Source organism: Rhinolophus hipposideros (genome assembly GCF_964194185.1).
Source record: "Rhinolophus hipposideros genome assembly, chromosome: 8".
Taxonomy (NCBI): domain Eukaryota; kingdom Metazoa; phylum Chordata; class Mammalia; order Chiroptera; family Rhinolophidae; genus Rhinolophus; species Rhinolophus hipposideros.
In genome coordinates, this window is record NC_138054.1 from 57,615,426 (window position 1) to 57,677,747 (window position 62,322).

Below are 62,322 nucleotides of genomic sequence, written 5' to 3' on the forward strand. Positions count from 1 at the left end.
TGCTCGCCAAGACTCCCTCTGCAGATCAGCTGTGTGTGTATCACCAGCCACAGGTATCTCTGAATGTGGAGGGGCCAGCATGGTGGCCCTGCTTGAGAAAAAAGTCTGAGCAGGAGAAATCTTTTAAAAATTAAGTTAGCAGTAATAGCAAAAGATTGGAAACAACCTGAATGTCTCATAATGGGGCACTGGTTAAATAAATTAAAGTGAAATCCATTCAATGAAATACTATACAGCAGTTAAAAAGAATGAGGAAGATATGAGGATCTCTAAGCTTGATGCAGTTCTTAATTGGGAAAATTGAGAATGAAGGGCTCTGTCAACTTGTTTGCAGAAAAACCACATCTTGATTTTCACTAACTTCTAACTATAATCCATTGTTTCCTTCAATTATGAGTGGAGGCCACAAACCCCAGAGCACAGCACTAGCATTAGCAGTGAGTTGGTCACAGACAGAAACCACAGACTTTCTCAGATCACTTTACGGTTGTTGCAGGTACCTTAAAATATCAATGAGATCACTACTTTGAAACTAGTAATAGGGATTATACCCACCACTAGATATTGTTACTTAATGTGTTTGTGAAGAAATACGTGTACTACTACTACTAACCCACAAATGTAGTTTTCTATTTTGACAAATATATTACACATAATTGGTTTCCTCTGTAACATTATGTGTTTTGCTTTATCCATTAAAAGCACTGCTCTGAGAAGAGGTCATAGGCTTTCCCAGACTGACAAAAGTGCTCATGGCACAAAAAAGGCTCAGAAACCCTTGTCTGGTGTTGATGAAAAGAGAAATGTGCAGAACAGTGTGGATCAGATGCTACACTTTATGTGTGTGTGTTATTTTATTTTTAAGATTTTTATTAAAAATATAGCTAACATACAATAATATATTAGTTTCGGTGGTACAAAAAGCCAGGGCACGTAAAGGCCTGCTGCCACCTGCCGGCTCCCTCAAGGTTCAGCCACCGATAAAGCCTCGGGAGGTATGCGAGTTAGGTGAGGCAGGGTCTCAGGGAATCACTAGAGTGGGAATACTTGTAGTCACCAGGTTAATATAGACTGATTTGGTGTCAATACTGAGCCTGGAGTGACTCAGCAAAAGTCTCAGAGCACACCAAGGCCAGTTGCCCCCCACTTGGGGCCTGTGGAGTCTCATAGTTTTCTAAGAAAATGTGCAGTGCAGGAGGGGCTGGTTTCTCACAGAGAAAGTGCCTCTGGTGGTGCATGAGTTAGGTAGGGTGGGGTCCCAGCTGAGTCAGCAAGGCAGAGCAACAGAGCTCACCAGGCCAATCAGATTCAGATTTGGCTGGAGGGGGCGGGCTCAACACAGGAAAGATGGCGCCTGCTGCCGGCTGCATGGGAGAAGGACTCCTGACCAGGAAAATGCCGACTGGCCTCCAGTCCTCCCCCTGCAGCCACACACCTCAGTCTGACCCCGCATATATCTCCAAAGCCTCCCGAGTCATCATCCCTCCGCTGGAGCCCAAGGTGAGTGCCCAAGGTGAGTGTGTCTGTGTGGGGGCCATTTAATAGGATGTCTGGGTTTCCGGCAACCTTCCATCCCACCTGGACGGTTGGAATCCCCACTGTTTTTCACAGCCACTTGTGGGGGCTCCTCTTCCCGGCACCAGTACTCTGGGCTGCAGAGTCTGGTGTGGGGGGGCTGGGATCCCTTGCACCACTGAGGAGAACCTCTGTGGTTGAGATATCCCTCCTGATTCTCAACCGCCACAGGGAGGTTGGGGGCCCATTCCGCGTTCCACCCCTCCCACCAGTCTTGACATGGCTTCTTCTTTATATTTCTAGTTATAAGACTTCTGTTCAGCTAGACTTAAGATGGTTTTCCAGGTTGATTGTTATGTAATTTAGTTGTAATTTTAATGTGTTCATGGAAGGACGCAGGCAAGGTGTTTATCTATTCCACCATCTTGGATCTCTCCGTGTGTGTGTGTGTGTGTGTGTGTGTGTGTGTGTGTGTGTGTGTGTGTACAGAGCCAGGAGTGCAGTTTCCAGGCTCTCTCAGCCTCAGGTGGTAAGGTGCTGGCTTGGGTAGTAAATGACCATCAACTGTGATTGGATGGTCGTCGGCTGTGACTGGTTGGCCATCACCTGTAACCAGTTGGCCAATTGGCCACTGATATAACTGCTATGACTCCGTTGGTTGGTTGGCTGGTTGACAGGCAGAAAAGTGGATGGCAGATTGCGGATCGTGTGGATCCTACTTTGTGTGTCTCGTCCGGCCGCCACGAGAATACAGTGGTATGACTCCCCTATCTATGGCTCCGTGGGTGTTCCTTTTTGGCCTCACCATATCTTGTGTTCTTATGTGGGGAGTGGGAGCATGACACCCTGGATGACAGTGTTTTAAACAGATCAAATGAACACATTAGAAAACTCAAAAATAGAACCACACAAATTGGCTCCATTGATTTTTGACAAAGGTGCAAAAACAATTCAATGGTACTGCAGTAATTGGAAATCTAGAGGCAAAAACAAACAAATAAACAAAAACCAGCTTAACCTGAACCACACATCTTACACAAGAATTAACTCAAATGCAAAATGTAAAACTGAATCAGAATAAATTAGGTGGACTGTATTGATGCCAATATTCTGGTTGTGGTACTGTACTGTTTTTCACAGCCCATTGTGGGGCTCCTCTTCCCAGCACCAGTACTCTGGTGCGGGGGTGCTGGGGTACTATAGTTTTGTACAATGTTACCATTAGGGGAAACTGAGTAAAAGGTACATGAGATTCCCCTGTATTATTCCTTACAACAGCATGTAAACCTATAATTATCTCAAAACTAAAGATGAGTTAAACAAGTTAAGCTTGTAAAAATCGTCTCTGGAAAGTTATAAAAAAGGGGGGGGGACAAGAATGGGTGACAGAGGTGGGTTACCCTTTTAAACTGTTTACTATTTTTGTGCATTACTTATATTCATAATTAATTAATTAATTTTAAACAAAAAATAGTTTGGAGAAAGAGGAAGAAATAAGCATGACAAGAAATTATCCCAGTAAAAATCAAAATTGTCTTCTAGGTTACATTTTAATTAAAAGAATTGTTAGTGATAAATATCCCACCAACCCTGTTAAAGTGTTTAGATTTAAATTTTAATACACTATTAATACTTGTTGTGTTGTTTTTAAATGACTGTTCATTTTCAAAACAAAATTAAAGGGTTTGGAATTTTTTTTAATGATTTGATTTCTTGTGTAAGACCTGAGCCAGGTTGTTCTTTGTAGTCAACCGGTCGATATGCCTTAAAACCCATCTGGGCTGGGTGGACTGCAGTTTGGCAGCAAGTCCTGGGGGCACCACAACTTCCCCAAGACTCACAACTCATCCTCCCTGAGAAGCAGGAGAGCACAGTGTGTTTAGGAACTTATCTCTGGACTCAGGTGGGGCTTGGAATTAATCCCAGCTCTGCCAGTTATAGACAGTATGACCAAGAGCAAGAATGTAACCTCTGTAGACCTCAGTCTTGCCATCTTTAAGATGGGGATATTATGGTGCGTGCCTGGACAGGTCACTATGAGGATCACAGAAAGAATTTCTGCAAAGTGCTCAGCACGGTGCCTGGCAGGTGGGAAGCACCAGGAAGTAATGAACCACAGCTGTTTGCCTTAGCCTCTTGACACAGTCTCAAAGAGGAGGCTTCCTTCGATCATCTGATGATGACAACACAGGTACCATATTCTGTGCACCGAGAGGGAGCATCAGAAGTGGTATTTCACACAAGAGTTCCCTACATCTTCAGCACATCCCTCAATCAATGTTACCAGGGGCTAAGGCAGGCTCAGAGAAGTTGTGTGATGTACTCAAGAGCACACAGCTAGGAAGAGGCAAGGAGAAAGATCAGGGCCCAAAGGCCATGGCTCTTTCTGGGGTTTCTGAGCAGCTCCCCAGTAAGAGGGGCCTAGGCTTAGGCCCACCAAGCCCACAGCACCCAGGAACGTAGGGACTTTGAGAATCCTCAGGGCTGCAGAGAGAGAACCTTGTCCCCTGCCCTAGGCCCAGAGGGGTGTATTTTGTCTCCAAGAGTGCAGAGCACCCCTACCCCACTCTCCAGAAAAACTAGGGGCATCACAGTGGGAGGGTTTCTCTCAGAGTTTGGAGGACCAAAACCTATAGGTGCAGTCTTAGAAAATACACCTCCTTGCTTCACTCTGGCCACAAGAACAAGCATTCTGTCATGTCAGTTCCAGCTAACACAGTGGGGCTTGTGGTGAACCCAGGCCATAGAGGGAGCTCAGGAAACAGGAGATGTTGACCATCTTCTGGCACAGAGGGCTCAGTGTGATAGACGGTGGCAAGGGGCCTGGGCAAGACTTATGGAGATGCCTAATCCAGATTGGGCGGTGGGGTGGGGGGACCTGGAGGAGGGAGTACTTGGACTAAGTTTAAAAGGATAAGTAGGAGATGAGCAAGTGAAGCTAGGAGTCTAGGCAGAAAACTCAGTATGTGCCAAAGTACAGAAAGGAGAGAAAGCAAGGGAATATGTCGTGGGACACAGTTGGGGTTGGGGCTTGTATCTGAAGACAAAGGTAGGAGGGCATCTATTTCACTGCCAGGGCAGCGCAAAGATGATTGCCGAGAGGTTGGTGACCATGGAGTCTAGCCTACAGGCTCATTTTGATTTCCCAGGACATCCCAGGTTTCTGGGGGTCGCTTCAAAACCAGCGCTGCAAAAACCTATTGGGCCAGCCCTATTGGTGGACTTGGGGCTGGAAACGCGTGCTTCTCTGTGGAGGCCCCGTCGCTAGGCAACAGGCCCCACACCCTAGGTGGTCTCCCCTCCGCCGACCCCGCCTACAGCTACTGCTCTCACGCCCTCTACTGGTGGCGCCCTGCAAGTGCATCTAGCTTCAGAGAATTCCAGCTTACTGCCTTCCAGAACATTATTCTAGCTCACAGCCAAGCCTCTGCCTTTTGGGATCAGTGCTGACCCTGGCCAGTAGTCTTTTTGTTTCCCATCCTTTTCTGCCTGAACCTGGATGACTCCACCCCTACAGACCCTGGGCCGGGCCAGCCCAGGCTGGAAAGGTGGCAGGCAGGTTAAGTTGAAGGAGTTGGTCTTTATTCTCAGAGCAGTAGGGAGCCATGGAAGGCATGTGAGCAGGGCAGTAACATGAGCAAGTCTGTTGTTGCAGTGTTCATGCTGCCACTGGAAAACTGCCTGGGAGAGCAGGGCATTAAGGGAGCATGGGTTGAATTGACTGGAAAGGCTAAGGAAGCAGGGGTTCACTGACTCCACCAGGGTAAGCAGAGAACCCATAGGAAAGGACAGAACTTGGGGTTCACACCAGGGGTAAGAAAGGCAGGCCTCCCACCCTGCCGCACACTCGGACTTGTCACCCCAGCAGGCACGTTCATGGCTCCAGGAAAGATGTGGATCCGTCTCTGGAGACCCATTAGATCACAGGCCTATTGGAGAACTGAGCGATCCTCCCCTTCTTGGAGTCCCGTGGATATCGACCCCTCCAACAGGACATTGCTCTTCTTTGCAGGCCAGAGCTGCCCATCTCAAACCCCACAGGCCCAACAGCCAGTGTTCTAGTATAGATTTGGAATAGTCATAGACTGTCTTGTACCTGTGTGCAATGATCAGACATGGAAAAACTGGGGCGGCTGGATGGCTCAGTGGGTTACAGCACGAGCTCTCAACAAGGTTCAGTTCCCACATGGGATGGTGGGCTGTGCCCCCTGCAACTAAGATTGAAAACGGCGACTGGACTTGGAGCTGAGCTGCGCCCTCCACAGCTAGGTTGAAGTCCAACGACTTGGAGCTGATGGGCCCTGGAGAAGCACACTGTTCCCCAATTAAAAAACCACTTTTTTAAAGAAAAACATAAAGAAATGGAAAAACAGCTTTATTGATTAATGCAGCTTAGTCGAAAAAAATCTTTCAAAACATGGAGTCTAGAACAAAACAGTGTGATTCAAAAGTAGGGGCTGGTTCAGCCCCACCTGACAGAAAGCCATGGGTCCAGTGAGGGCGAGGCGAGGCCAAGTGGAAGAAGCCGGGTCCTCTCCTACCCTCCCAGGGCTTCTGCAGCGTTGTGGCCCCGGGGGACAGGCCCAGCATTAGGACGGCTGATAGCTTCAGCCTCTAAGCCAGGCTAGTCCAAAATCACTGTATCGGGTCCAGACTGACGTCAGGGTACCTAGCTTTCCCTGCTGAAAGCACTTTGTGTCTATAAAAGTTAACTGAAAAATTCCCAAGACTTGCTTGCTCCAATGCCTTCCAACAGAACAAGCTCAGGCCCTGGACCCTCAGACACCACACTGATGTGGACAGAATAGAATGGCACGTCTCCATGATTCTCCTGCCACCTGTCCTAGGAGGATGCTTGCCTGCCCACAGGCAAGATAGGAAGCACGTAAGCCTGTTCTCCTGGGTGACCAGTCTTTCCCTGGAGAAAACAGGGTACTGCTGCTCCTCATCCTGGAACCTTTCATTCCCGGTCCCCTCCCCTCTTATGCCCCCTACTGGGAGTGCCTGTCTTTACCTAACTTACTCTGACCCGTTCAAGACACAGTTGAGGCCATGACTTCTCCAGGTTTTCTTTGACCATGCCCACACCCCCTCTCAGTCCCACTCCCATTGGATGGCATTTGTCTTTCTCCCACTTGATCCCATGCTCCTCACAGGCAGAGCTGGGGATTGCCAGGCTCTGAATCTAGTAGAGACATAGAATGATTTTTAAATGAAGGAGCAAACGAAACCAGGGGAAGAGCCCCAAGACCCTAAAACAGCAGAATGGGACCAAGTTGTTTTTTAAAACCGTGTTCTTCTGCAGGGACCATAAAAGGAGCTAGGGATGGGAAACGAAAAGAAATCTTTATATTTTGTATGTCTGCATCAGATTTCCTTAAGAGGTCTCCCTTTTGTAAAATGATAATAACAATAATGGAAGTGAAAAATGTACTAGCCTGACCCAATCCTCTCACTTAACTGAGGTATAGGGAGGGGGCAGGGAGACGAACTTGCCTACGCAAACACATAGGCAGGCGGACAGGCCCCAACCCCAGACCCAACTCGGCCTTCCACAAGGATTTAAAGAGAGAATAAACATTCCACAAGGATTTACATTGCTCATTTTATTTCAACAGTAAACTGTCCCCAGAGAATAAATGGCTGAGGTCATAGGTGCTTCGGCAGCACCATTTTATTCTCTGAGAACTGAACAGCCTCCTTTTTTAAGTTGGCAATTACTATAAAAACATCAAACAGTCAAACTTTAATAGATTTTTTAAAAAACCAGAAATGATACTGCGTTTCCCCGAAAAGAAGCCCTAGCATGATTTTTGAGGATGACATCCCCTGAACATAAGCCCCAATGTGTCTTTTGGAGCAAACCTTACTATAAGACCGGGTCTTATTTTCCGGGAAACACGGTATAAGGACTTAAACTTTATGGAGGGGAGGTGAAGCAGCCCCAATGGTCACGATGCTTACTCAGCAAAGCCCCTCGGAGAAGGGGCAGGGGGCAGTGGGCAGGGAGGTGGTGGGAGGCAAGGCAGCAAGAAGGACGCTGCAGGACCGGCTGTCAGTACCCTGGCTCTGGCTGCTCACACTAGCCACCTGTATGGGCTGCAAGCTTGATGTGTGTGCTGCCCCCCGTGGGGGGCCCAGAAGGCTGAAATAGATGGTGCCTCCTGTTCTGGAACTGGGCCGGAGGAAATCAAAGAGAAACAGTAGCACAACTCAGAGATGGTCAAATTCATTCCTAAACGTGAGCTTCCACCAGCCTCCCCAGTCCTTAGAGCCCTGACCCTCCCCTGGTAAATTCATCCTCCATTCTCCTGCTCGAGCCCACATCTCAGGATGGAAAGAACGTTAGAAATCACCCTCCTTCCTCTTATCTTGAAATGGGAATTAACTAGATCTATGCCTATCACTATCTTCCCTCCCTACACATCACAGAACACCCACAAGGAAATCCTTGCTGTCACACCCCCATGCCCCACTCTGCCAGCCCGAGGGCCTGGGCCTAGTCGGAGTGCTCCTGAGATGTCTCCTGGCTGGGCTCACGAGGCACTTCCGCATCCTGGTCATCTGTGAAGGACAAAGAAGAGGGGCTGGATTTAGAACGAGGAAAGATGACCTATTTTTAGGTGTAAATTTTCTACAAGGCACTCTCATCGTTCCCAGTCCCTAAGGAGAATTAATTTGCTTTCGGTTTGCTAGGTGTCAGGTGGCTGGAATTCTAGCCCTCGCACATAGTGCAGGCTCAAGCTCTGCTTGTCAGACGGGGTGGCATGAAGCAAGTACCCCAAAGCTCTGAACCCCAGCTTCTCTTTCTGTCAAATGAGATGAGATCTACCTTGCAACATCAGGTCAACAGGAAGTGAGAGCTAAATCTCACTAACGCCTACTTCATTTCGGATTTTGTTTTATCCTCAGAATAACCTGAACCTGAGACACTGTAGAGTGAATTCACTTGCCCAAGGTCATACCGCTAATAAGTGCTGGAGCCAGGACTTATACCCAGGCTGTCTGGCACCAGCATGCTTCAAGCCACACTAGGTCATCTCTCCAGCTAAAAGATCTAGGTGTCTCATACACAGCAGGTATGCAACAGGCCTGTTTCCTCTTCAGTAAAATGGGACTGGCATCACCAGACTAACCTAGCTCGTAAGGCTTTTCTGACTGTGATTTTAAAGACTTTGCTGAGTTTGTCATCCCTTTCCAAATCATTTCTTTATCTGAGGAGCCTCAGCAGAGGATTGAAAGCAGGGGGAGGAAATCCTTGAAATTTTAAAGGTGCAAAGGCCCTCAAGAGAAAACCCAAAGCATTTCCACACTCAATATTGCAGTTGATCCTCACAGTAACCCCGTGACAGGGCCTATTTTACAGATGAGAAGATTGAGGCGTAGAAAAGGGTGTGAGTGTCTGAGATCACCCAGTGTACCAGTGGCAGAGCTGCAAAAGGCAAGGTCTCTGGCTCCCGGTCAGGTTCTCTGGAGTGGCCCGAGCAGAGGCTTCACCCCAAACTGGCTCCTACTGCTGCTCCAGGCCCAGCATTTGTTGTGGCCCTGGCCAGAGAGGCCTGGCACCTCTGTGCTGAGCACACCACACACTGTCCTCTACACATTTGCCCACAGGTGACAGACTTGAAGCCTGACAGAGAATTCGGTTGAAATCTGAGCTCTGCCATTTACATCTATGAGAACTTCTTAGGGTTCTATTGGTTTCTTCACCTGAGAACGGGGTCCCTCCGCCCTTGATGCTTATGGATGGAATTTAGGGGAGGGGTGCAAGAAAACAGCTTATCCCAGGGCCTAGCAGATTTTAAGTCTGTTCTTCATTTCCCTTCTCTCCACATCCACTTCCGATTAGGCCCCCCTTCTTCCAGAAAGTTTTCTGGCTCCCCTGGAAGCCGGAAGACTGGTACTCACTTACCAGTGGTCTCCTTGTCCGTATCAGACACGATGGTCAGTGAGAAAGATGATGGTGGCGGCAGTGGTGGAGGCGGCAGCGGTGGGAGGAAGTGGAGCGCAGAGAGGAAGCCTGGCGGGAGAAACTGGGGCTGCAGTGGCTGCAGCGGAGGTGGCGGCGGCGGCGGTGGCAGCGGTGGCGGCGGTGGCGGCAGCGGCGGGTAGTAGCTTGGCTGGAAGTCTCCCACTGGCTCCGACACCTGCATGGCACACTCAGCAAACAGGCCAGAGAGGGGACAGGGTCAGCCAGGTGGGCTGATCAAACCTGTCTCATTCTCCAGAATGGGAGGCTCCCCTCGGGGTCAATTCACCTGTGTGGCTGAAACACCCGGGCACAGGGCACCTGGCACAGGGTGTTCAACGAACACCTGCCCAATGAGTGAAGGTGAGAGGGAATACAGGCACGTCTCAGATAAGCCTGGGGAATAGCTGCACAGTCCCACTGACTGAGCCCTTCTGTCTATGCTTAGATCCATTATCTCATCCCATCCTTACAGCCCTAGGAGGGAGTTGGTTACCATCCTCACTGTAATGATGAAGAACAGCATCAGTGGGATGAAGCTATAGGCCCAGGGCCACCGAGCTGGTGAGTGGCGGAGGCAGAACTGGATCCCAAGTCTGTCTGCCTGTCTGCTCTGCACTGGTCCAAATGTATCCCAACCACTTGTGGTCCCATTTCCTGGCACATGGAATGACTGAGACTCAAGGGTCTCAGAATAGGGACCCTTGAGTCCCTATTTCCCTCCTCTTTGGGAGCCCTATTCTAACAGGACAGGAGAAGACCCGGGTACTGTAGTGCAGCTGTTGCTGAGTCAGGGAAGCTGGCCGACCTGAGGAAAGTGGCTTCAGCCATCACCCCTTCTGTGTGTTGTTCCTTCTTCAGAAGATGGAAGCTAATCCACACCACAGGACCCCAAGGCTGGAAGGAAGGGATCTAGAGGGGTGATGACTACACAGCTCAGAGCTTAACTGAGAAAGACATGAATGTAATAAAAAAAATTATAATGAATTGCAGATGCAGTTCCTATTATTTATTTCTCCATCCAGACACTTCCCAGCAGCACTTCACAAGCTATGTTCTGGAGAACGCTAATGTCCTACAAGATACTTTTAAGTGCTCTTAAACATGTTCTTTGTCAAGGGAGTTTGAGAAATGCCACATACTGCCCCCACATTGGTGAGTGACATGTGAGCATATTAAAGCCTCAAGGTAGTCTGCAAAAATACCCAGCATTTCCCAACTTAGTTTAACCACAAAGAAGGGGGAAAAGCCCACTTTTAAGTACCTACTCTGCCAGACGCTGTGCCAGGCACTCTGCATGCATTACACCTTATTTAATCTATCACCAGCCCTAGGAGATAGGTACTCTACCCGCCGAGAAGAACCTGCATGAGGTCCTCAAATGTTAGCTGACTTCCCCAGGCTAGTGAACAACAGGGAGGATTGGACCCTAGGTCTGTCTGACTCCAGGCCTGTGTGCTTTGTAGGAAAAGAACAGGGAAGGCAAAGAAACAGCAGGTGGGACAGGGACAAGAATAGAAGGCGGAAGACGGCTCTGGGGAGTGTCTCGGAGCCTGGGCAGAGGCAGTAGGACAAGGATGAAAGCAATTCATAGGCTCCTGGGTTTGAAACAGCTTTACAAATAAATGCCGGATCCTCTATGTAGACGTGAAGGGGGTAAGAGGGGAGATTATTAGTGTTTTAATTCCAAGCTGCTGAGCCAAGTTTCTCCCTGGATCACAGCTCCTGCCTGGGGCCTGTGGTGGCAGCTCAGGCCCAGATAAACCAACTGAGATCACACTCTTAAACAAAGGCCGTCTGGCAGACCTGTCAATCAGAGCCCTGCCCTGGACGCCAGGCTCCAGGCTTCTGTGTGAGCAGACGGTGGGTGCATGCTCCACTTGGCCAGGACCCCTCTCTTTGTGTGGAGACTAGAGACGCTGTGCTCTCTCTGGGCTGCAATGGGGTGGCCAGCACCCACAAATTTCAGGCGGGGCAGGAGTGGTGATGAGAGTCGTGTTTACTCTACCTCTGATTAAGAGACAGGCTTAGGGTAGCAGAAAGCCCCTGGACTCCAGAGTCCTGATGACCCAGGTACACATCCTAGCTGTGTCACTGACGAGCTGTGCATGTTGACTCTCAGTCTCACTTACCAGTTCTGTGACCTTGGACAAATACATAACTCCTCTGAGCCTTCTTCCTTTACTCTACAATGGGGTAATAATGGGTACCGTGAAGGCTCATACATGGGGTCCTGACCCTAGAAATTAGCAAGACCAGGCTTTTCATACTTTTCCCCCTTGAATCAATGGGAAATGATTTATAAATAAAATGTGCACTATCCGAAACAGACAGAAGAGATGCTGCTGAGACTGAAGCAGGAGAGGGGAAATTCAGCGTCCTGTGTGTCTGACTGCCTGGACACAGCTGGAACCCCCGTCATCCTGACTCCACACTCTGGCTAATGTCTCTCATTATGTAAATGTCAAGCTTTCATCTTTCTTCTTAATCATGTTTCACATTAAACCAAAGAAGCCTGCTCTCTCCTCACTCTTTACCACCCTCCACCCAAGGGAAACATCTCTGTAACACCCAGGGTTAGGCTTTTAGCTCTGAGGGAGGGAGTAAAGGTAATGGTGGTCTACATTCTATGAACTTGAACTGTGTTTGAGTCAACCTCCCTTCACCACAGGTCCAGACTTTTGGGGCCAAATTCAGGATTGGTCCCCCAGGCCTTTCACTATACTGCAATCCCAACAGCCAAAAGGGAGAGAGGGCTTTTAACCATCCTGGTTTGGAAGTGTGGTAGAAAGGCCACAGAAGCTGGTCACCCCAACTCACTCCTCACAGAAGGACGGCCTGCCTCTTACACACTCAGTATTCAAAACTCCAGCCTGAAAGAGCACACCAGTTAGTGACTGACCGTTGATCTTATAAAAGCATTAAATTTCATTCCTTCTTTCAACATATACTTCCTAAGGTGACAGGTGTTTAAGGGAAGGTTTCCATATTTTTCATGACGGAGCTTAAACACCAGTTTCTCTTGAAAGCCCTCTGCAGTCTCAAGTGGGCCCTACCTTTGGATGAGGATTTACATCTGCTTCTGGCTCTACCCTAAACTGTATGACTCCAGGAAAGTGGTATTTCCTTTCTGGTTCCCAGCAAAATGAAGGGCCCTTCTAGCACGAGCATGCCACACGTCTAGCTGGTGGTCACTCAGTCAGTGTTCTCAGGCTTATCTGAGATGTGTCTGTATTCCTTCTGGCCTGAGCTCCCAGAGCCCGTGAGCCCACAGTTCTGAAAAGCACATGCCATAGCCCAGGATGACCTAGCCGTCCGTGATTGAACCTGTGTACACACGTGCACTCCCAGAGGGGCACACTGTACAAGGTCAATGGGCCCGGTACAGACTGCGCCCATCCACTGGCTTCCTGGGACTGAGGATATGTAAAAGCAGCAAGAGCAAATGGAATAAGGAGGAAACCCAGAAAGAAGTCAGGGTGGCACTCACCAAGCCTCCTGCATGGTAGTGGCTGCAGGACACATGCCGAAAGCCCCACTGCAGGGGCATTCCCGGGGCGGGGGCCGCATCCTGGTAGCCCAGCGGGAACGGCTGGTAAGAGTGCATGCTGGAGCAGCTGGGGTACAACTTGGAAGGCTCTCTCTCCAGGTACTCAGACCCCACTGCACACTCCGAGCTGATGCTCAGAGGGAACCCTGAAAAGGCAAGTAATGAGGAAGTGTGAAACACACAAAGAGCTAGGAAAAAGAGCATCATGTTACGGTCCAGCGACAGCAACACTCAGATCCATTTGCAAAGAACTCCCACATCCATTATGCTTTTGAGCCTCCCTGCTTTTTAAACCTTTCAACCATATCCCACTGCGCTTAGAAAAAGTCCTTGGCACAGGCGTGAAGCCCCAGGCAGGCTGGTTCCCGCCTCCACGCTGGACGCCTCCAGTACTTCACGGAGCAGTGTCTGCTTTGTCACCCACCTCAAGGCCTTTGCGACCGCTGTTCCCTCGGCTTGGAAGGCCTTCTCCCCTAAGTCCACTTTGCCTCTTTGAGTCTTCATTACGGGGCTCCCACTCTTCTTCTTTTACACCACGGCTACGCCATTACTTTTTAGGGCTCTATACACTGATTTGTGTCATTCTTTGCTCGGTAATGTCCCTCCCACCAGGACAAGATCCTTGGGCAAGGAATCTGACTCCCCCCTCACCACTCCATCACTGGCGCGTCCCGTGTTTCCCCGAAAATAAGACCCAGCCGGACAGTCAGCGCTAATGCGTCTTTCGGAGCAAACGTTAATGTAACACCAGCTCATGTTATATTATTATATTATGTTAAATATCATATTCATATTATATATTACATTACATTCCATTATCTACCTGGTCTTACATTATAATAAAATAAGCCCGGGTCTTATATTAATGTTTGCTCCAGAAGACGCCTGAGAGCGGGCTGCCCGGCTGGGTCTTACTTTCGCGGAAACACCGTCGTACAACCACGCGCTCGGTCTGTTTGCTGAGACGGAACAAAGACCGGCACTGTCCCCGGAAACACCCTCCGAGCGTTGCTGTTTCAGGTCTGCCGGCCCATCCAGGTCCCTAGGGACCTCGATTTTCCAAGAAGGTCCCATCAGGCAGAAAGGGCCGCCACAGAGCCTCCACAGAAGGGAGGAGCTTGCTTAAGGGGACAGGGTGAGTAGTCCGCCGCCTAGGGACGGGGACTTGTGGTCTTTCTACCACACGCCACTGGGGAAATCAACATGTCTGCACTCAAACAGAGCTCTTGTTGAAAAGCCTCAAATCTACACGTGACTTGGGAGTTGTATTTTAGTGAACATGGTGGCAAAGGAGAAAAAAAGTCAGCCTCTCAACGAACCGACTCTCTTCCTGCGTGGAGCAGAGGCGCTGTCCCACCCCCACCCACTCGTAGGAAAAGGGCGGGATAGGGCGTCCGGAAAGCGGTGCGCAGGCGCCGTGGGCCAGGGCCCGGGGCAGGGCGGGGCAGAACGGGAGGGTGCGCAGGCGCAGTCAGAGTTGAGAGAGCGCATCCGGAAGTGAGTCCTAGGAGAGGAGCCTCCAGCCCAAGAAAAGAGCGGGAAAGGACGCGCAAGCGCAAGCGGGTTGGAACAGTTGAAAGGAGGTCCTCTGGGAGAAGCCTCCAGCCGGTGGAAAGGGAAGAAAGAGTACACGGGATCAGCAATCACTGTAGGGTGTGTGGGGGCCAACGTCCGGGGGGAGGAGCCTCCAGTCCAAGAAAAGGCGGGAAGAGGTGCGCAAGCGCAGTGCAGCGAATATCCCCGTGAAGAGGAGCCCCAGCTAAGGCGGCTGGGGGCCATTTTTTATTGCAAGATGGAAAGGCAAAAATTGTAGCTAAATGTTAAAAGCCGCCTGGACCACCCACTCCTTCCTATCGCTCTTTTTACCTTTTTGCAAAAAAGGCGCTCAACCCAAATTCGTGTTCAGTAAAGGTTTCTCAAAGCAAGGTTGCCTATGGAACGCATTTTCCCCACCCCCACCCCCAGGGCCCAGCGGCCTGCACGGAGGCTGCAGCCCGGAAAGGAACTGACGCTGGGGACAAGGCCGCATGGGGACAAGGCCGCACGGGGCCTAGGGATCTTACCGAAGTCGGCGAACGGCGGACTGGGCACGGGACGCATGGGCCTGCGCAACTCCAGGCGGCCGGGGCCTCCCCTGCCTGCGGCCTCCACCCCGAGCTGGGGCCCCACAAGACTGGGCACAGCCACAGCAGCTCGTTCGCTGGGCCCCATGAGGCCGCGGCCGCCCAGAACCGGCTGGAAGGCGCTTGGGCCGGGGCTCGGGCCGCGCGGAGGTCTCTCCGGAACGTAGGTGGCCGCGCGGCCCGGGCCCGCGGGCTCCGCGTCTCCAGAAGCTGCCAGCTGAGGCAGCGGGTGCAGGCTGGAGGCCGAGGCCACAGCCGTGGCCCCCGAGGCTAACTCATACTCCTCCTCAGAGCTCTGCTTCTTGAGCATCTTCTGCGCGGCCATGATCTTCTGGCGTTCCGCGATCAGGTAGCACTTCTCGCAGGTGCACTGCTTCCAGCGACACTTGCCAGCATGGCCCTTGACTGGCACCAGGAAACCATGGTTCCGGCACCGCGAGCACTTCGGGGTCCGCAGCATCTTGTCGGCCAGCCTGGTAAGGTCCGTCTGCTTAGCACAACCGCCTCCTCTCGGAGCTGCAGAGCGAGTGGAGCAGGGAAGAGCAGCGCCCCAGAAGTCTCTGGTGCCCAGGACATTTGGATACAATTGTAACAAAACAGCTCTCAGTACGTCCCAGGAGCTGCAGCAAGACCTCTTTGCATTTTCCCTCTCTTTTGGAGGGTGCAAAATTTGGAGTTTCTGTGCATGGGTTCATTAGACGCAAGGGTTTGGGTTGAATAAATTCTTCATGGAATGTTGTTGCATATATGTCATCTGGATTATCTGAAGTCTTGGGCATTTAGTTTTACAAAGTTTCTATTCCTGCCACACACAGACAAGGTATTTTTTAACTTCAAAAAAGGCAGAACGATATTCAGTGGTCCACAGATTTAAAGCTACAGTGGAATGAACCTCTCAGCAAATCCATGACAGTAGAAAAGCATCCTAAGAGGCAAACCGTGTTTCTCCTTCCAAAAGCTGGGGCTTCTGCTGAATTTTATTTCTCTCCCCTGCAAAGGAAAAAGTGCGCAGGCGCAGCCATCATCATCAAAGAAGCGGTTCACAGCGATGCTTCCAGAATATTCTCAAGAGCTCAATGCCCTGTTATAGGTGCTCAAGGATGTGTCCTTATAGTAATTCCTATTTCTTAAGAAACTTGTTGGTCTAGGAATGCATTTCTAGAAGATGGTGTGTTGCTGTTGTTGATGCCTTCCAAAGTAAAGCATACTTAGAATGCTTTAAAGTAAAATAGACTTAGGATATTTTAATATGAGCTTGAATCGATGCTTAACTTTGCCATGAATTTTGTTATCACTGTAAAGCAACCCAAATCTTGTGACAACTGAAAAGCTGGCACAAACTTCATAGTTTCCCAGGGCTACTAAATCACTTCATTTTCTTGTTTGATAGAAATTTGTGACACCCTGAGATTTATTTTTGGTATTTTGGGGTTTTTTTAGGCTCCAGAAAAGAGAAAACGGGTCACTCACACCTAAGTTGAAAGCTTATAATCATAGCATCAGTCATAGTTGAGGAGGTACTTATGGTTAATACCTGGCTAAAACAAGTGCATTTTAAATTGCCTTTTCTCTGAAATTCTCTTTCTGGCAGCAGAATGGTAGAAGTTACAGCCTGTGTCCACCTTAATTTTCCTGAGCCTCTGGTTGCAGCTAAACTATGCATTTCTCACCAGCTACCTGAGAATAGGAAATGACTACCATTCTGAGGCCTATTAGATACTGGGAAGCTGAAAAAGAGGTTTGTAAAGTCTTTTTTCTGCTTTAAAGAAATACATTCCTTATTAAGAGGGCAAGAGTATGTCCTTCCTGTGTTATTTGGCTCGTCAAGAATTTCACCCATTTGGAGAGATCTAAGTTTGTCTCTGCTTTGCTCTAACACCCTCTATCTTAATTTTTTATTTAAAACATGGTCCCATAGATAAAAAGACAGGCAAGCTCTTTTTCTGACTCTAACCAATTCAAAAGATCTAATTTTTTTTACTGACTTTGTCATTTGAAAATGGTACATAAAAATCATAGTTACAATACTACTGTCAAAAAATCTGGGGTATAAGCTGCGTTGGTTCACGATGATGCAAATTGTAAGGTTAGTTTCCGTGGTACCAAATTTAAATTTTAACATCAGGTGACATCAGATGATAAGGCCCGAAAAAGAAAACTACTCTATTTATATTTCATGCTTGACCACCCAAGCTCTCTTCATTTTTCCATTAACGATTTAAAGGAAAATCCTACTCAAAGCCAACTATTTGAATTAACATATTTTAGCCTTGTTAACTACAAAACGCTTCCGTATTTACTTCATAGCTTTGGGGGCAAAATACAACCAAGTTGATGAGAATTTGCACGGTGCTTTGAGAACATTAATAAACAACCATATATCTTGTTAATCTGTAGTCACATTATAAGATGTAGAAACCCCAGGGTTTATACAGTAAATAAATCTAAGGGGGGAAAAACACTAGTTTATTTCTCTGTTCCCCCCAAAGTCGCAATTTGTGTAGATAAATTCCAACAGAGCTTTATTTATTTCACTCTTGGAAATTCAGGCAAATTGATAGTTTTGTTTTATTTAGATTGAGGACTGATTACTTCTTAGGCTGCTGCTTTTACATATGTATATATATATATATATATATATATACACACTATATATATATGTGTATATGTGTGTGTATATATATATATACATATTCAAAGAAATGTATTTTAAAAGATGGTAATAACATCAAAGTGAAAAACTAGAAGTCAAAAAAGGATGGGAGCAATAAGCACACAATGAACCTCTTCCTCACACCTAAACCTTAGAAAATTTATATTTAAGAAAGTCTGCATCATTATAAGCAATGGTTTATGAAATAACAAGTTAGAATTGTTGAGGAATCACCAGTTTGACTAATTAACCACAAAGGGGCTGATTGGTAATCACATCTGACTCCCAACTTCAGTCAATAATGGCCCCTTTTCCCTCGGATTCCAAGTTTCCTACCTGGAATAATGCCTTCTCTTTGGTTAACATGGTTGCTATTGATACTGTTTAATTCATATTCATTTTAAAGAGTTTGTATTATGCAGTGCATTGGGGTATCATTTATAACCATTAAATATTGCATGCACTGCAATGCTTCTTTACTGGCGGCACACAAGAGTAAGGAAGGCTCTTTTCTTTGCTTATAGTATCTTTCCCCCGGCAGCTATAACCCAGATATCTGCTATCTTCCCCTTCTTCAGGCTCACTCTAGTAAGCAATGAAAACTTTATTGAAGATTTTGTAGGGAATGGAGGGCAGGATTTACATGACACATCCTGTAGCAGATGCTTGAAAATTCTGCCCTAGCATTTTTGTTCTCTCAAGATCCTCTTCGGTTGTGCCCTGCCCACTGAAGAGAAACTGGCCTCTCCTCCCCCTTTTCCACATCAGTACCCAGCCTCTCTAGCTTCTGCCTCCTTTTTTGATTTGGCGAGAGTGCTGTAATAGCTGCATCTATCTTATTTTCCTTTATGTCTAGCACACAATAGATAATTCAGTAAATATTTATTGAATGTATAAGTGAATCTTGCCTCCCTTCCCTGCCAATGTCAAAGTTATCGCCTCCTTAATTAGCAGTAAATCAACTTGGCTTCAGCAACTTTCCCCAAACATCATACAAAACAGAAAGCCCAGAGTGAACAGGTCCACTCTCTTGAAAAGCAGAATTTGGGGATCAGCTTTGATTCCCTTCAGCTCACCCTCTACCCCTAACAGTTTAATAATAGTAATAATAATTGCTAGCACTAAATGTGTATATGTGCCAGTAATTCTTAAGTCTTTTGTATGTGTTCATATAATCCTCAGAACAACACTCTAAGGTAGGTACTATCATTTTCACCTCCATTTTACGTGGAGGAACTGAGGCCTAGAGAAGATAAGTAATTTTCCCAAAGACTTCCAGCCATTAAGTGGCAGAGCCATGATTCAAAACCAGGAAATCTATTCTCAAGATCCACGTTCTTAATCATATTATCAGCTAACTACATATTTCTTCTAAACAAACACAGTGCTCTCCTCAAGAAAACTTTGATAATGAATAGAAATGTTTGTCACATTACATATCTTATTACAGGTGGGATAAAAGAGGGTTAAAGTGGTAGCAACCTGGGGAAACTTCCTGGGATGCCCTGCTTAGTTGCATTCCTCTACCCAAAGCTGATATTTATTGAGCACCAACTATATGCTAAGCACAAGGGACACAGAAGTAAATAAAAAGACAGGATCTTTACCTTTAGGCATACCTTTTGGCAAACCACACAGTTAAAAAATAATTCCAGTTGAAAGCTGGGGATTGAGCGGGGGATACCCAGGATGCTGTGGGAACCCCCTGTGAAGGTCCTAACCTGGATCAAGAAACCAAGGAAGACTTCCTTGAGGGGCTGACTTCTAAGCTGAGGCCTTAAAGATTGAGTAGGAATTAGCCAGCTACAGGCGCAGGAGGGGTGTGTTCCAGACAGAGCTTGCAGCATGTGTGAAGGCCTGCAGTGCAGCTATAGTATGTGAGGTCAGAAGACTGGAGAGAGATGAGGTGTAGAAGTGAAGCAGTAGCCAAGTCTTGGAGGGACTCCTTGGGGGAAATTATGGGAGTCGCTATCTAAGACTAAGGAGAGAAAATGACATGGTAAGAACCAGATAGAACCCACCATGGCCAGACGTCTAGTCCCTGCCCTTGGTTTTTCTTTCAGACAGCGAACAATAAGTAACTAGGACTCACATAGGTATTGCAAGATTAAAATGGAGTTGAGTGGGGTTTTCTTTGGGGTGGTTGTTCCAGGTGGGGCATGTACTCAAGGCTAGGCATGGCCCTGAACTAGCACTGTGCTAGGCAGGGTTGTTCTTCCTAACGCTGGAGCCCTGTTGACTGAATCTCCTAGGAGTCTTAAAGCGCAAAGCAGAAGTGATGTAAGACAAAGGAGTGAGAGAAGAGTGAGATAAAATCAAACAGCAATTGAAGAGGCTGTATAGGTAAAGAATGGAACAGACAATTCTGTGCAGCAGATAAAAAGTACAACATCCAGGCAGAGAGGCCATGCTCAAAAGTGGCATTGTTAGCTGAGTTGGACCCAATAGCACTGACACTGGTTTTGTTTTAACTTGCTAATTTGATGAAAAAAATTTTTACACAGAAACAGTATGTAAACTGATTACATGTACTTTTGATAATACTATCAAATTTCTATAAATTTCAAGAAATTTTTTGTCTTAAAAGATGAGAGGCACATGTCCCTATAAATACATTGTTAAAAGGGAATAATAGCTTTAATATCTGTGTTCTTTGTTAAAATGCAAATTTGATTTAATACAACATGAATGAATTTAATGCCAATATATGCAGGGCACTGTTCCCTACTAAAATCAGAGTCAAAAAGAACAAAGGAACAAAAACCAAAAATTAAATTTAATCTCCCTGTTTCTATGCATGTTCCTTGTCTACTTTCTTAGAATAGTAAATTCCTGTTTAAAAAAAAAAACACACACACACACAGTTTCTCCCTGAATTCTGCTTCTATGAGAATGGCAAGCAGATAACAGGAATTTATCTTTCAAAATACCTTTTTATTTTATGTCACCGTCAGTACAAATTCAGTCCATGTTATAACTGTAAACACATGGCAAGAAAAACTGCTCTAGAAACAGGCAAATTGGGTGAGAACCTGGTCATTATTTATTAGCCGTGTTACCTTGGCTTGGTCACTTCTTTGCACCTCAGTAGTAGTAGCAGTAATAATAATATTTGTATAATGTACTGCAAATTCCAAAGTGTCCCAATTTATCCCATTTATATTTCATGAGTGCTTATAGCTTTGCAGGCACGGTCTCATTTAAACCATAGAACATCTTTTATTGTGTCATTTTGACAAATGATAAAACTGAAGCTTAGCGAAGTTAAGAAATTTCTTACCCAAGGTGTACAGGAAATGGCAGAAACATGTATGAATAATCTCCAGGTCTGTACTCTTAACCACTATACTACATTGCCATCATTTAGTTATTTCATTTACTTTAACTATAAAGTAAGATCTCTGATTTTTGCAGGATTGATGAGATAATGCATTTAGAATGCCCAGCACAGTGTCCAGTATCTGGTACATGGTTAGCATACATTACATGGTATCAAGAAGGAGGAAGAAGCAAAAGAATGGGGAATGAAGAGAAAGAAATAGTGTCTCTGACTTACCCAAGGAGACCTCCAACCAAAAGTTTTGATTCAGCTGCACAACCTTTCTAGGTAACATCAGGCCCTCCGAGCATAGATTAAATCCCAAACTATCCAGTATCATAGCTGTTGCTCCCATGTGCATATTGAGCACTTGAAGTGTGGCCAGTTCGAATTAAGATGTACTGAAAGTATAAAATACACACCAGATTTCAAAGACGTAGTATGAAAAAAGAGAATGTAAAATACCTTATTAATAATTTTATATAGATTACATATTGAACTAATGAGATTTTGGTTGAATTTAATTAAATAACATTTTTAATGTGTTTTATTATATTTTTAATGTGGCTACAAGAAAATATAAAATTATATTTTTGCATTATATTTCTATTGGACAACAATGAACAAGAGATCTGTCCGCTTAGTCCTCCTTCCACTTCCACAGACCAGGTTTTCAACAGCAGCTCAAATTCAAGCTATTATACCGTTGTCATGGAGAATGACACTTTCATAGGTCCTTTCCTCATGTTGGTTAGCTTATCTTTACTAACTTGAATGTACTGTGTTCTTTAGGGCTTTTCTAATGGAATCAAAACATTGAATTGGATATATTAATCTGACTACTAGAATATGTTCGCTAGAAGTCTAATAAAACTCAAGATTCATATGGAATCTTCGAATGCATTGATGTTATTTTTATAGGAATATTTTTTTCACATTTATTTGTTAAGTAAATCACCAGTAAAATGCTGTGTAAACTAGAAAAGAAAGAAGGGTGTGATTATATACTAAGGTTACACCGTTCCTGATACATAATCCATCCAATTCTCCTAAGATTCCAACCAGAGGCATGGGTTATTTACATGCAGCTTGATAAATATAGTCCTTTGGACATTTAATATTGTTAAGAACTATGGAAATTTAATAAAAAATTATTTGATTTATGCCTTTCTCCCCCAAGCCTCCTCCCCAGGTACACAATTACAGAAAGTGGCTGCTATCACTAGGAGCACTAATGTAGCTTTGCACAAATAATTCCTTTAAAAAAAACATGAAAATTTGTTATTAACAGTTTTTATCTGAGCATATAGAGATCATTACCTCCCACAACATTTAAAAAAAAACATGTTGAGACTTAGTTTAATGAATTTGGAGATTGTTGCTTCCCCCCTTTAACTAGCCAGATAAATCAGAAATATTTATTTTAAGGGACAGTTTTAAGGAACTCCATAATTCTCAATCTGTCAGAGTTTTATAAATACATCTCACTTGAATGCCTGTCATTGTTTCCAAAATCTGGTCAAGTACAAAAAAAAAAAAAGTATACAATTCATCTGAATAATTGGTTGATTGGGGTTAAATAATTCTAAGAATAAACATTTGACCCCCTGGCACATCATAAACCTCCTGAAGTGAGAAGGATTATAAATTAAACATGTAAGATTTAAAATGGTCCTGATACAACCTGAACGTTATTGCAGGCATGTGGGACACATTTAGATAAGTTAAAACCAAGTGTGGGTTTAGAGTTTAGCCATCTTTGATCATTGGTTTACTAAAGCTTTATTTATTGCTTTGGTTTGAGGGAGGATAGGGGAGCACAGAGAAGAGGGTACAAAGAGAGGAATAGTAGGAACAGTGCCCTCTGCTGCCTCATAGCCACCTTCCTTTCCTGAAACAAGTTTCAAGGATTTTTAGAGACATGGTAACCCAGGGGATAATGAAACTCTTAAGTATAAGAAAAAAGGAAGGAAAGAACATTCATCAAGAGCCTACAACATTGCAACCACTGTGCTATCATTTAATTTAATAATAATATGAAGTTCGTTACAAATTCAGAAAAGACTAGAATGAAGTTTACAGATACAGAAACTGAGGTTCAAGAAAGTTAGGTAAACTTTACCAGATTCATAGCTAGAAGTGGAATGAACCAGGATTTGGAGCCAGGTATGCCTGATTCCAAAGCCAGTGATTCTTACACTGCAGCACACTAGCAATGGGCACTGTTCAGATTCCTAAAAGTATGATGACTAATCGTTCTGATTTCCCCGGGACACTGGACTTCCAGTGCTACAAGCAGGAGAATCCGGGGCAAACCTGGCTGAATTGGTCATCCTAGCTAGAATTCAATTGAATAAGGCACCAGGCTGGAAGGGTAGTTTGGAAAAGGAGGAAGGCTGCCGAGTTGTCTATTCTGTTCCTCCCTGCCACAGGTTAGCAATCTCTGTCCTACTTGTTTTATGCCATAACACATTGAGGCATTGTCAAATTTCATATTTCTGCCAGTTATGATTTCTTTAGTTCTGTCCTAACTCATCAAAGTTAGCTGGAATTTAGTTAACTGAATAAATCATCCCCTGAAGTGGAAGAGTTCTGTGAGGGTTAAGGAAGACCAGAAAAGGGGGTGAGTAACAGACCTGACATTCATGGAATGTTCATTATGTATACAGGGCACTGGGCTAGGTATTTTGTGCACATTATCTCTTCTTATAACAATTCTAAAAGGTTATAATTAACCCTAATTGCAGATGTTAAACATAAACAAATAAATGAAGCTCAGAAAGAGGCTAAATAACTTGTTTAAGATCACACAGCTAGAAAAAATAGGTGAACCCAGAATTTACTTCTGCCCAAAGCTGTGTGACTTTTTCCACTATATCATACTGTCTGACACACAGTAGTGTTTAATAAATATTGAATTCCCCTTCCTAAGAACTTTAATGTGTGAATTTCAATGTCCTTCATGTGCTTTTAAAATAAAATAACATACCAAAAATTGTATTCTCCAAACTCTTATGATGGATATAGAGATTCACGATGGGAGGTGAATTTACCTGCCTAAGTACCCTGTATATGTTAAAGCTGAGAAAATAATTCAAGCAACTACTCCAGTTCACTCTTACTGATAAGTGAGTTGGCCAACATACACGGAGAATGGATAGAATACCGAACCCTGAGATGATACATAAAGTAAGCAGTGTTCTTACAGTCTTGTCTGAAGTATTTCCTATACAGTTTTTTAAATGGCATTTTCCAAGTCTAGATTAAATATAAATGAGTGTCTGGCAAACTACTTAAACCCTGTAATCACCAGAAAAACACAAGAGAGATGAGTTAATAAAGGAAAGTTTTCTGGCATACATATTTTGCCCCTGACCCTGTAAGACAACATGAACTGGCAGAGGAAACTGGAAGGACATTCTGAGGACAGAGTCCCAGAGAGCAGTTTCTAGGCTCTCGGCCTCATGTGGAAAGGTGTTGACTCGGGTGGTAGATGGCCATCAGCTGTTACCAGTTAGCCATTAGCCACTGATATAACTGCCGCGGCTGAGCTAGCAAGTGCAGATTGCAGTTAGCAAAGGCGGATTGCAGTTAGCAAGTGAGGTTTGTTGGCAGAGAAGCGGACGGCAGGTCGCTGATCATGTGGCTCCTGCTTCCTGTGTCTCCAACCCAGCCGCCAGCGAGAACATAGTGGTATGACTCCCCTATCTATGGCTCTGTTGTTCCTTTTCGGCTACACGGTGTCATGCGTTCTTATGCGGGGAGCGGGAGCTGAGACCCTGCACGACAGACATACACAAAGACATGGACACAGGGATAAGGACATTTTGTGTGTGTGTCTGCACGCGTGTGTGTGTATGTGTACGTACACGTATATGTGGATATATATTCATATATGTAACATTAAGTATATTTTGTGTAATCCGAGAGGAGAAACCATGAATAGGCCTAAGTATTTATGGCTGAAAATCAAAAACCTTACATGCAAATTAAAATGTCATGAGAAGGAAGTAAGCAAATATGATATAGATCAAGAATATCTGCCAGATACCTGAACAAGCAGAGGTTCTGTTAGCAAAGAGAAATACGAAATTCGCTCTGGGGTAGACAACAACAGTGTCCGCTGCTTCATATCTATAAAATGGGAAGAGTGTCTATCTTTTATGGTGGTTGTAAGGATTGGAGCTATTTAAATCACCTGGCAAAGAGTAGGTACTCAAGAAGTATTTGCTATTGTTTTATCTGAGCAGTTTTAGAGCTTACGGAAATTCTGTTTGGGGACAATGTAGGATATTATTAGTTCTGTTTTGGTATATTAATTCCAAACATGCCTGGCACATAATAGGAACTTTATAAACCTCCGTTGAAAGAATGAATGAATGCATTTTAACTCTCTTTAACAAATAAGGGAACATAAAAGTCTACATCTGGCCCTGTGGAAAGGTCCATTTTTCAACTCAAATTAGCAGGAAGAGCACAGGAAAAGTATAATAATGATTTCAAAACAGAAATGTTGCCCTGTATGACTTAAGTACCAAGGCGATAAACTTTATAGTGGTGGATGTGTGCTCTCTAATAGCAAAATATTCTTACAGGCTACTTTCAGTTTTTACAGCTCTTTGTTGCAGTAAAGTCATTGAACTAAAAATTGTCCAAGAAAATTTTGGTTCTGAAGATTCCAAGATTGTTTTCTTCAACCTGTACATTTGCTTTTTTTACTTTAATTTTTATTAGTTTCTGATGTACAAAACAATGATTAGACTTTTACACCCCTCACAAAGTGATAACCCCCCCCCAAGTCTACTACCCCTCTGACATCATACATAGCTATTACAATACCATTGACTGTATTCCCTATGCTGTACTTTACATCCTGTGACTATATAAATATATATTTAATTATAGTTGACATTCAATATTATTTTATGTTAGTTTCAGGTGTACAGTGCAGTAGTTAGGCATTTATATAATCTACGCAGTAATCCCCCGATAAGTCCAGTACCCATCTGACACTGTACATAGTCTTTACAACACTATTGATTATATTCCCCATACAGTATTTTACATCCCTGTGACTGTTGTGATTACCAGTTTGTACTTTCTAATCCCTTCACCTTCTCCCCTATCCCCCTTAACACTCCTCCCATCTAGCAGCCATCAGTTTGTTCTCTGTATCAATGAGTCTATTTCTGTTTTGTTTGCTTATTCTGTTCTTTAGATTCCACATATTAGTGAGATCATGTGGTATTTGTCTTTCTCAGTCTGACTTATTTTATTTATCACATACCCTCTAGGTCTGTGCATGTTTTTGCAAATGGTAAGATTTCATTCTTTTTTATGGCAGAGTAACACTCCATTGTATAAATGTACCACAATTTATTTATCCAATCGTCTATTGATGGGCATTTCAGTTGTTTCCATATCTTGGCTATTATGAATAACGCTGCTGTAAACATAGGGTTGCATATATTTTTTCAAATTAGTGTTTTGGATTTCTTTGGATAAATACCTAGGAGTGGAATTGCTGGCTTATAAGATAGTTCTATTTTTAATTTTTTGAGGAACCTCCATACTGTTTTCCATAGTGGCTGCACCAGTTTGCAATCCCATGAACAGTGCACGAAAGTTTCCTTTTCTCCACATCCTCACAACTTATACATTTACTTTAGCAATATTTTAATGGCACAGAACAAGTATCTCATACAAATGAGATAAATTGATTTAACCTCTGTTTTCATAAAATAGCCAGTGACCTATGCTACATGCTAGCAAAACACTCAAGTTGTACCTTTAGGAAATAGAGGCCTCAGTAAATTGTAGTTGCCCTTATTACTCTAGCCCTCTTTCCTCCTTATTTTCTCTAAACTTCAATTTTGGTAGAGTCTAGCATATCCCAAAATAAGTTCCATGGAAGACTATGTCTGTGAAATGGAAATAAGTATCATTTTTACATAATACCTATTACATAATACATCTATACATGATCTTTAATGGGTTTGAGAAAATTAGGAAACCCTAAGTTAACAAAGCTAAAGTTCTTTGCTATGACATTTCTCTTTAACATGTTCATATGTCCTGTGAATCTCCAAGAGGAAGCTCTAGTGCAGTTTCTCAACCTTTTATTCATTATTGGCTCTCCCTTCCCAGGAGCTTTTTTAGTCTTTTTCCTAAGCACATCACCACTTTCTGTGCCCCCTTCCTGTCCCCCTGCCCCAAATTAAATACTAAGGAATAAAATTTTGTTGGGTAGAGTTGAGCTTTGGAGGGCTGCAAACCACTGTACTAAGATTTTTTTTTCACCCCTTGGGGGATGATATCTGCTCAGTTGAAAATGCATGCTCTAGTATGAAATGTTTGTCAAACTTGTTTGACTACTGACTTTCTTCAAGTGGACCAATATTCCCAGCAACATACTTTGGGAAGCCCTGATTTAGTCAGCATGGAATATTTTAACATTTCATTCTTCCTTTATGACTCAAGAAGAGAGTCTTTTCTTTAATACCAAACTTTCTGGTGTTAAAAGATAAACTGATATTGAAAATTTTAAGAGTTTATTTGAACAAAAATGTACTCCAATCAGGCAACACCAAATGGGAAATATTTAGAAGGACACCATCAACAGGAGCTGGGGAAAGACTTTTATAAAGAAGATGCTGAAAGAAAGCAAGGGAATTATTTGATTGGCTTTAGTTTAAGTGGTTGCCTTATTTGGGAAAGCCTGGTTGGCTGTTCATAGTTGGTTGTCCTTAGGTTTCAATGACTAAACCTTGAAGGATTTAGAGGCATAGGTTTTTTTTGTTGTTGTTTGTTTGTTTTTTTGTTTTTGTTTTTTTTGAGGCATAGGGTTTGGTTCCCTTATGTAGGCTACTAAAGCATCAGAACCACCTCAGTCTAATGGCCTTCTCGTTTAATTAACACTGGTATAAGACTATAATAAGCACAGGAGTTCGATAAAACTCGTTGATTGAGAAAATTTGTATCTGCCTCTGCTCTCCATCTGGCCGTTATCCCTAGTTTGTGATTAGAATTTTATACCAGCCCTCCCTTTTATAAAAAATTATGGTAAAACATACATAATGTGCACTAATCTTAAGTGTACAGCTTGATGAATTTTCAGAGCTGTATACACACCAAGTTCAGGATATAAGTACTGAATTCTTGATCAGAGAACCTTAAGATATATATATATATCATATATATATATATGATATATATATGTATATATATATGTGTGTGTGTACATATATATATATATATATATATATATATATATCCTTGACCTCCTGTCATCCACATACTGTGGTTTTCAACGTTTACTGAAGTTTCATGAAGAAACCACCTAAGAGAGCTTATTAAAATTGTATATCCCTACCCTCAGAGATTCTCATTCAGAGAGTCTGGGATGTAATCTGGGATTTTAAATAAAGTACCCCCGGTGATTCTGATGCAGGTAATCTATGGATCACACTTCTGAGAAACACCGGCCTCCCTACACAATAAAAAAGTCCTGAACAAGGCATTAAGACTTTTTCTAATTCGACCCAATTCTCTTTTTCCCAGATTCAACCCTCGCTAGTTTCCACCATGTCAAATTACTCAGCTCTCCTCAAAAGGTCATGCACCATGTTTCCCCTTAATCTGGAATTATTAGGTTGGTATAAAAGTAATTGTGATTTTTGCAATTATTTTTAACCTTTTAAACTGCAATTAATTTTGTGCCAACCTGATACCTTTGCATTCTTTTTAACATGGCAGATTCGTATTCATCCTTCAAGACCTAGCTACAGAGTAGTGACAGCTCCTCTCAGAAGTCTTCTTAATCATCAGGCAGAATCAGTTGCCCCTTCCTTGTTTTACCCAGAACTTTATTCAAACTCCTGTTATAATACATATCACACAATATGTTTTTTTTTAAATCTCCTTGTTTAGAAGTAAGTAGGAATATGAATAGTCTTCCTAAACCTCCAGCGTAGGTGAATGAACCACAGAGTAGGTGAATGAATGAATGCATGCTACTAATTTACATGTGGAGTCACTTGGTTCTCATTTTCCAGACCAATGAGACTGTAAATTCCCTACAGGAAGAGAGGATTTCTGACTCTTTTTTTAATCTCAAAAATCACGGCAGAGATTGAAAAAATTTCTACGGGTAATGAATAAAAAGCAACCCCCTCACTGTTTACCTCTGTGCTTCCTAAATCCTTACTACAACTCTTGGAAGTAAACAGGAATGGAGTGTGAGGGTTGAGGGGAGGAAAATGTCATCTCCACATGCCAGATAAGAAGGGTAAGTAAGACTGGAAGCCTCAAGACTGGGATTCCAATGCCAGGTTCCTAGTTCTCTCTGCTCATTCCCTACATAGAATACTCTGTTGCCATAGAAATGACCATTACCTTAAGTGGGCATAATTGGGTGAAGACGCCAGAAAAGCTTCTCAGAAAGGCAACGGTTCATGGCAACTCTTCACCCCCTCGCCCACGTCCTCATCTATTTACTAGCCTATTCCTGTGTTTACTCGTGTTTGTACTTGTTGATTTATTTTGTTAGCATCTTCATAGAGGACTAGTTAGCAGAGCTGTACAGCTGCCACTTGGGCACGGAAAAGCCTTACTCATCACCCAAGGTGAGATCTAGGGACCACTGACCATTGGCTGAGGAAGGCTGGGGGCCTTCCAGAAGCCTATTCACTGGAAGGTGTGAGGGAGAGGCTGGAGGTGGTCTGTAGGTGAGGGGCGGACGATTCCCCTACTTAAATTTTCAAGAGTGGGCTTCAGACCTCACCCCAACCCAGCCAGTAGGGGGCGCGCATGTACTGGTGGCACGTTGGCCGAAACCCTGTGGGCACCTGCTGGGCATCCCGCTCACCTGGACCGTTGGATTGGCCGGCTCGCAGGGGAAGCTCACAACGCCTGCGCATCTGCTCTGCGGCCTCTGAGGAAGGACAGAGCCAGGACTGAGGGACTTGCATGACTAGACCGAGCACAGCCATGTGTGACGTTGGCGGTTACCCAGCCCTGCAGGCAAGAAGAGCAGGCGGATGCCGGGGCAGACGCTGGGCAGCGGCTGCGGAGGAACCCAGTTACGAGTACGGCTCTACGAGATACCTGCTGGTGTGCTGAGTGTGCTGGTTCCTGGCGGGATGCTGAGCTGCGGGCTGATACACACCGCCATTGTGCCCCTGGACGTGGTCAAGTGCCGCCTGCAGGTGGATCCCGGCAAGTACAAGGGCATCCTGAGCGGCTTTGCAGTGACGGTGCTGGACGGCGGGCGGCGCGGCCTGGCCAAGGGTGGGCCCGACCTTCTGCGGCTACTCCATGCAGGGCCTCTGCAAGTTCGGCCTCAGTGAGGTCTTCATAACCCGTTACGCGGAGCTCCTGGGGCAGGAGAAGGTCTACAGGTGGAGAACCAGCCTGTACCTGACCGCCGCGGCCCGCGCCGAGGTCTTCGCCCACCGAGCCCTGGCGCCCATGGAGGCCGTGAAGGGCCGCATCCAAACGCAGCCGGGCCACGCCAGGACGCTGCGGGCCGCGGCCCCCAGGATGTCCGGCGCGGAGGGCCCGTGGGCCTTCCACAGAGGCGTGGCGCCGCTCTGGAGGAGGCAGATGCCCTGCACCATGATGAAGTTCGCTTGCTTCGAGCGCACGGTGGAAGCCCTCTACCAGTACGCCATGCCCAAGCCCCAGAGCCCGTGCACCAAAGCCGAGCAGCTCGCCATGGCCTTCGTGGCCGGCTACGTTGCTGGTATGTTCTGCGCCGTCGTGTCCCACCCCCCTCCCCGCCGATTCCGTCGGGTCCGTTTTGAACAAGGAGAAAGGTAGCTCGGCCTTACGAGTTCTCCGCAAACTGGGGTTTGGGGGAGTGTGGAAGGGCCTGTTCGCCCGGATCACCATGATCGGCACCCTGACAGCTCAGTCAAGGTCTATTTCAAGCTGCCTCGCCCTCCCGTCACTCAAGCACTGCAATCCCTGAAGAAGCAGAAGTAGACGTGGATCTGTCAAGTCCTGCAGCCACCATTGGCCCATATTTCGATCCAGTGGGGAATTGCATTCAGACAACACTACTAGCACGTAAAATGTTAACGTTTTTTGGAGAGGTGACTTAATATGCAGTCTGAGTTCTCTTTAAATGATTGACTTCCTTTTGGCAATCCGAGGGGGATTGCAACCCTTTCATTTGGGGGGTGGGGTGCACTATTATCTTTGGGGAGTCAGCATGCTTCTTTAACTCAATAGCTTTTCAACAATTATAGGCAAAAAAGTTCTTAACAGAGAGTAATAGTTAATTTCGTGTCTCTAGATTGTATCTCCTTTGATTCACCATTCAGTGGAGATTATCCAAGCATCACTACTGAATAGCCTACTAATGAGGTTTTAAGGTCAGCACAATTATATGGGACAGGGAACAAAATAAAATTCTGTTCCATGGTATTCATCTCAATAGAAATCGTGCACCTATTGAATAGATGAAGGACTCATTCGGTATTTCGTTCATGTCCATTACAAGTAAAAATTATTAAAAGTTAAATTGTGACTTATATTGCTTGATAGCTTAGAATGTATTCATTGTTTTCAAAGAGACATGACATAAGAAGATCAGCATTTTCCCATTTTGCTTTGTCCGATTCTCTTCCTGATGTTGCTAGTTAGAACATAGCTCTCTCCAGGAAGTGCTACAATTGGATCAATGTGGAAAACTGAAATGAGATGAAGGGCAGGCTCTGGAAATAAATATGTAAAGAAAAGCCTCTGTTCTCTATTATTTCTTTTGTATAACTCAGCTTTCAACAGCCATACATCCAAAGAAGATCATACTACCCTGACATTAAAACACACACACACTCACACACACACACACACACACACATCCATCCTACAAATTCCAACAATTTTTTGTTGAATATTAAAGAATGGTTTTGGTGACTTTGGAAGGAAAAATCTCACTTTTAATGTAACAAATACCATTCATTTAATTCAGCAGATGTTTCAGTGATCTTTACAATGGTTGAGGTTCATAAAATTTATTGAAGTTATAAAGCCTATTTTCAGTTTTCTGTAGCCTTCACATCTCTGATTGGGGAAAATATAAAATTAATGAAATACTGTGAATTAGAGATCTTTGTAAAATGTAAGAAACATCATTATATTTGATATAATTTACCAAAATGTTACATGATTGGCTTAACAATTTGTGTTAAAGACTACAAATTTAGAATATGTTCATGTTTTAACTATTTAGTAAATTGTTTAATGGTTAATGGAAGTTAAAAAATGTCTAGATTTAAGTATTTTTGAACTGTCTTAGTTAGATAATAAAGAGCTTGGAGGAAAAATGTCAGAACTTGTGAATGAGATGGAATGAAATTTATATTTAGTGTTTCTATTTTATTGATTATTGGGAAGGATGTAGGGGAAGGATCATTATTGTTAAGATGGTTTAGCTTTCCTTGGGAGGTTAGTGTCCAGGTTTGTTGGAAATTATAATTCTCAGTGAAGGAGAATGATAAATCTCAAGGAACTAAATTGTGCAGGTTCATTTTTGCAAGGTATTAAAACAAATATATTTCCATCTAGTGTTGTCTTGTAAAATGTTTGTAGGGATTTCCTTTGGTCAACAATTTATTAAGTACTTTCTATCACTAATATAATTTAGGGAATTGCTGCAAAATCTATGGAGTTTCAAAGTAATAAGAAACCGCCTGTTCTGGTCTATGGTATTTTATGATTGTTCTGTTGATAATACCAGATAATTTCTGTAATATACACTGTGTATGTTTAGATCTAAGGAGAACTGTTGGCCATTATTCTGACTGTCATGGACATGGTCAAGAAAATGGGTTTACTTAGTTTGGGTCAGCTGTTTTCATATTTAGTCCCTAGATTTCTATTCACCATTTTTTTGTTAGTGGTAGTTTACAAATGTTTACCTGAATAAATCAGGATCAGGAAAGCAAACAATGAAGAATGAAAGGAATTGAAATAAAGATAACAGAAGGTCGGGATCATTAGGGATTTTTTTTGTAGTTACTATTTCTTAGAACAATTTAAACTTCTATTCAGTGTTTTATCTTGTCTGTAATAATCACTCTGTGAAATCATGTAGCTCTATTAGAATTAGAAAACCCATAGTATAGTTCCATTATTAGATATTTTATATTCATTTTCTCATAATCCCAATCTTTGCAGTAGTCCATTTTATATACAAAGAAACATACTCAGAGGATAGGTAGCTTCCTCACTCATATAGCTAAGTGATACAGTCTGAATCCGAGTCTGCATTTTCACCTTACTCTAGCCCAGCATCTTGAATAAACAATGTCTATCCTCTTTGTAAATTGCATTTTACCTCAAAAATACTTAAAAATTTCTACCTATTTGTGTACCTATTTCTACCTATTTGTATACTATAAACTTCCCTAATTTTGCAGTAATAGAAAGTTTGTGATGTGTCTCAATTATGAAAAACCTATAGCATAATCGCTTAGAAGTAATCAAACTGCAACAGAAAAAGTCGAGAACCATATGATTTGACTGATAATGTGGTATGTAAAACTGAAAACAAAAGAACAAAACAAACAAATGAAGAAAGAAAAACTCATAGACACAGACAATAGTGGCTACAGAGGGTAAGGGGGGTGGTAGATGAGGGTAAAAGGGATCAAATATATGGTGATGGAAAGAGAACTGACTCTGGGTAGTGAACACCCAATGTGATATATATAGATGATGTATTACAGAAAATGTATACCTGAAATCTATGTAACTTTACTAACAATTGTCACCCCAATAAACTTTAATTAAAAAAATAAAAGTAAAAACTCAAAAAAGGAAGTAATCAAAATGCAAAATAATTAATTTAAATATTAAATTAAATGTATTTATCTTTCACACCAGGTCAGTGCCTCACTCCTAACTTGAAGGGACTGATGATCATAAAAACAGTGCTTTTTAATTTATTTTTAATTTATGGTACCAAAATTTCAACAAAAATCTTTATCACATTTTCTATTTTTTTTTCTCTAATCTTTAGCTCCTGCAGCTAAAAACCTGGGTTAGGTTATTTATCTATTCCCCCAGGTGGTGATTAAAGTGGCTTTTTCAAGTATATGAAATTAATTTCATGATAGGGCACTGTAATCTCATCCAATTGATCTGTCCTTTGAGAAGTGAATAAAGAGAGTAGATAAAATGTTGAAAAACAAAGACCATATTTACATGTTAATACCACGCTGATAAAGATTGGAAAGAATCAAGGTGTTAATATTGAGTATTCTTTTCTTGCTGTACAAATGTGTCTTTAGAAAGTATTTCTTTTGAGCCTTTCAAAGGCAGGAATAACCACCGAAATCAGATCACATTTTGATAGGCAACCATTTAATTATGGTATGATTGTTTAATGTGGTCTTAAAGATCAATTATTTTTTTATAACCATGAGCAAAGAACTGTTTGAAAGGAAATTCAAACTTCAATTTTAGAAGGCTTTGTCTTCTTTTCCTCAATGCTACAGTTTAGGTGGATGGGTGAGTAGAGAGGGTACTAACAATGGAATTATAACTAGGGTTCGTTGTGTCTGTGTGTGTCCATTTTGGTTACCATATTTTGAGACCTTCAGTAATAGTGTATCTAAAATTTTCGGGGCAATTTAGTAATTCTGCCCATAGCCCAGTCTGTAACATAGGCCAACATCTGTCCTGTGCCAAGCACTGTGCCAAGCAGAAGGGCTTCTGTGATGAGCATCACATAGTTGACCCTTGTAAAACGGGGGTTAGGGGTGCCGACACCCTCCCACACTATGCGGTCAAAAATCCATGTATAATTTTTGACTCCCCAAAAAACTTAACTACTCTGTTTCCCCAAAAATAAAACCTAGCCGGACAATCAGCTATAATGTGTTTTTTGGAGCAAAAATTAATATAAGACCCAGTATTATATTGTTATATTATATTACATTACATTACATTACATTACATTATATTATATAGACCCGATCTTATAGTAAAACAAAACCAGGTCTTAGATTAATTTTTGCTCCAAAAGACGCATTAGAGCTGATTGTTTGGCTAGGTCTTATTTTCGGGGAAACACGGTACTAACAGCCTTACTGATAACATAAACAGTCAATTAACACATATTTTGTGTATTATGTGTATTAATACACTGTATTGTTACAGTAAAGTAAGCAGGAGAAAAGAAAATGTTAGTCTTAAGGAAGAGAAAATACATTTACAGTATTGATTTTTAAAAAATCCACGTACAAGTGGACCCATGCCGTTCAAACCTGTGTTGCTCAAGGGTCAATTGTCCGTGGCCCTGCCCTTGTGGAGCTTACAGATTAATAGGAAAAGTAAATCAGTTATGCAAAGTGCTGCAAAGCAGTATAAGGTGGTGTTTGAGATGAGACCTAGAGGATAAGCAGGAGTTAGACTGGCAAAGAGACGTACATGGCAGTGGGCACAGTTTGTGCACCTGCCCTGAGAGAAAGCCTAATGGTTTCAAGGAATTGAGAGATGTTTCTTTTGTCTGGAGCCATTCAGTTGCAGAAAGGGTGGTATGAAATGAAGTCAGAAAGGTAAACAGGAAGAGGGTCACTCCAGGCTTTGTAGTTCGGGTAGTTCAAGTTAAGACTACAGCTGCAGAAGTAAATTTCTGGCTGTGACATTGTCAGATTAAATTCCGTACAAATGAGTAGGATACAATCCACCCTGTTGTAAAGGCTGGAAATTGCCTCTAAGGAATGAATGATGTTTATCTTTAGAGACGCAGAGATCATTAATTCGGGAAAATCACTTCACAATGTGAGAAATTGAGCTAACAACAGTTTTGCCCTTCATTGTAAAGAAAGGGGAGCAGATAGATTTTGAGAGAAGCAGGTGTATGTATAGCATACAAAAGAAGTATCAGTTAACTAAAATGTTCAGGAATTGGTGGTTTAATTTAATTAACTGCAAGGTAACCCTTTTGTTTGCAATTCTTGATGAATTTTTGTCTGTATGTCTGATTACGTCTCTTTTATAATATGCTGAATATGATTAGTAATTCAGGATTTATAAAACCTCATGGCCATCAGTTAGAAAATCAATGCTTGTTGTATACGTCTGACAATTAACTTCGCGAAGTTGTTGCTGTTAACCTTTTTTTGATATCAGAGGGATTATGCATTACGAATTTGTACCAACTGAACAAACAGTCAACCAAGTTTACTATTTCAAAGTGTTGAAAAGGCTGCATGAAAAAGTTAGACAACCTGAACTTTTTGCCAACAATTCATGGCTCTTGCATGACGACAATGCACCAGCTCACAGGGCACTGTCTGTGAGGGAGGTTTCAGCCAGTAAACAAGTAACCGTATTGGAACACCCTCCCTACTCACCTGATCTGGCCCCCAATGACTTCTTTCTTTACCTGAAGATAAAGGAAATATTGAAAGGAAGACTTTTTTTTTTTTTTAACTGGAGGTCAATTTGTTCATGTTCAATTAAAATCAAAATGAAAATAAACGGCTCGAGAACAAAACTAAAGTGGACTAGGGCATCTATTTAGATTCTTGGAGCAAGCCCTGGCTAACCCAGTGAGAATTTGTAAACGAAAATTGGCAGGACAGTAGGCAAACAATTCAAGGGGCAGGAAGAGCCCTTTTGTTCTTCCCTCCTGCCTCTTTATCCTCATTGAAAGGAAGACATTTTGATGACATTCAGGACATTGAGGGTAATATGACAACAGCTCTGATGGCCATTCCAGAAAAAGAGTTCCAAAATTGCTTTGAAGAGTGGACTAGGCGCTGGCGTCCATGCCTAGCTTCCCAAGGGGGGGTACTTTGAAGGTGACCTTAGTGATACTCAGCAATGAGATATGGAGCACTTTTTCTAGGATGAGTTCACGAACTTAATGGTCAGACTTTCACAGAGTGAAGAAAAAAATCTGGTTCACTTCCAGATTACTTATTGAGAACCTAGTATATACTACTACCTCTACTATGCTAGGTACTTTCACATACTTTTTTACTGTATTCCTACTGTATGCTGTAGTAGGTTGTTTCAAAAATTGGTGATTTATGCCTGATCACTGCACTGTACACCTGAAGCTGAACAATAATGAATGCCAACTATAATTTTATATAGATATATGTATACATATGTATGTATATACTTACAAGAAGGGGAGTACAGCATTAGGAATAGAGACAGGGGAAATGTAATGGCTTTGTGCGATGTCAGGGATAGTGGATGGGGGGAGGGGGTCCACACAGTGTGAGGAATATAAATGATAAACGTCTAAGTATTACTTTGTCTTGTGCACCTGAAACTAATAAAAAAAATGGGTGATTTCATCTGTAAACTGTATGCAGTCCTGTGAGTTACCACAGTGCTCCAAAATGGCAGGCTATATCTAAGGAAATGATATTTCTAAATTAGTATAATATATTTTTAATACATATCAGTATACCTATCTTTCCTGCCATAAAGAAATAAAACATGTTTTTAGAAAACACTAGTAAAATTTGGTATTCTAGAAAGAGATTCTGTGGGTTGAAAGAAATGTGCCCCTTTGCAAGGCTGGTAATTCACATACGCGTAATTGTTAGTCTTCAGACATGAATTGGAGCTGCTGACAGGGTGATTGTCCGTTTGTAAGAGGGTGGATAGAAACCTGGCAAAGAACCACAGTCCTTTCATCTCTGATAGCGTTTGTATTCTGGCTGTAGTTACATCTTACTTCCAGATATAAGGATTTGTTGCTGTAATCATTGTCTTACACCTCAATATCTCCCCCTACCCTTACCAAAAATATAAAGGTTTTTTTTGTCATGCTGAATCAGTACCATTCATCATCATATTTATCCGTGTTGTGTTTTGAAACTTTTGGTTTTTTAGATCATTACTTATGTCTGATAAATGCTATTTATGACAATGATTTACTGTGCCAGGTATTGTGCTAAGTGCTTTACATATAATGTATCATTTATTTACAACCATTTGTGAGGTTGATATTTGAATAAATTAGGATTTATTTTTTTTTTGCTGCAAGTAACACAAAACCCAATACACAACATTAACAAAAGTTTCAAAACACAACATAAAGACATTTATTGTTAACGAGAAATGTGGAGATAGGTGGACCAAGGTTGTTCAATAGATCAGTGTTGTTTGTCCCCAAGGACCTGGGCTCTTTCGGTCCTTCTACTCAGCCATCTTTAGTGTGTTAGTGATATTTCCCCTTGTGTTCAAGAGATGGCTGCACAACACCAAACATCATGTCTCAACAACAACATCTAGATCAGAATGAAGCCAGGGACGGTGGGGCAAAGGCAGATAGGCTCTCTCTTCAGGTCTCTTACCAGAGAAGAAAATCTTTCTCAGAAGTTTCTGGCAGATTTCCCCTTCAGCCTCACTGGCCAGAAGTAGGTCACGTGATTTCTTGAAGACCCTGTAAACCAACCACTGATCATAGGAATGGAGGATTTAGATCAATGTAATGGATCTACTGGAATGAGGCACATCAGAACCTGAACAAAATCAGGATTTGTTGTTGTCGTTATTAGCGAGGAAAAAGCTGGAAATGGCTATTGGGTAGGCAACCAGGGTTTGCTCTTATCGTCGTTCTCTTATTTTACAGATGAGGAAACTGAGGCTCAGAGAATAAGATAAAACTGTAATGACAAAACCAGGATTCAAACCAGATCTGTCTGCCTCCAAAGCAGTTTGCTTTCCCATTATTTGCTTTAGCCTGGAACATGCTATGAGGCAGAGCTACTATAGATCATATCAAAAGGGATTTATTACTAAAAGTGTCAGAAGAACTGCTTTCTAACAGTGACTAATACATAGTGAAGTCTCAAAGCCAGGACTCTCTGGACAATGGTGATCCATGGATAACAAGATATGATTAGATACAAATTTTGCTATTGTGCCTTGGGAAAGGGAAACTAGGTGAGAAAAAACACACAAAGGAACTGCTGAAAAGAAAGCAAATGTTTCTGATCCTTTTTTGCAGTCATCTTCAGTCTTTTCATTGTGCACTTTTCCTCCTATTGACTTTCCAGAAATGGCTGATTTTTTTCAAATGCTGTATACTGGAAAAATCCAAAGGATTCATCAGATGAACGAATTTCAAAGAGCCATTACCAATGTTTTTTCTTAAGAAATGCATCAAGCATCTGATTTGCTGCTAATAAATTCTCTGTAAGTAGCATTATAATTAAGCACACACAAAACCATTCTGTGTTTCCAAGAATACAGCAGGGCTGGCACTGAATTGGTGATAGCGCATGGGCACCAAGTGGGAGGGTTCCAATGCATCTCAACTACCATGTACCTTCTTTGTGCAGTGACCAATATGTCTCTCTGCCCTGACACCCTCTGAATCACAGGGCATTGCCCATTCACCCCATGTCTGTCACTGAGTTAGTTTATTGGGCACCTTCACTGAGCCTTGAGACTGGCTGCCCTGCTTCCAGGATCTGGTTAGAAAAAAATGTCAGGAAACCAAAGTGGTACACCTCTTCCAGCATGACTCCTAACCACCCCCAGACTGGTAGACTCAGCCCTTGGAAAAGAAACAATGGTATTTGGCAGAACTGGGGGGAAAGAGAGGTGGGGATGAGAGTGGGGGAGGGGGCAAGGGTGGCAGGAAAGGGCTGAGAGATCAGACCAGGCTTCCAAAGCAGGCGTCACTGTATGCTGCTGGCCTGCATGGCTTTGGCAAGTTACCTTACCGTCTCAAGCCTCGGTTTCCTCACATATAAAATGTGGAACCACAGCACCTGCCTCGGAGACTGATTGTGAGAATTACCAATAACTTATGTAAAACACGTGGTAGGAGATAAAAGCTCAACATATTCTATAGCATTATTATTACCAACACCTTAGTAAAAAGTTGCAGGCTGTTAGTATGGAAAGATTTAGCCTGTGTTGTTATTGTTATGGTTGTTCTTGTGTATAAACAAGATATATTTGCTTTAATTTTTAATGCATCATAAAGTACATAACCCTTTGTGGGAAAAATGAAGTGCTGAGGAAATAAAAGCAAGTAGCCTCGGGGTGTTGTGTATAGAAGCCAACAGTAGCAACCCAGTCTCTCCCTGGCTTCTATGCAAACAGTTTCTTTCACAAATGTGTTTTTTGGTATGCAAATCACTCTGTGCAGATTTCTGTGTGCAAAATACAGCATAAAAAATGACCCTCTTGCCAAGGAAGATAGGAGATGTTGGCTGCCATCAAATGAATTAGCAGCAAATTTTAGATTTCTTTTTCTAACAATGTATGGGGTAAGAATATTTTGGGCACATTAAACTGAACTATTTTGGTTTTAGATTGTGTGTCCCTTTGATAAAAGTGTGCTTATTCAAGCCTGTAACTACTTTTTGAAACTAAAATAATGTTTAGTGGTATTTAATTTAGCATTTCACAATAGTGTGCCACCTCCAGCTAGTAAAAATGCTTGTTTGAAAGTCACAGATGGCTTCCCATCTAAGGTTAGGCTGTGAGTCTCTATAAACTTCCTACTTTTCTGTGAAGATGTGTGCTTTTTAACAGACTTAAGTTTATATTTTGGAAAACATTTTCTCCCCAATTAATGTGTGTCTTAGTAAGTAAAAGGGATACATTTAATAGTAACATCATCCTTTTTGGGGGGTGAGCATGGGAAGCTAGCATTTAATTCACAAGGCCGTATTTTACCATCCAGGTAGAATAATAATAATACGTCTCTTCGTGGCGTTCCTTACCATTTTCAGTCTTTTCCTATTTGCTCCTCTTGTGAGCTAGCAGAAGGAGGTGAAGTAAAAACTTTGTCTGAGGTCGCTTGTAACAGAGGCCCCAGGCCCGGGTGGTTTGTTTTTCCCTGTCATGCTCAGGAAAAGCAGCAACTGTAGGCCAATGGTTCCACCCTATTTCCCCTCTCTCTTGTCTTTCCATTCCCTTCCGCCCAAGCATTTTTTGTTTGTTTTGGGTATTTCAAACTTGCTTAATGAGCCACTCATTAACTTTACAAAAACGGAGCTTAAACTGAAGGCATTTTTCAAAATAAAGTACCTCATCTGAGACAGAATGACAAGTGTAGCTTACTTCTATTCAGCAAGTGGCTAGAAAAGAGGGAAGAGACTAATGTCTTCGATCATCTGCTCATTCACACATTCATTCATTCAACATCATGCTGAGTATGTGTCAGGCACTGCCCCTAGGTACAGGAACACAAAGACAAAACTAGTCAGAACCATTGAGGAATTCACAATCTACCAGGGGAAGCAGATGTGGAAACACTCTACACTGTCACTGATGTCCCAACAGAAGCATGTACAAGATAGAAAGTTGGTACAGAGGTGGGATCATTAACTCCGTCATGCTTGTAGCGAGGAAGGATCTGTTTGGAGGGGTTACATCTTAGCAAGGTTTTGAAGGACGCATTGGTGTTCTCCAGAGACGTGGGGTGTGGGAGGGCAGGAGCCCTGGAGGCAGAGGGAACATAAAAGTACAGAGGCACGGAGTCCTGAACCAGCAAAGGAGGAAGTTCTTCATTAGAGAAATTTCTTTGGCCTAAAAACAGAGAAGGAGGGAGGGAGGTATGGGAAATATCTCATGTATCTGTTTCCCCTATTTTATTTCTGCTCCACTGTCCAAGTTACGCTACCTTATGGCTTCTCCGAATTCTTGCCATAGCCTATAACTGGTCCTATTGCCTCCAGCCTCTCCCCCCACTGACATAGAATAGTTCACAGGCCCCTGCTGTATTCATTCCCCCCCCCGCCCCCCCCCCCCCACACACACACCACACTGTGGACAAAGTAAAGCCCAAGCACCTTACCCCAGAGCATTTGAGGCCTCTTGTGACTCGGTGCCTCCTGGCGACCGGCATTGACCATTTCCTGCTCCACGCCCCACACCTCACACGGTCCCTCAGGTCCCAGGCCCCCAGCCTGGCCTGCCTGCTTCCACTGCCCCTCGCTCGCCCTTCTCAGTGTCACTGAGCAGGCTGTCCAACCTTCACAGATCTTCACTTCAGTCCTTCAAACTTTAGCTCAGGCCCCGTTTGTCTGGCTGGAAGTGATTCTATCTTCCTGCCTATCTTCCAACATTGTGTCAGGGACTAAGGGAAGGTTTTGGAGTCCCAAGATGTGGGTTCTAATCCTGGTTCTGGCTTTAGACAAGTTTCTGAGACTCAGTTTCCCCAGCTGTAGATAATGAGTGCCTACCTTGCACAGTTGTTTCAGGGTTAGCAGAGCAGGTTTAAATGCCTGGCATATAGCCAGTCGTCAGACTTTAGAGTTATTGTTATTGTTATAATTTAAGGTCTCTGTGAAATTCAGGCATAGTAACAGCTTTCTAACTTACCATGAGGATCATATAAACTGATGAGTATGAAATTCCTGTAAATTGAAAAGCCCTTTAGATAAAGCTAATTATTAATTATTATTTGTATCTCTAGTAACATTCATTCATTCATGCATCTACTTACTCATTTAACACTCACTAAATTCCCAATATTCAGTATATCCTAACTTCAGCATGGAGGATATAAAGATGAATTTGAAATGTCCCAAAGGGCACAGGCCTATGGGAGAATCAGATAGGAAGGCAGTCAAGTCCAAAACCAGGTGGGGATCCCTGGGACCAAGTTGGGTGCTGTGGGATAAGGGAAGGCTGAGAGCTTAAGGATGAGTTTGGGACGAACAGCCCTATGCTTAAGTTTGGAAGGATGTGACCAGGTGGGGAAGCAGATGGCAAGTTGAGGAATGTGAGGCTGCTTACAGTGTGGGGGAATGGCAGGAGGAGCTGAGTGTCTGGGGCTGTGGGTTGGAGGGAAGGAGAGTGTGGGTGGGGCAGAGCAGCCCTGGGGAGACTGAGGTATGACAAGAGGTTGGAAAGGCGGACTGAGCCTGGGGGTGAAAGTTCTCAGTGCCTGCGTGCTTGGGAGCTGAGAAGTGTTCTGTGGCCCCAGCTGGGCTCCTTGAAGGTAGAGAAGGTTTTCCGTCATCTCTTACTTTCCCCACGTCCTGGCAGCACGTGGGGCACAGTGTTGTGTAGTTAGTCTAGAGGGCAGGTGGTGAAGGCAATGGGAAGTTCTAGAGTGCAGCAACGAGAGCTGCCCCAGCCACCACCCAGGCTGTGCTTCTATGTCCCCCAGAACCCTTCCTAGTGGCACTGAGGAGTGGAGGTGGCATGCTTGTGGCAAGCTGCTGCAGCACCCATAATGTAACACTACAAGTTAACAGGACACTGAGGCTTGTGTTACGGAATTTCACTTCTAGTAAATGTTGCTAAATGCATATAATTACAGACTGAAGGAAGTTCTACCAAAAACTTTCAAGAGTACAAGAAATGATTCCCTATAGCAATGACCCTTTCAAAAGCTTTTGCCCTCTGTGGGCCGAGACCAACAACACTGTAGGGGTTAAGTGTTAAAATAAAATTAACCGGTTGATAACAAAATGGGTTATAGAGTACTGACCCCCCCCACCCCCACCCCACATATGTGAAGAAATAGACAGAAATAAAACAGAAATGAAATCTGTTCAAACCCCCAGAATCCGGTCAGGCCTGATACTATGTGCCTACCACCCTGTGAAGTAAGGTTTTGAAAACAAACACTTGAAAGTCTGCCCAGATTGTTGTGATCTTATTAATCTAACAGGAGACTCAGTAACTGCCTCAACCAGGGGGATCCGTGTTTACCATGTAATTTGCAACAAGCTGATAAACACACCTTTGCCCCACGTGCAGAAAAATCTCATGCTCCCTGTGAGGAAGCCATTGATAGAAAAACAGTAACAGAGGATTAGAGACCAGAACCCAGTGGTGTCGGTCTTGGGTAAATGTTTGCTCGTCTCCCCTACCCCCTGGTTTCCCAGCGTGTGCCATCTCCAAGTTCAGAGGTTAGTGTGTGATTTCTCCTCGTCTGGTCCTCCAAGGCTGTGGTCAGGATGCTCTGGTATCCTTGCCAAATCTCCTGAGGCAGGATTTCTGTGCTGGGTCTTGTTGGGTGGCTCTGAGGTCATTCTGGATTCTGTGGTGGATTTTAAGGCTGTTTTCTCTCCCCAGTCTGATGGGATTCCAGAGGCCTGTGTTCCCCTCCTCCCAGTGGTGTTTGACGCACCATTGAGCATGGCTCCTCTTAAGAATTCTTGGTTGCAAACCACAGGATGGCCTCTGGCTAACTCAGCAGAAAAGGAATTTATTGCAAGAGCACAGGGCAGGAGCCAGGGAGGTTAGGCAGCCTGGGTTATGCCAGGTTAGCACAGGGACAGTCTGGCTGCCCCACCACACCAGCCTAGCCACCCCTTCCCTACAGCCACCAGTTCTGCAAATCGTCCCTAAGCGTGGCCTGGCACCTTTGTCTTGCTCCCTCAGGATTGAAATCCCAGGAGGAGAAGCGTTCGGCTGCCCTCAGGCCCAGCTTCTGCCTCCTTTGTGCAGGGTAAGCCCTGCCTCCCACCAGGACCCACACAAAGGGAAGAGATTTGGATGTTGGGTAGTCAAAAAAATGAAAAACTATCCACTTGACTCCTCTGAATCATAATAGCTGACATTTACGGAGCATCACGCCAAGCACTTTAAATGGATGAACTCATTGAGACCTCACCACAGGCCTATAAGAAAGGGCTCCATTTTAAAGAGAAGAACCGGAAGCATAAGAAATTGAGTATCGTGCTCAAGATCGCTCAGCTAGGAAGCTACAGAACTGTGAGTCAAGCTTCACCGTGGGTGTTTAGACAGAGGTCAGTCATCGTCCATAGAGGCTCTGGAAGCTATGTGTAAACCTCACCACAGATGGCCTCTTTCATATTGGCTGGCTCATCCAGCCTCTAACCTCCTCAAACCTCCTCTCCTTCCCGTGTGCCCTGTTTTGCTTTGCTTCCAGGCCCACCGACTCCCTCACCCCCCTTGTCCATCCAAGCTCTTGCCCTGGCGCTCACCCCATCTGTCTGTGCAGGGCCCCTTCCTCGTTTAACTCTGGTTCGCAAGAGTGTGTGGCCCAAACTGGAAAGGTACCAAGATGCCGAACACCAAGATTCATTCCATGTGATAAATTCCTCCACTGTATTTTACAAACCGTTTGTCCTTATGAGAATCTGTTCCAGGATCTGAATCACTGAGTTAAAAAAAAAGCATGTTAACCTTTATAAATTGAATATTTCTAATTTAAAAATATGTCCTATCCATCAGTGATGGCAACATGTACAGCAATAGAATTTGACATCAAGAGATTTCTATTACTTTAAAACATTGGCATGCTTGGACTCTGGTAGATGGGGGCGGAGGGGGGGGGCACCTGATCAATGCTTGCTGCATTAGGAATGAGAACGAGAGGCCTGCCATTCTGGTAATTGCAGCCTTTCTTGAAAGATTGACATTCTTTTTGTGAGCATGTTACAAACAAAGCCTCATTTTCAGCCTTCAAATGTCCTAATTTTTCCATCTTTTATTTCTTTCCCCATTTCTTACCTCCTTTTAGATACTGGTTACCTCCACTTGCACTTTGAGAAAGGGCTTCATTCCTGGAGCAGTGATTGTAGTGATCACCCCAACCCACACACACAGCGTGAGAGCATTCCTGTTCCACGCCATTACGGAAATCTAAATATGCCTATTTAAATTCTGAAGTACCAGGAGGGGACATGTGTGTCAGTTAGTCTTACTCTGCATAGCCCATAGCCCACTGTGATTTCTCAGCAAGACATAATAATTATCCATAATTGTAGTGGGCATGACAGTCAGATAAAGTCTGAATATTAAACCCATCCTTCTAAAAACAAAAGACAGTGGTGTACAGTGCGCGATGTCGCCTGCAGTCCCACACTGTGGTTAGAAGGTACCCGACGACGAGCTCCTTAAACGCAACTCTGAATAAAGTTTCTAAAATGAAAATGGGCCAATGCTTTAGAAATAAATTTGTTGTGAATACAAATTTCAGATTGAAGACTCCAGGAGTGATACAAAATGGAAGGGAAGGGCCTCAAGACACCTTTTCCTAAATCAGAATGATCAAATTCGTTTCCACCAGCCTGATCCTCTCCTGAAGGTGGCGAACCGGAGTGCATCCAGTCCCCCTCAAACACCTCATCAATCTCCTGCCACAAAAATGAATCAACGCCACATCCAGACCCTAATCCTACGTCCCCTCAGCCAGAGCACCTGCCAGACTGCGTTAGGAATGAGTGACGCTGACCCAGATGGAAGTCCACGTGCTCCAGCGCTGGGGCGCCCACGAGAGGAGAGGGGGAGTCCCTCACCCCCCAGCCAAACGCCGCGTCTCCTCCCAGACACATCAGGCTCACACTCCTTCTGGTACGGATCTGTCATATTCCATTGTCAGCAGCAGAGGGAGCGGGCAGATGTGTGCATGGACAGATGGCTGAGATGCTGCCACGACGGGGCAGCTGCTGGGGCGTGTTTCCGCACAGGGTGACAGTCTATCAGCAGATGTAAGGGTGGCCTTGCCGCCGGCTGTTTAGGAGGCGCACCTCTCCCAAGAGCCTAAGCCCCACAAAAGCAGTTTCCCTGAAACTGCTCTAAGGTTGCTTCTCCCACTGTGAGTTCCCTGAGGGTAGCTCCCTGGCCGGTCAGGATGAATGAAGCGTCCAGTGCATCCATTGGAGTCTCTGTGGCCCAGCCACAGCGGCGATCTTTCTTCTGCCTGGACAGGCTGATGAGAGTCTCCTGAGGCGTCTGGGCCTCCGTATGACAAACAGTTCTAGGTTCGAACAGCAATGGGTTCAGATTCCAGCACAGCAACCCGGGCAAGTTCCCCAACTTCTTCAAGCCTTGATTTTCTCATAGGAAAATTGGGGGCAGGGATAATATCATTCACCTCCGAAGGTGGCTGTGAGGCTCAGACATGTACATGGAAAGCACCTAGCACAGCACCTGGCACGCTCAGGCGTCCGTTTACTGGACTCTGTTCCTTGGCAAGGTCTTTAAGAAGGCCACCTGTGTGGCATTTAAGAAACTGTACCGAGATCAGAAACAGATGGCCATCAGGGAGAGAGCCCTTGCTGACTCCTGAGTGCACAGGGACCTTTCCTTTCACTGGTTCTCCAGAGCAGTTTGACACTCCCCGCCAGGCGCTGACACATGGCCTAAACTCCCTTGTGGGCTGACTTAGTTTGCCCTGTGAGAGACCTTGCAATCTAGCCAATGACTGCTTCAGGTAAACTCCCTCTCCTTCTGTGTGTGTGCCTTTCACAGGTGGCATTAATGGCTTCAAAAGCTAGAAGGGACCGTGCTGATCCTCTGGGTCCCAGATGGGGTAGCGAAGGCCGTGGCAGAGCAGTGTGTGATATCCGTGGACTCCTAGTCCAGTGCTCCTTCTGTTCTCCGTGCTGCCTTGGGCACACATATCCTGACGTGTGGTTGTCCAGGGAAACACTGTGTTCAGATGTGCTGCTCCTGCTGCCCTAGCAGCACAGCCAGCCGTGCACAGGAAGGAAGGTGGGCAGCAGATGCTGTGCTATCCCGCCCTCCTCCTCTCCTCACCAGGCTCCGCCCTGACTGTCTGATGCCTGCCATCCTTCCTAACTCAGCCTCTGCACCATCTCCTCTCGGAGCCATGCGCAACCTTGAGGGCTAAGGTTATAGCCCCTAATTGTCTCTGCCCAGCCTGGATCACAAGGTGCTATTATCATCGGTTTATACGTGCCTCCCACATATCTGGAGGGTTCTTCCAAGGCAGGGGCACATGATGGGCGTCAGTGGCTAACTTGTGATGGAGCTCAGGCTGGAGTGTAAAGGCCCACACCTCTGGTCTGGCCAGAAAGAATAACCATTTCTGCACATGTGGAAGGACCTTATCTCCAACTTCATCTTCTCCTCTTCAACTCTGATGGCGGAAGCATGGCTACAGAGTCAGGCAGTCCCAGCTTCAAACACTGACTCGATGACTTTCTAGCTTGGGGACTTTAGGCAAGAGACTAACTTCCCTGAGCTTTCGTTTTCCTGGGTGTGAAATGGAGATGATAATGCCTGCCTCATGTGCTTCTGATGAAAATTAAACGAGGTGATGCAAATGAGGATATGGTAAAGCCTGCCCATAGTAGGCACTTAAAATCAGGAGCGGTTACCTCAGTGGGCTGTTTAGTAAACATGCATTAAATTAAACAGAGCAGGACTGAGTCTGATAAGATGCACTATTACACTAACTACAGAAACAAACCGGGGGGAACAGAACGAGCACTGGCATGGGAACAAGAAGACCCCAGTTCCACTTTTGTCACCAAACCAATGTCCTCATTGGTTAAAGAAGGCAGAAAGGTTTAGTGACAATGACAACTAGCTTCACTCCCGGCTCACAGATCTTCTAACCCTAAGAGTCTTTGATTTGACAATTTCATGAAATAACATATGTAGTCTGAGGCTCTATTGAGGTTTTTAAGGGGAAATATATCCAAAATTTAATCCTACTGAAGGGCAAAAGTCCAGTGTTGGAAGGCCAAGGCTTAGGCAGCAAATCCTTACTTGCTAATATTTCCACCCACATGAGGTGACTTTCCTTCTAAAGGGTTCAGAGGCAACAATGCTCAAAATGACCATTTTGTGAATCCTGAGAATGCTCAGCATTCCAGCAATTCCTGTGAATGGCTGGCAGAAGCTTATGTCTGCAAAATGCCTTCTAGAAGAAATTGCAGGGAAATAGAGCCTTTCGACATCACAGTGTTTTCAAATATCATAATTACTGCTCTATAAATATCCCACGCCCACAGTGTATCAGGTACCACATGGGAAATATTGGATTCAGTGGGAGATTTTCTCAAAAGACACATAACAGTACCATATGCCAGTCATCTTGGATAATATTTATGTACATGCTGCAGAAGCAAAGATTAGCTGTGTCAATATGTATAGAAAAAACCCTCACAAAAGAAAGTCTGTGGGATGTGTATTATCTGCACTTATGCTCAAAAGCATTTTCCTAATTTCTCCACTTCTTGAAGAGCTATTTCACCCATAAACTGTGGAAAGGTTGAAGGAATTAATACAGTAATAATCAGGGGGAAATTATCTGAGATGCCTGGGGTCTCCTACTGGGAGTAGTTCAGAGCCTCTGCAGATAAAAAGAGCAGTTCCAGAGCTGTGAACAGCAATTAACCCTTCCATTTGCTTTTAACTAATGGGATTGAAACATAGTTCAGTCGTTTTCAATTGTTCTCACCAGCATACCAAAGGGGAAATTGCTTGGAGGAAAAAAGTTTTTGCATGGGAGACATGCAAAAGGAAAAACTATTCCCTCTAATATGAACACTGTACAAACAACCAGTCAACGATTTTAGTATATGGGTACTATAAATTGAATTGTGTTCCCTCCCAAATTTATATGTTGAGGATGTAACCCCCAAAATGATGGCGTTTGGAGATGGGGCTTGTGGGAGGTAATTAGATGTAGATGAGGTCATGAGGATGGAGTCCTCTCGATGGAATTTGTGCTCTTATAAGAAGAGACACCAGAGAGCGATATTCTCTCTCTCTCTCTCTCTCTCTCTCTCTCTCTCTCTCTCTCTCTCTCTCTCTGTCTCTGTCTCTCTGACACAGAGAGAAGATGGCCGTTTGCAAGCCAGGAAGAAAGTCCTCCCCTGAAACTGACCATGCTGACACCTGATCTCAGATTTACAGTCTCCAGAACTGTGAGAGAGTTATTGTTTAAGCCTCCCAGTCTATGGGATGTTCTTATGGCAGCCCGAGCCGGCCAGTACAATAGGGTTCTCACACTTGGAGCTTTCATCTTAGACAGGGATGAGATCAGAATTTGGGATTACATTAAGCAAAGAAAGACACACATTTAAGCAGCCATATAGGCAGAGGGTTACTGCCCTGATAGGCTGGTGAGGCTGGGTGTCGCTGTCTCCCTATTTTCTTGGTAGAGATGGTTGTTATAGACTGACAGGATGTGTGACTATCTGTTAGGGAATCAATCCCAAGCTAAAAATATGAAATTCTCCGATTATTTGGAGAACAGAGCGGTACTAAACAGCCTAATGCCAGCAAATGGTTTGAAATTGAGAAGCAATATTGCAGAGCCCAGGCAGTGAAGGGCAAGAGAGGGAACAACTTTGTTTATTGTGAATTGCATTTCTCTTTACTGTGCAGTTTTATTTTTAATTGCAAAGTGTCTGGCTGAGTAGTTATTACTGAAATTTATTTTTGTAATAAAATATCTTTGTTAAATCACAGTTTTATTAACAGCAGTGTGAACTGGATTTTTCTGTCATAAATAAGATGCTGAAGTGTTTTTAAAATTAGAAAACTACTCTGCAGCCCATCCCAAATCTCAATATGACTGTTAGGCAGAAAAAATAGTGACCTAATTGGATTGTCTGAGAACTCAAGAGGTACTTACGTTGAGCATGCTGGAGGCTTGCCTAGCTTCAGGAGCCTGGTGTTCTGGATTTAACTAGACCCCAAATAGCTGCGTGACTTGGAGCAAGTCACTTCCCCCTCTCTGGGCCTTAGTTTCCTCATCTGTTTAAAACAAAACAAACAAACAAAAATACAAGGAAGCTGCATCTTTCTCCTCTGACATTCTCATCAGGAATATGTCTTCACTCGATAGCAGGCAGTTCTAAAAGATGACTATCCAGACCTGGCAGAAAAATGAAGGGTTAGGATGGAATTGAAATATTAAAACCATGTACCCATGTGTGGAGGCCCCAGTCTGTCACCATTATCACCCTGCCCTTTTGTGAGACACCAGCTCCAGCCTTCACATCGTGTTGATGGCCAAAGCCATCAACAAAGGGATGTCCAAAGCCATGCGTGAGAAGCTCCAGGTCATGCGAGGAAGCCCAGGCTGAGGCCCTGCAGGGAGGTCTAGCACAGGAGGAGCCTGGGGAAGCAGGCCATTCAGAGGTGCCCCGGGACTGATTACCTGGAGTCTGTGCTCCTGAGTGGGCTGGGAAGGGGCCAGGTGGAGTGCCCAGTCCCACAACACGCACTGACTCTTCCCACCCATCCTGAGCCAGCTCACGGCAGCCATTGAAGTAGACAAGGTTCAAGGCCACCCTCCAAGCCAGGGTGCAGGTGAATGTTGGGGTTTGGGGCTACATTCATTTGTTAGGGCTGCCAGAACAAGATACCACAGCCTGGAGGCTTAAACAACAGAAATTGATTTTCTCACAATTCTGGAACCTAGAAGTCCAAGACCAAGGTGTCAGCAGCGTTGGTTTCTGCTGAGGCCTCTCTCCTTGGCTTGCAGACAGCTGCCTTCTTCTGTTTTCACATGGTCTTCCCTCTAGCTGTCTGTGTCCACATGTCCTCCTCTTATATTATGGATTAGAGCTCACCCTACTGACATTATTTTAATTTGATCACTTCTTTAAAGACATTATCTCCATATACAGCCAAACACTGAGGTATGAGGGGTTAGGATTTCAACACATGAGTTTTGGGGAGACACAAGTCAGCCTATAACAGGGGACTGCAGATGCTTTCTTTTGATGGGGACCCTGTATCAGTTTGCTAGGGCTGCCATAACAATGACCACAGACTGGGTAGCTTAAAACAACCAAAATTGATTTGGTCCATAGTTCTGGAAGTTTTAGAAGTCCAAAATCAAAGTGTTGGCCAAGTGATATTTTCCCTCTGAAGGCTCTTGGGGTGGTTCCTTCTTTGCCTCTACCAGCTTCTCATGTTTTCTGGCAATGCTTGGCATTCCTTGGCTTGTGAATACATCACTCCAATGTGTGCCTCCATCTTTCCATGGTGTTCTCTTCTCTCAGTGTGTGTCTAAACTTCCTTCTTCTTATAAGTCCCACTTTAATTCAATATGATCTTGCTGAACTTGGTTACCTCTGCAAAGACCCTGTTTTCGGATAAGGTCACCTTCACAGGTACTGGAGGTTAGAACTTGAATATATCTTTTTGCGGGACACAATTCAACCCACAACAGTGGCCTTCTTCTTATGCCCCTGCCTTCCTGTCGTTAGAGCTCCTGAGCTGTCATTATTTTGCCTAAAGGTTGAGAGAGGGTGCTAATTGGCGTTTTTTGTTCAGTGCTTTTTTAATTGATAAACATCATTTTCTTTCCTGGTCCTTTTGGCCCTCTCTTTGTCTCTCTCTTTTTCTTCCCTTTCCCCTCTTTTGTCCTCTCCTGTGTTTGTCTGTCTGCTCTGCCTCTCACTCCCCTCCTCTTTCCCCACTCTCCGCAACACCCTCTCTCCTGCTTCCCCCTCCTTGCTTAGGCATCTGCCCAGAGGACACCATTGTTTCTCACACGTGATGACCAGGAGGAATGTTTCTCAGCTGTGATAAAAATCCTGAGTCTCTGCTTTGCCCCAGTGATCACACGATGGCTTTCTCTCCCAGCTTGCCATGGATTGGGGCTGCTTTTTTCAAGTATTTTATGATAATTATTTGGCTTTTCACCCTTCTGAATTCTCTCTGGGGTTAATAGTTATTTTTTAAAACCTGGTTGTTTCCTCCTTCTAAGGAAGCCCCAAACCGAGACAAGTCAGTTAATTCAGCATGAGTCCACTGTGTGCAATCTCCAGTCCCTCACTAATAGGGGCCCTCTGTGGGCCACGGGTGGGGTTTGCACAGGAAATCGGCATCCTACATTCACACCATTTCCCAAAGTTTCGTTGCCAGTGCCCTGAAGCCTCTACGAGGTTTTTTTCTAGGCAGGCTGCTCATTGTAATCTGGTTGGTCTATTCTGGGCTCAAGTCTTAGTTCATTGCCCTCACTAGGGAATATAGATGCTTAAGTCGTAGGAAACCATTAGCAAACCAAATCTATTAGAGTAGAAGAAGAATAGATCACGACCAAGTAGGGCTTATCTCAGGAATTCAAGGAAGATTCCAAGAAATGAACCATTTGATACACAGCACACCATGCATAAATCTCAAAATCATTATTCTGAGTGAAAGAAGCCAGACAAAACAAGAATACATATAAAACTCTAGAGACTGCAAACTAATCAATAGTGACAGAAAGCAGACTGGTGGTTGCCTGGAGAAGGGGGGTTGGGGAGGGGCCAGAAGGAATCGATTTCAAAGAGGCAGAAGGAAACTTTTGGGGATGATAGATATGTTCTCTCTCTTGATGGTGGAGATGGTTTCACAGAGGGTATGCATATGCCAAACATCAAAGTGCACACAAAAAAGATCATAAAGATTCCACATTTAAGAAATCTATTAATGCAGTCGAGTGTACAAGACGCGGTACAAGGGGTCAAGACATAAAATGGAAAGGCACGTGGCAGATGGGGAGATATGATGATGGCCTCATCATTCATTCCCACACAGATTTATTCAATGAGAGTGGATTCTGGAATCCAAAATTCTCCTGAGTTCTCACCCTCTCTCTGCCTGCGGTTATAATCGAGTGACTTGTGTTTGGGCTTTGAGCCTGTTTTCTGCAAAAGAGGATAAAAACTGTGAAATGAGGGTAGTAACACCCACGACTGCTGTTGTGAGGCTGACAGGCAATAAATGGGAGGAGTTCATAGCCAAGGACGGTCTCTAAAATGGTAACAATGAGAAAAGGATTATTCCTCACACCTTCTCCGAGAAACTTCTGTGAGCTAGGTATTACCTAACAGCTGGATCCTGAAAGGAAAGACACGGTTCCTTCAAGTGTGCCATTCTCAGTTCTGTATGCAGGAAAAATCGAGGCATCCGCGGGCCTCTGGGACTAGCTCCCCTCAGTGCTCAATACATTGATTTTTCAGGGTCCCTTATTCATGAGTCCAGCCCAAGATCCATCCTCACCCGCTTCCCAGAAATTGCTTTGGGTTTCCCCAAAAGGGCTGAGGCCTTTTCTCACAAGCAAATTGTAACTGTTTGAAAAGCATTTTGAATATACATTTTGAAAGCAGGGAGGAACAATAAACAGTATAATAAAATACATATTGAAAATGAAATTCAGATATGCGTTTGAAAAGAAAGGAAGTCATAGTATTGGCCCAGAACAAAGGAGAGCATGACACTGAGGAAGTAAAACATTAAGGACTTGTTTTGTTAGCTGAGTTTTTAACTTTTAGAATACATACCCAAGTTCTCTTGATTTTGGAGAACCTGATTCCATCATCGACACCTGCCATTCCCAGTGGAGGCAGAGACTGGTGATACTGTGTGAGGAGGTACTCCCAGAGGCAGCATGGGGACTGCGACAGGTATAGGTATAGTTGTGTAATGGCTGGTGGTGGGTCCTCCAGCCTCGCTTGGTAACCCAGGTGTAGCCCTGCTGCTTGATGGAGCAGGCCATGTCTTGGACCTGATCAGATTGCTAAGGACAAACCCATCATCATCATCATCATATCATTATTATTATCGCCATCATCACCATCATCATCATGATAGCAGCAAGCTTCTATGGAATGCTTACATTGTGTTAGACGATGTTTGAATCACTTTCCATCTTTCATATGTATCATGTTTAATTCTCACAACAGCCCTGGGAGGGTTAGTACTATTTATGAAGGTTATAATATAACCCCTATTTTACAAATGAGGAAACTGAGGCATTGAGGGTTAAGTAGCTTGCTCAAAGACATACATGCAGAGTTAGGGGCGGGGAACAGAGTTGAGATATAGGCAAGAAGAACCCATAGAGGGCTATTCTTGTTAATGGACTGTTAATCTAAAATTTTGATTTTAAGGGGATTGGCTCCCTCATCTCTAGAAGGATACAGGCCTGGGGACACTTAACCAGTGTGAGTGCATGAGGGACAGGGGGATGCATATCATGACCATTTTAACAATGTTCAGAAAAGAGAAGAAGCAGGGCCCATGACTACCAGACCAAACAGGGGGCATGGAGTGACTCTCGTTTTACTGCTCAGAGAACATCGAGTGACCTCATAGTTTATAGATGAGGAAACTGAGTCAAAAGGAGCTAAACAATTTGGACGGGTCTCCACAGCAAGTATGAACTGGGACTTGAACTCAGGTGCTAGCTTTGCCCACAATGATGAAGGGTAAGAGTCTCATTCAGGTCCCAAGGACTGAGCTCCCCGCTCCCCAAGAGGTGAAGGCTCTTGTTGAGGACCCAGCTGGCTGGAGGTAGAGCCAGGGCTCCATGTCTGTCTGTCTCTTTGATCCTATTCTTTTGTCTCATCCACGTGGACCCAACTAGCCCAGGGCCAGGCATAGTGACTGTGGCCAAAGAAGCTTTCTCACCACAGCTGCCCCACCAGGTAAAGCAGACCCTGGCAGGCACCTCCTATTTGGACAAGCAGGGGTCCTCAGTTGTCCACCAGGCCAGCTGATGCCCTGCTTTCTCTGCCTGGCTCAGAAGAGGTGGGCATAATCCAGGAGAGTGGATACAGCTTTTTAGTAACCTTTAATACCTGCCCATTGAAAAAAAGAACATCCACACAGAGAAAATTAAACAAATGTGTTACTCAAAAGACCAGCTGGGGAAGGCTCTTGATCAGATCTGGGAATGCAGCCAGAAAAAAATCATTTCCACAGCCCCACTGGGAATGGAGACAGTGACCCAGTTAGAGAAACCTTTGGGAGGGGCCTGTTCTGACTTCCTGACTGTCCCCTCTAAAAGGGACTCCTGCCAACCCTTTCCCCCAGAATCACATTATCCACACAGTTCCTTAGGACCTTTGATTGTTCTGTCGAGGAAGCTGGGACAGTCCCTCAACTGAGGACTGAATTAAACTAGCGATGGTACATCCTAACTATGGAATACTACTCAGCAATAAAAAGGAGTGAACTACGGACACATGCAACAACATCGATGAATCTCAAAAACAAAATACTGAGTGAAAGAAGCCCATCTGAGAAGGATACATACTATGTGATTCCATTTCTATGATATTCTTGAAAAGGAATAACTACAGTTAGAAGAACCAGTTTGGCCGGGGCTGGAGTAGGGAGAGCATCAACTGTGAAATATTCCCAGGGAACTTTGGGGGATGATGGAAATGCTCTATGGTTCGTGGAGTGGTGGTTACACTTTGTCAAAAATACTCAAAACTCTGTTAAATAGGCCAGTTTTATTGAATGTGAATTATACTTCAATATAGCTGATTAAAGATCACAAAAAAGTAAGGAAGGAAGGAAGGAAAGAAGGAAGGAAGGAAGGAAGGAAGGAAGGAAGGAAGGAAGGAAGGAAGGAAGGAAGGAAAAGAAAGAAGGAAGGAAGGGAGGGAAGCAGCTACCAGCTGTTGCTGGGGCCCAATACTGCCTTCACGGTCATGAGAAAAGGGTCTCTTCAGTGTCTTTCTGGGGAGGGACAGCCCCGTGGGAAGCCCTGGCTGGGCCCAGCATCTATGAGTGCTCAAACTTACGTGAGAGTGAAGGAATCCAGAGACGACTCCAGCAGGAGGGGCACCTCTGACCACTGCTTCCACACATAAGGTGGATGGCGGGTGCCTGGACTCTGCTCAGCAGGCTGCCTGGCAGATGCTGTACTGATGGGGTTCCTGAGGACTGCCTGCTTCCTTCACCCCGGTCCCTCAGAGCCCCTCCCAGGTGCCAGGCCCTGTGCAGGTGCTGGGGGCAGGGCCTTTCCCTGGAGGGGGTTCCATGCTGGTGGGGGTGGCAGAGTCAGTGCAGACAATTATGACAGGTGGGACAGAGGGAATTCAGCAACAGTGGGGCCCTGAGGAGGAGCCGGCTCAGATGGGAGGTCAGGGAGGCTTCCTGGCAGAGGTGACATTTGGGCTAAGCTGGGACAGGGGCGACGGGTTAGCCAGTGAGAGGCCAGGGGAATGTGATGAACGAGGGCAGGCAGGAGCCAGCTTAGCAGTTGGGGAGGGAGGTTGGCAGGAGCAGGGATGGGGTTTATACTGGAGAATGACTGATGGGGGCGGGGTCAGGCCCAATCGGGTCTTGCAGGCTTGGAAGCCTCTTGGACTTTGAACTCTCCCGAGGCAGTGGTGAGGCCCCCAGAGAGCAACATCATCAGACTTTCACTGCAGAAAAATCCCCAGGGCAGAGGACTTACATGAGCCCCAGCAAATACATTTAGGACAGGTAGGGTTTTCGTAGGGTGCTTGTGTGAGCACTGCCTCAAGTAACAAACACAGAAGCACTTTGTGAATTATGTACAACTCGGATGACTCACCTCGGACAAATGAAGTTGGCAAGTGTTTGAACTCTGTCTTGCTGATGAGCAGACAGTGTAGAGATTTGCCCAGAGTCCCAGTCATTTTGTGGAGAGTCAAGGCTGGAGCCTGACATGTTCCGCCCCATCCTGTCGCTGAAGAGGCAGAGGAGAAAATGTCATTCGCACACTTCTGCGTTCAGTGATCGGGTGCCGTCTCTTCTGGGGTGCCACCTGCCTATGCCCAGGAGGACTGCCCCGCCAGCCTGGAAGGCCCCAGGCTCGGTAGGTAGGTTTGCACCTGCCCTCTGAGCTTCTCTGTCCGCACAGTGAGAGCGTGGGCTTGGCTGGACGCCGTTTTGCCGATGGCCAGCAGGGGGCGCCCCAGGACAGACGACTTTGGGCTCCACCCCAAGGATCACCCAGGGATTCTGCCTTTCATACACTTAAAACAAGTGTCCCGGCTCTACCTCTTCTTCCCGAAGCCCGGACGGTCAGATGTCTTCAATAAATCATATTCGGACCTTCTGCACCAGGCAGCCTTGATAAGGTCCATCTCTCTGGAGTGAGAGGTCTTTGAAAAGCCCCCACTAGGAGTTTTTCCCAAGGTAATTAGTTCATTTATCAAGTAAGGGGAACAGATAATCTTAGGGTGAAGGCTGGGGAGATGTTGATTTGAAGAGGTTAGCAGGCGGCCCTACCAGCATTCACCAGAGCCATTTCTTGAAGCCCACTCAGCCTGTTCTCTCATTAAGCCTGTCTCACTCTTGGGATCTGCCTGCCAGGAGGGGTGTCAGAATCTTGGAACCTTCCTCCCACATGACACCAGGTAGGCAGGTTTGGCTGTGAATTGAGTCCAAGGATTCAAGTCTGATTCATCCTAACGTCAGTTCCAAGGTTAGCCCAGAACTGCCCTGGAGTGGCAGAGGGTGCTGCAGGGCCTGGAGGGAGGGCTTCTCTAGTTATTTCAGGGTGAGAGCAGGCAGCCTTGCTTAGGACTCTGCCATGAGCTGTGCGGATTAAGCATCGTCCGGGCAGAGTTCAGCCCTGCAATGTAATACTACAGACAACCGCGTTAATCCCACATCCACTGAAAGGCACGTGTGATAGCCATTGTGCGACATGAAAATTGGGCAAATGCATTGTGTAAATGACTATAATTAACACTGCTTTTGCTCAGCAACCCTTTTTACATCTTTCTGTCCTCTACTAGTGCTTTCCTGAGGCAGGGTTGATAGTTTCTCCTGCCACCAGTTTCATGTCCATCCCACCCACCCTGACAGAGACATTGATTTTCTTGGCGTAGCCTTCCTTCCCCTGCTTGCCGTCCATGTGGTTTAGATGGTGCTGACCTCATGCCCGACTCAGACGTGCCCCGTTGGAATGCTGTGCCCCAGCAACGAGTCTAGGGATGGGCATGCAACCTAGTCAGAGTCAATGAAATTCAACTCTAGGACTCTGGTTAGCGCTGTAGGGAAGAAAGAAACCTCTATTTCTGCTGGCCTTGATGTGGGGAAAGTGAGGCCAACCCAAGTTATGCTGATTGAGGGGGATGGGGGAAACAAAGCAGACAGACCAGGTGCAGAGAGATCAGGTCCTATTGACATTATTTGATCTCCTGGATCCAGCAGTTCCTGAAGCCACATTTGAACTTTTTAGTTATGTGACCCAATAAATTCCATTTTGCCTTAAGCCACTTTGAGTTAGGTTTATGTCACTTGCAACTAAAAACCTCCTGTCTGCTGCACATTAGGGAAGTTCAAGGCCAAAAGAAAATAGGTGGAGAAGGAGAAGGAACCAGTTAGACATGAGGGCCTGAACTTGGGCAGGTACTAGGGACAGAGAGAAGTGGACAGATCCAAGAACTTAGCAGGCATCATTGCTGGGACTCCCTGAAAGATTGGATTTGTTGGGAAAGGGAGACAAAGGAGAGAGGATGAGCCGGGGTCAGGGTGAGAGTATGATAAAAAGGAGTGCGTGCTACCAACAGCAGCTTCCACTTTACCTGTGGGCGCCTGGCACTTGTCCAGTGGGCTGCTGGCCATGTGGGCTGGAGGGTCAGTGAGTTCTAGAGAGCTCCTCTCCAGAGAGGAGCAGAGGACAGAGGAGCTAGGGCCAGGTGCTGAGGGGCACCTACGTTAAGGAAGAGAGAGGGTTTAGAAAAGGAACCAGAAAAGCGTTTGGAAGTGACAACTCCAGAGAGCCCCCCAAAGTCATCGTTAGTCCCCTCATTGGCCTGGCTGCCATCAGCGCATCTAAGGGCAGGGACCGTATCTGACTCATTCCTACTGTACCCTAAGCACCAGCCTACCCCTGGCACTTGATGGGAGCTCAGGAACTGTTTGCTGGACGAAGGAGTGGACGACAAGTGCAGGGCTGGCGGACTACCGATATGCATTTAGTCCCACTTCTTACCAAAAAAATCTGATTGGGACATTAGGACACCAGGTTGGCTTGTTCCCTGGGGTGGGCACTTCTGTCTGACACCTCTGAGAGGGACTGTTTCCTGCAACTGCGGGGCCAAAGTCCTCCCCCACTCCCCTCTCTCCCTTATGCCGTCTCAAGTCACAGCCAGGAAGGAGCTGGCAGGGGAAACAGGCCACTTGCTTTCATTTTCCTTTTTAAGAGTTTGATCTCTTCATGTAGATGCCCCTCGGTGTCTGGGCCCAGCTCCTCTCCCCTCTCCCCAGGCAGTGTTTCCACTCTGAAGGCTTCTGGATGCTCCCCTTTGCTGACCACCATGGGCCTGCTCAGACCCACACGGCCAGCAGCCTGCTGGACAAATGCCCGGATGGCCACAGGCACCCAAACCACACATTTGCAAAGGGTCTTTCCATGTACCTGGTCCTCCTTGTACTCTCTGCCTTGGTGAACAGCACGACCCCCGCCCCTGGCTCATCCTCACCCTTCTCTCCCACCACCCTGCCACCGAAATTCATTTCTCATCCAGTCCCTTTGATGCTGCTACTAATTTCTTCTCAGATCTGCCCACTTCCCTCTTCCTCAGTCCCTGCCCGACTTCCGGCCATTGAATTTGGCTGCTTCGTGATCATTCTTTACCCTTCCTCCTCTAGCTCCCAGGCTCCCCTGATGGCACTGCAGGTGTGACCTGGAACCAGCCTCACCCCCATTCCAACCCTGGTCCCTGGACCCCAGGGTCTGTTGCTGTCATTCGCCAAAGTTGCCTGTTATTCCATCTCCTTCCCCCCATGCCTTGGCACCAGATACTGCCCAAATGGGGTTAAGTGAAGTCTTGAACATGGCAGGTGGGTATTTGGAGTGCCAGGACAGAAGCCATAGGTGGACGAAAAGAGCAGACAGTCTCCTTCAAACTGCAGGGAGCTGGTGAGCCAAACTGACTGCACCACCTGGGAGGTGACATGACAAAACTCAAATTGGTGTCCTCCTAGCGGGTGAGGTTTCATTGTGATTTTGATTTGCATGTCCCCAAGGACCAGTGACCTTAAGTATCTTTGCATGTACTCATTTGCCCTTCGTACGTCTTCTTGGGTGAAGTGTCTGTTAAAATATTTTCCTCAATTTTAAAATTGAGTTTTTAACATCTTATTGAGTTGCAAGAGTTATTTATATATTCTAGATACAAGCCCTTTATTGGATATATGTTGTCTTGTTTACAGCTTTATGGAGATTTACTCACATGCCATAACATTCACCCAGTTAAAATGTATAATTCAGCGGCTTTTAGTGTTTTCACAAAGCTGTGCATTGATCATGACTACGTCATATATGTTTTATTTCAGTCTGTGGCTTGCTTTTTTTTTTCATTTTCTTAACATATTCTTTTGAAGACAAACCTTTGTCATTTTGATGAAGTCCAACTTTTTTTTGTAATTTGTAGTTTTTGTGTTATAGTTTAAAAATCTTTGCAAAAACTAAGGCCATCAAGATTTTTTTCTAGAAGTTTTATAGTTTTAGCTCTTATACTTAGGTCTATGAACTTTTTCAGGCTAATTTTGGTATATGGTGTGAAGTAAGAGCCAAGGTCCTTTTTCTTTTTCCTCATCATTTTGGTCATGTAATTGTTCCAGTACCATTTGTAGAAAAAAGGATACTTTACCTTTGTTGAAAATCAGTTAAACATTTATGTATGGGTCTTTTTCTGGACTAACAATTCTATTTCATTAATTTGTCTATTTTTATACTGATACCACACTGCCTTGATTACTGTAGCCTTATAATAAGTCTTGGACATCCTTTAAATTTGTGCTTCTCTTTCAAAGTTAGTTTGGCTATTTAGTACCTGTTGCATTTACATATAAATTTTGGACTCAAGTTGTCTATTTCCAGATACTCGAAAAAAGCTGAGTTTTGATTGGAACTACATTGAATCTATAGATCAATTTGGGAAAAATTAACACCTTAACAATATAGAATCTCGTGATCTATGAACAATCTATTTCTCATTTTATTTAGGCATTGATTTCTCTCTGCAATATTTTATAATTTTCAATGTTTGGGTCTTGAACATCTTTTGACAAATTTATCCTTGAGTATTTCATATGCTATAGTATGATACTACTTGAAAAATATCAAATTTTCAACTATTTATTTATAGTGTATAGAACACAATTGATTCTTGTATAGTGACCTTGTATCCTGCAACCTTGTTAAACTCCCTTATTATTTCTAGTATATTTTTGTAGAAGGTGTAAGATTTTTCTACATAAATGATCATGTTATTTATGAATGATGTTTTACTTCTTCCTTTCCAATCAGTAAGCATTTTGTTTCCTTTTCTTGCCTTATTGCATTGGCTAGAGCTTCTGGCATAGTGTTATACAGAAGTAATAGAGAAGACATCTTTGCCTTGTGCCTGATGGCATCCAGCTTTCTTAGAAAGCATTTAATTTTTTACCATTAAGTCTGATATTAGCTGAAAGTTATTTGTAGATGCCATTTATCAAGTTGAGAAAGTTGCCTTCTATCTTTAGTTTGCTGAGAGCAATTTTTATTATGAATGGAGCCTAGATTTTGCCAAAACTCTTTTCTTTTATTTAGAAGATCGTGTTCTTCTTTGTTAGTCTGCTAGTACGGTCAATTATATTGATTGGCTTTTGAATGTTAAAATAACCTTACATCCCCAGGATAAATTCCACTTAGTTATGATGTGTTATCCTTTTTATACATTGTTGGATTCCATTTGGGAAAATTTTGTTAAGAATTCTGTATCTACATGTAGTGGGGAACACAAA

The 62,322-nt window shown here is 44.3% G+C and overlaps 1 protein-coding gene and 1 pseudogene across 2 annotated transcripts; one reads left to right on the top strand and one right to left on the bottom strand.

Annotated features, from left to right (window-relative positions):
* Window positions 1–8,014: 8,014 nt before the first annotated feature.
* On the bottom strand, window positions 8,015–15,623 carry DMRTB1 (DMRT like family B with proline rich C-terminal 1; the record flags this gene model as incomplete). Its single annotated transcript, XM_081056721.1, has 4 exons — window positions 15,098–15,623; window positions 12,975–13,180; window positions 9,428–9,662; window positions 8,015–8,079 (listed from the first exon to the last, which is right to left on the bottom strand). Exons 1-4 carry the CDS (start codon window positions 15,615–15,617, stop codon window positions 8,015–8,017), a joined length of 1,026 nt encoding a protein of 341 aa, XP_080912847.1. The 5' UTR covers window positions 15,618–15,623.
* A 14,494-nt stretch (window positions 15,624–30,117) lies between these two features.
* LOC308500618 (solute carrier family 25 member 3-like) lies at window positions 30,118–31,359 on the top strand (annotated as a pseudogene). The gene has a single exon. The product of its transcript is annotated as a solute carrier family 25 member 3-like (transcript).
* Window positions 31,360–62,322: the final 30,963 nt, after the last annotated feature.